This window comes from Maylandia zebra, unplaced genomic scaffold, assembly GCF_041146795.1.
Source record: "Maylandia zebra isolate NMK-2024a unplaced genomic scaffold, Mzebra_GT3a scaffold11, whole genome shotgun sequence".
Taxonomy (NCBI): Eukaryota; Metazoa; Chordata; class Actinopteri; order Cichliformes; family Cichlidae; genus Maylandia; species Maylandia zebra.
This window is the reverse complement of record NW_027490041.1, coordinates 7,735,575-7,807,663: the sequence shown is the minus strand read 5'-3', so window position 1 is coordinate 7,807,663 and position 72,089 is coordinate 7,735,575. Positions and strand designations below refer to the sequence as shown.

At 41.7% G+C, this 72,089-nt stretch overlaps 1 protein-coding gene and 2 long non-coding RNA genes across 3 annotated transcripts in view; all 3 read right to left on the bottom strand.

The window, feature by feature from the left end:
- Positions 1-39,265: 39,265 nt before the first annotated feature.
- On the bottom strand, positions 39,266-53,281 carry LOC143416104 (phospholipase D1-like). The gene is made up of 5 exons (XM_076881484.1): positions 53,264-53,281; positions 41,536-41,652; positions 40,996-41,244; positions 40,479-40,572; positions 39,266-40,140 (listed from the first exon to the last, which is right to left on the bottom strand). The coding sequence occupies exons 1-4, from the start codon at positions 53,279-53,281 to the stop codon at positions 40,519-40,521; spliced, it is 438 nt and encodes a 145-aa protein (XP_076737599.1). The 3' UTR covers positions 39,266-40,140; positions 40,479-40,518.
- LOC143415967 (uncharacterized) lies at positions 45,365-46,056 on the bottom strand. The gene is made up of 2 exons (XR_013096395.1): positions 45,826-46,056; positions 45,365-45,508 (listed from the first exon to the last, which is right to left on the bottom strand). It is a non-coding gene; the product is annotated as an uncharacterized LOC143415967 (long non-coding RNA).
- Positions 53,282-65,474: 12,193 nt separating the features above from the next.
- Positions 65,475-72,089, bottom strand: part of LOC143415864 (uncharacterized) — a 9,704-nt gene continuing 3,089 nt past the window's right edge. Inside the window, exons 1-2 of the long non-coding RNA XR_013096284.1 lie at positions 67,293-72,089; positions 65,475-67,125 (exon numbers count right to left, since the gene is read on the bottom strand). The exon at positions 67,293-72,089 is cut by the window's right edge and continues 3,089 nt beyond it. This is a non-coding gene — a long non-coding RNA (uncharacterized LOC143415864). The remainder of the gene's footprint in view (positions 67,126-67,292) is intronic.

Below are 72,089 nucleotides of genomic sequence, written 5' to 3'. Positions count from 1 at the left end.
AGAACTCCCTTTGACACAAAGATCCTCCCAGTGAAAACAGGCTCCAGGAGGAGCATCTACCATGACTGGTTGCAGGGTGAGGGGAAAGAGAAGAACATGAACATCAAGAATGCAGCGAGTGGTAAAATAATAATAATAATAATGGATTGGATTTATATAGCGCTTTTCAAGGCACCCAAAGCGCTTTACAATGCCACTATTCAGTCACTCTCACATTCATACACTGGTGGAGGCAGCTACGGTTGTAGCCACAGCTGCCCTGGGGCAGACTGACAGAAGCGAGGCTGCCATATCGCGCCATCGGCCCCTCTGGCCAACACCAGTAGGCAAGTAGGGTAAAGCCCAAGGACACAACGACCAGGACAGAGAGCCCAGGGATCGAACCGGTGACCTTCCGGTTACAGATGCGATTCCCAACCCCCTGAGCCACGGTCGCCCTAAATAAAGATTTGACCTCAGTGTGCTCAGTGTTCCTGTCTATTCCTAACATATTCCTAACACGATAGCTGCACTTTAGAGCTCTAAAACTGGAACTGACACATAAAAATACTGAGAACACAGACTAGCAGCCACTGCATGGCCTCGAGTACGTATGTGGTGCGTTCAAAGAGCATCAGCATAGACATGGTGGGTTCAACAATATAGGACATAACAATTTCTATGGCGAAAATACTATCAATGAATGAGCCATAACATTTTAGCCATGTAAACATGTTATCAGTGGGCTTTCCAACAACTTGCATTGATCATTAAAGGATAAAATACGTGAGTCGAGGTCACTACGAGCCATGCGAGGGTCAAACATGGTAGAGAACCTTCCAGCAGCATCTTGGTTTATAATCCGCCTTTGGATCATCAGTTTAGGAGATGAAGGATCCAAGTAAAATAACAAGTTAAAAAATATGCAGCTATGGTCACTCACATGGACATCCTCCACACATACATCATGTATATTTAAACCCAGGGAGAAAACAAGATCCAGTGTGTGACCCTTTGTATGTGTGGGGCCAGAAACATGCTGCCTAAAGTTAAAAGACTCAGTGACAGTGATGAGCTCAGCAGCAGTGTTACAGGATGCTTCATCAATATGACGGCTCAAATCTCCCAACCTTCTCCAATGAAATGATGGATGTCAGAAGGTCATTAAATTCAGTTAGAAAGACCCCATCAGGTAGAATAAAATACAATAACTGGTTTTTAGAGAACTGACCATCATCTGTGACTCAAATGCAGAAAAGGAGTCCGAGGTCATCAGACTGCATGTGAATCTGTCCTGGTAAACAACAGCGAGTCCTCCACCACGTCCTAAAAGACGCGGAGTTCAGATGACGGAGCAGCCAGCCGGGCAGATTTCATTCAAGTGGACATAATCAATGTTCCCTCTAAGCTGCGCACGGGCGCAATCCGCTGACACGCTCTCTGCACACAGAGTATCTGCATTGCGCACAAAAAGATATCTAACAGGCTGTGAGGCTCCTGAACTCTCTGCCCCCCTCTCACGGACAATAACCATATCCAACTTCTTAATAGCAATGAACTGGTCTGCATTGGTGCATCATATCTTTATTCTCTTCCCCCTCCTGCCCCCCCCCCTCCTTCTTAAATAGATAACTATCATATCTGATATCATATCTCACAGTACAATAATATTGAATGGGTTGCATTGTTGTACTTTGTCATGTTTCTCAGGTCTTTGTCTGATTTTCTACGAACATTACTTGTCATGTTCTCATGTTGTTGCTAAGGATTGTCTTATTGCATTGGAGTCACACTGGGTTAAATATGTACACTTGGGTTTTAAGGGGTATTTATTATTTTCTTTTTTTTTGGGTTGTATGGAAGCCCCAAACGCAATTTCATTGTTCTTGACAATGACAATAAATAAATAAATACTAAATACTAACCTGAATTGAAATTAAAATAAATACGTTAACAATTCTGCTTTGCAGTGTTAGTCAGTGACTGGCTGCTCCAGTATTTAGAACGATGCCGCCTTATCCCATAGTCCAGCCAATGATTCACATTCGTATATACGCAGCTAATCAACGTCGCTGACGGGCTATGACAGCGTCCTCATGTGCCGACACCGGTGTTTTGGTTGATGTAGAGTGAAGCCACGTTAATGACAACGTGATCCAGTGATCCAAGGGACCGCTCAGGGAGTTTGTGTGTTCGCTCAGACACATGAAACATTAGAGGGAACATTGGACATAATTCTTATTTTGCTGCCACGTCTCAGTCAGACACATGAAATCTAGAGACTCTTTAATAAAGAGATCGCTTAGAATAAATGATTTGTTTGTTATGGAGCGAACGTTAAGCGGGGCCAACCGAGTTGATGACGGTCGATCTGCAAAATCAACAGCTGACTGCAGCGGCACTTGAAATAAAGACAATGCAGACCTGTGGACCTGCTGGGCAGGGCAGCGACTCCAGAGCTGGGGGAAGCAATGATCGATGAGCAGACATAGCTGTTATCAATAAAAACAGTGAACGTTTGACGGACACACCGTGAGAAAAACTGCTTCTGAGCCACAGAGCCCAGGTCCCAGTCACCGGCGTAACATATTAACTAAATGTCAGGAGAGGAAGTGGACGCAGGCACCAGGATTCTCCCCACAGCCAAGAAGCTAGCCTCTGGTAGCTTCTCAGTTTCACCTGGACGTCGGCCCTCGTTCCCCTTTTCCATCTCTTGAGGGTGAAAGTCCTGCGGGTTGTGAAGAGTAGCACACCAGGGGAGGAAGAGTTTTTCTGTTCAGCTGTTACAGTAGCTCTCCACTGAATCTTTGATGTTAAACCCTTTAAGACGCTTGAACACTGCTAGCACGGCGCCCACAGAAACGCAAAGCAGGAGATGAAGCATCGCTGAATATGTTTCCAAACCAACTTCATTCTAAGCCAAAGACTAGAAAATATGGTGAAGCAAATCTGCCCTTTGGCTTCACCTGCACAGGTGCTGAGGTAGGTCCCTGCGTCGGGAGCAGCGCTGGGCTCTTCCAATCATGGACAAACAGGATCCCACATTCTTAATTTTTAGTTCACAAACACTTGTTGTAGTGACTAACTACTCCTGACATTTTGGAGATGTTTGCTCTTTATAGAGTAAAGTTACAGCGGGATACAAATAACATCAGGCTGATCCTGCCACGATTTGTTCCCTCGATTCAAATCACAGACAAACAGGATCCCACAGCTGTTTATGTTTTTGAACCCATTTTGCACAGAGAGGCATTTTTTGAAAATGACAGCAATGTTGATTAGTATTACAGAAGAAGAAAAAACAACTACCCGTGACGCCTTTGTAAATGGAGGGACAGTAACTGCGTGTGAAACCTGCAGATACTCAGATTAACAGTATTTTGTCTCTGTCTGCCATTCTGCAATTCATCTCACATAAACAATAACGTGACGTGAAAAAAGGCGCAACCTTTGACGTTGCCAGATGAACTCTGTATTCCTCGTCCGCAAAAAAGGAGTTTTAAAAAAATCTCAGTTTTTGGTGATTTGAAACACTGTTTGGATGAAACAGCTGCGTTTTCAAAAATACCAGTGTAGGTGCGGACATAGCGTAAAAGATTTAGTAGTTTATTTTCTTACTACCTGTAATTTATTGCAGATTACTTGTATTTGCTTAATTGTTTACTAAATGTTAGAGGTGTGAAATAAACCGCAATGGAGCAAAATATGGGCGTGTGTGGTTGGAGGATGTGTTAGTGCGTGTGCGTGCTGTTCACGCGCCGGGGGGGAGGCGAACGTTTTTCGTGTAAAACAAAGGGGGGCCCAGCAAAAAAAGTTTGGGAACCACTGCTGTAGTGCCATTTTGGGGAGCAGTTCAAGTTGCTATACATCAATACAACCGTTATAGCCCAAATTTTAATAATATGTATGCATTCAGTCCATAGTAACTACATATACATATATACATATACAGCAAAAAGTGCAATAAACTAGAACAAATTGAAAATTGTTTTGTTTTGTATTTTTACATATAGTTGTAGATGTCCGTACAAACAAACAAACAGGCAACCAACACATCACATACACACTCCAAAATAATATAATATAATATAAGCCTGAGAAAACAACCTAGATTTTTCATCAAAAAAGTACAATGTGCAATGGCAACAACACATATGGTTCAGTGTTATTAACTATGATAATAGCAGTAGGTACAAAAGACAATCTATGTCTCTTTGTCTTCACTGCAGGCACTTTATAACGACGACCTGATGGAAGCAGTTGAAAATCATTAAAGAGAGGATGATCTGAACACAACATGACAGAGGTCGCCTTCCTCAGCACATGCCTGTTATAAAAGTCCACAAGCTGGACCTGAGACCTCCCTGAAATCTTACCAGCCACTTTAACCAGGTTGTTAAGTCTGGTCTTATTATTCAGAGACATATTACCGTACCAAGCAATGATACAGAAAGTTAAAACAGATTCAATAAAACTTTTATAAAAAACGAGTCATCATTGCAGATGAAACATTGAAACCTCTCAACCTCCTTAAAAAGTCTTTGTTGAACCTTTTTCACTGTAGCAGCAAGATGTGACTCAAAGCACAGAGCTTTATCAAGAACAACCCCCAAATACTTATAACTGTCCACCAGTTCAATGGCTGCACATTTACCACTGTTAGCGCAGGATGAGGGGATGTCTCCCTGAAGTCAATAACCATGTCCTTGGTTTTCAAGGTGCTGATCATTAAGAAGGACTGATCACACCACGAAACAAACTCATCCACAACAGGCCCATGGGAATCCTCTTCACCATGAAGGAGGCTTACAATGACTGTGTCATCTGCGTATTTAATGAAATGCCTGTTGGCCTGTGTACTGCGACAGTCATTAGTGTACAAAATATACAGTAGAGGAGAGAGACAACAACCTTGCGGTGAGCCAGTGGAAGAGTTCAGCTGTTTGGAAAAACAGCTGTTCACTCTCACACACTGAGATCTGTCAGTTAAAAAGTCTAAAACCCAACCAACGAGATTAAGATCAAGTGTAAACTGGTTAAGAAGTTTATCAGCTAAAAGATGTGGCTGGATAGTATTAAAAGCTGAAGAAAAATCAATAAATAAGAGCTGAGCATGAGCTTTGGCGCCATCAAGATGGCGATAAAGGAAGTTCAACAGAGTGACCACTGCATCATCAACACGTCTACGAGGCCTGTATGCAAATTGTAGAGGGTCTATAAGCTTCTCTACTTGCTAACTGAGAGTCTGAACTAAAACCAGGAAGACTTATCTTATTACAGTCACTGTAACAGTGACCAGTCATGTGTTTCATGCCTGCCCAGGCCACCCTTAAGTTATTGCTACCCATCTCCGCCTCTACCTTATCCTTGTATTTTACTTTGGCTTTTTTAATTTCTGATCTGATCTCCTTCCTAATTTCTCTAACTTTCAAGATATTCCCTTCAATAAAAGCTTTTTTCCTTTCATGAATCAGCCTCATAAGACCTTTTGAAGACCATGGTTTGTTATTAGGAAAAAAATGGAGATGGTGTCAGTCGCATTCTTAGGATTCGCTTTAGGGTGGATGTAAACAATGGTGACGTTGATCTGTGGGAATTCCCTCGGCAGATAAAACGGCCTCAAAGACACAGAGAGGAGCTCAATGTCAGGCAGACACACTTGTCTACGAACGGTCACATTTTTACACCATTTCTGATTTATATACAAACACACTCCTCCTTGAGATTTCTGGGTAGCTCCGGGGTCTCGATCCAAACGTATGGGAAACCCGAAGCCATTTAGTTCCAGAGAACAATCAGGGTCAGAGTCCTTGAGCCAAGTCTCTGTGAATGCCATTAGACATGTATCCCTGTAGCCACGCAAGTGTGCGACATTCAAATGCAGTTCATCCAATTTACTCCTCAGAGACTGCACATTAGCCAGGATTATTGATGGTAAAGGAATGACTCCAAACAACCGTCAGGATTGCCAATAAAATCATGCGAAATAAAAAACCCATCTTCGTTAAAAGAAGTTCCACAAAGCACAAGCCGATGCTATAGAATTTCCTCAGGCAAAAAAAAAAATATATAAAGGAATAAAAGAATGAAATAAAATAAGTTAAAACACTGACAGAGAGAGACAACCTGCTGGTCGCCACAAGAGCAGCGCCCCTCTTTCTAGTCTAGTCTAGACTGAGAATGCATCAAGACCACTCACTCACCCTTCCCTCCTGCCTCTCAGCTGCTGAAACTCACAGTTTGTTACCACGGAAGAGTCACTCCTTCATCTGAAATGAAGCCTGATAGTCTGACTGATGCAATATAACATTCAGTCTACACTTTGTTTTTGTGCAAAGATGATAAAGAGGAAATACTAATAACATAAACAAAAATAAATGTCCAATTTAGAAATCTTATTCTTTTTTGCTCTATAAAATAGTTGTTTTTATTTTTCAGTCACTCATCGTAGCAGTAGGATTTACATGAAAATAAAAACAAATTAAGTTTGAGAGAAAAAGTACATTTTTGGCACTCTCTGGGCAACTGACTCAGAGACTCAAATGACTTAAAAAACCCGATTCATTTTGGTGAGTGACTCATTTAAACTCGATTCGGTAAAAAGAATCAAATTTACCATCACTAATACAAATCCCTTTGGAGAAAACAGCTTTAAAATATGTATTGTTAAATTCCAGATGTTTCTTTGCAAGGAAAACTCAGACACTGAAACAATACCACCAGTAACCTCCTACATATGGAAATGTGGTGTCATTAAAGACATAATAATTTCATTAATACCCAATATCCAGCAAAATATGTAATTTGAACATTTTGTTCCTAACGAAATCAAATGTATATATTGTGGAAGATTAGCCAAATTTATGTAAAATGGCCAGTACATGAATTAAAAAAATAAATAAATAAACAAAATCGTATGACTGTGACAAATTTTACACAGTAATTCAGAGTCTAATAATCCACTCAAATATAAATATAAGTTTAGCTAAAAGCTCTATAGATAAGTCAATCAATAATATAATTCACATTTTAAATGATCATATGTGTTAACGTTTGAATCCTGACCTGAGAGTTTCCACTGCACACTGTGAACTCTTTAGTCCAGCAGACAGAAGCTTCACTCCTGAATCCTGCAGGTCAGAGTTACTCAGGTCCAGCTCTCTCAGACTGGAGGACTGGGAGCTGAGGACTGAGCACAGAGCTTCACAGCTTCTCTCTGACAGGTTACAGCCACCCAGTCTGAAAAACAAAAGATAATCTATAATACTTATGTAAAGTTTGTTATTATATTACATGCCATCTTTTTATTTTTGATGAAACCTTAACATACTAAGATACAACATCATATGGATGAACTTGAATAAAATGTTTTTTTTAAATTATATCTTTATTTGGATTGGACAAGAAAAAACCATCTGCATAGCAGTATATGAATAACATGGGAACAAAGTCCTTCCAGGTTTTAGATTAAGTCCAGGAGAGCAAATGATAAACAAAGTGATCAGCGGGTGCATATTAACCTCCACTAGCTATTACTAGGACAGTTGCTCGCATGCTCTCCCAAAGGAGATATATAGAACACATTACATGGAACTATAAACACAAACTGGGAGGGGTGCCCATGCTGCAATCATTGTGAAGAAATAAGTAAATAAACAAGCAATAGTAATAGAAGTAAATGTAAAAAACAAACAAACAAAAAACAACCAAGTAATAGTGAGATCAAGTGAAGTCAGCCCTCGTGGGGGTAATGAATTGGATCCAATTGTTCCAAATTTGGTAGAATTTGGCTTTTTGATTTCTTAACAGATATGTAAGTTTTTCCATCCTAAATATCTCTAAAATGATCCCAAACCAGTCGTCTAGGGTAGGCTGGGCTGGGCTTAACCATCTTCTAGTAATTGTTTTTTTACTTGCCACCAAGAGTAATTGCACCAACTTAATCTCACTCCTACATTCCAGAAAGGGGACCAAACCCATGTATAAAACCTTAAAATCGAAAGGTATTTGAACGTTAAAGACTGCACTTAAGGAGACCTGAACGTTTTTTAACTTGGGACAGTCCCAAAAGACATGAAAATGGTTAGCAACAGTCGAGCCGCATTGTCTCCAGCATTGCATATAAGCCCCTTTGTACCTCTCCTGATATGGAGTCTTGAAGTACCTAATAATATTCTTCCAGCCATGTTCCTTCCAGCTCATAGAACTGGACGTGGATCACTGGCAGTACAAAACATTTTCCCACTCCCCCACAGAAATAGCAATCCCTGATTCCCTTTCCCATTTATCCTTAGTGTATAAAGTATTATCCTTGCTGGCACTAGAGAGGGCTTTGTATAGTTTAGAAATAGATTTAGTAGGGGTCATGGTTGTGGCATTTTTCAGGATGAGGAAAAAATGCGACTCAGCATCATTGAAGTTGGCATTCATGATCAATATATGATCTCAGCTGTAAGTATCTATGAAAGTTGTATTTTGTCAGGTTGTCCTGTAAGGTCTCAAATCTGAGCACAATATTTCTATGAGTAAGAGAGAGGAATGTCGTAAGGCCACAGGATATCCATGCTTTAAAAGTTACCTGGGAGCTGAGACTCATGAAGGGGACCAGATTCCATCTGTGCAGATCAGCTTTTATACTTGCAGATATTGGCTCGTAGTTTGCCTGAAAGAGCCCCGAGAGGTCCGCAGTCAAATATATTCCCAGGTACTTATTTTTCTCATTATCCCAATTTACTTTAAATTTCCTACGTAAAGCTGCAGAAGCTGTATAATTTAAAGTCATCACCTGTGTTTTTGAAATATTGACCTTATAACCAGATAACTTCCCCAAATCACTTAAAGTAGACATCAACTCACTAAAAGACCTCTCTGGCTCCTCCAGGCAGACCAGTACATCATCCGCGAACATTACCACTTTATGTTCAACTCCTGACAATGCAACACCCCTAATGTTATGATTTTGTCTAATCGTTTGGCCTAATGTTTCTATGAATAAATCAGAGAAGTGGCGAGATTGCACAACCCTGCCTACAGCCACGTTCCAGAGCAAAGGGCTTGGAGAGATCACCATTCACCTTAATACGGGCTGAGGGTCGAGCATACAGACCTTGGATTACTCTAATAAACTTGTCGTGAAAGCCAAACTTCCCCAGAACCTTATACAGAAATACCCATCTGACCGAGTCGAAGGCTTTCTCAGCGTCCAAGCTTCCTATCATTGATTGAGTTTTGTTCTTTTGTATTTGAGCAGAGATGTGTAATATTCTCCTAATGTTGTCAGTTGTTTGTCTATAGTGAATGAAACCAGTCTGATCTAAATTGATGAGGTCAGGTAAAAACTTCTCCAGTCTACGAGCAAGAATAGAAGTAAATAGTTTGTAATCCAAGTTAAGGACACTGATTGGTCGATAGTTTCCACATTCTCATTTATCTTTCCCCTCTTTTGGGATAATTGAAATAGTTGCCTCCCTCCAGGAGGGTGGGATTTCTCCCTCCTGTAGGATGTAGTTAAATGACTTCAGCAATGTGGGGACTAGATCTGCCCTCAGGGTGCGATACCACTGAGAACTGAACCCGTCCGGCCCAACTGCCTTACCTGGTTTTAATCTGGAAAGAGCTGCATTAATTTCTTCCACTAAAATGGGATGTGTTAGAAGCTCATTTTTGAGAGACGGGAGTGAAGGTAATTCTAGAGAGCTAAGAAAGGCATCAGTACAATTCTCCTCCGTAGCATTGGGCTGCGAGTACAGCTCCCTAAAGAAGGTCTCAAAACATTTCTGAATGTCTTCTAATTTTGATTCCAGAATATTAGTCTTGGGGTCCTTGATTTGGTATATCGTACTTTCCTCTAGTTGTTTGCGTTATTTATGTGCCAGATATTTTGCAGATTTCCCTCCTGTCTCATAGTATTTTTGCCTCAAAAAAATTAAGTTATTTTGGGCCTCCTGGGTGTAAATATCATTAATTTCATCCTGTATTTTCATGATATCCTGCTTCACAGTAGGATTTGCGGTGTTTATGTCTTCCTATTCTTTCAACTTTAAATTTACCTGTAGATCTGCTAACTTTTGCCCTTTAACTCTCTTTAAGTGGGAGGCGATAGAAATTAATGTACCTCTCATTACCGCTTTGAGCGTATCCCAAAGAATAGCTGGAGATACCTCTCCTGTGTCATTAACATCTAGAAATTCTTTAATGTCTACCTTTAATTTGGAAACTATGGCAGGATCATTAAGGTGCGATAACAATTTCCACAGTGTGGTACATTTTTTCCTAGCCACCTGCAAAGATAGAGAGATAGGACTGTGGTCAGATAGATCTCTTGTTAATATGTCACAGTCTTTGACCCTAAACCTATCAACTTTAAACATAAAAAAGTAGTCCAGCCTTGCATACACTTTAAAGGAACCAGAGTAATGAGTGAAATTTCTGGTAGATGCGTAGCGGTCCCTCCATACATCTATTATCCCCATCTCTACCATATAGGAATTGACTTTTCTAGTAAGTGCTGTTACCTGGTTGGTTGGGGAGGAGGAGTCTAGTTTAGGGTCAAGTCTAAAGTTAAAACCCCCCCACAGACAACTATCCCCTGAGAATCCACCAATAAATCAAACCTATTCCTATAGAATAGCCAATCGCTCCCGGGGGGAGCATAAACATTTAAAATTGTGATTTCAGACCCCTCTATCCATTCTGTTATTCTAACCAATCTGCCTTCCTCGTCACAGAGTTCTTAGATATGTTCATAGTTAAGTGTACCAGAGATAAGTGTAGCCACACCCCTCTTGTGTTTGGACTTAACGGAAGAGGAGAATACATATTTAAAACCCTTTCTTTTCAATCTCAAGTGATCTACTTGGTTCATGTGTGTCTCCTGAAGTAATGCAATCTGGGCCTTCTCCTTCCTTAGTTTGGACAGTATCTTATTCATCTTAATCACGTTCAGAACCCCGTTAACATTAAAAGAGATTACTTTCACTGACCCACTTCCCATAAAGATATATTAAGTTACCACAGCGCATAAACTCAATAGCAGCAGGCAACCCCCTCTTAAAACAGTAATAAGTGAAAAAAGTTAGGAATGAACTGAAAACATTTGAACATAACTGGAGCTTGAAAGCTCCTAAGCTGGCTTCTGACAGTGGAGCACTTCCACTGACACCCTCACAACTTGAAGGGAAACCCCTTATTACTCCCTGAGTTAGGGGGCTTTCCACTGCGACGTCACTCACAGCACGAGAAGCCCCACCCATTTTAGCTCGACAGTAACCATATTTCACCATGTTGTCCATAGCTAATACATAACATTAAATTCGTTCTCTTCACGTCTGTATACTTGCAGCTTCTCTCTATATCCCGCAGCTCCTCGGATCTGACGCGGACGCCGACCACCAACTCCCCGCCACAGCGGGCATCTTTGTAGTTTTTCTCTGGGGGTTGCCGGTGGTGTAATCACCTTTACCGGCAGGCCCCGACTCGCCAGGTCAGCCGTTGCCTCCTCCACCGTGTTGTAGGTTTTCACTCCTTCTTCGAAAAAAACCTTAAGGCGCGCTGAGTAGAGGGTCCTAAACCGTACATTCTTCTCTTTTAGGACCTTTCGTGCCTCTGCATACTCCTTCCTCATAGCCATGATCTCAGGGGGGTAATCGTGGTCGAGGTTGATCTTGCTGGAATTCAGCATAAAACCTTTCTTTTGCCAAGCGAGCCTCAGCACTTCTTCTTTAACCGTGAAGCACAGGAATTTTACCAGGATCGATCTGGGTTGGGAGCCGTCCGGAGGGAGTAATGATAACGCTCTGTGTGCTCTCTGAATTTGTAACGGTGTTGATGGTGGGATGGCGAGATTCTCCCGGAGTAGCTTCTCCACAAAGTGGGCCATAGATGGAGCTCCCGATTCTTCTCCCTCCGGCACCCTGTACAGTCTGAGCGACTCCCTCCTCGAGTAAGCCTCCAGTGATGTTAGTTTTGTTTGAAACTTTTCCTGCATGCTTTCTTCCATTTGCGCAACATCTCTAAAGTTAGAAATATCCTGTCTCAGAGTGACGCTGAAAAACTAGTTCATGCATTTATTACTTCCAGGCTGGACTATTGTAATTCGTTATTATCAGGATGTCCAAAAAACTCCCTGAAAAGCCTTCAGCTAATCCAAAATGCTGCAGCAAGAGTACTGACAGGGACTAGAAAGAGAGAGCAGATTTCTCCTGTATTGGCTTCCCTTCATTGGCTTCCTGTTAAATCCAGAATTGAATTCAAAATCCTGCTCCTCACATACAAGGTCTTAAATAATCAGGCCCAATCTTATCTTAATGACCTTGTAGTACCATATCACCCCATTAGAGCACTTCGCTCTCACACTGCAGGCCTACTTATTGTTCCTAGAGTATTTGAAAGTAGAATGGGAGGCAGAGCCTTCAGTTTTCAGGCCCCTCTTCTGTGGAACCAGCTCCCAGTTTGAGTTCAGGAGACAGACGCCCTCTCTACTTTGAAGATCAGCTTAAAACTTTCCTTTTTGCTAAAGCATATAGTTAGGGCTGGGCCAGGTGACCCTGAATCCTCCCTTAGTTATGCTGCAATAGACGTAGGCTGCCGGGGGATTCCCATGATGCATTGAGTTTTTCCTTTCCAGTCACCTTTCTCACTCACTATGTGTTAACAGAGCTCTCTGCATTGAATCATATGTGTTATTAACCTCTGTCTCTCTTCCACAGCATGTCTTTATCCTGTCTTCCTTCTCTCACTCCAACCAATCACAGCAAATGGCCCCGCCCCTCCCTGAGCCTGGTTCTGCCAGAGGTTTCTTTCTGTTAAAAGGGAGTTTTTCCTTCCCACTGTCGCCAAAGTGCTTGTTCATAGGGGGTCATGTGATTGTTGGGTTTTTCTCTGTATCTATGAAGTGCCTTGAGGTGACTTTTGTTGTGATTTGGCGCTATATAAATAACATTGAATTGCATTGTTAGTATCTCAGACAAAATCTCGTCTGTGTTCTGGAGCTTATCTTTGTGTTCTGCAACCCTGGTTTCCACATCATTAAGCCGCGCATTGGCTTTATCCAACTCACCCCTTATTTCCACCAGTTGCGCTTTCGTGTCTTTTCGAAATTCTTTCACCTCTTTCCCAACGCCTCTCAGTTCTTTCAGTATCAGCGTCAAACTTGCTGGGTCAACCTCATCTTCTGTCCCAGAATCCTCGCGGCTAGGAGTGGGAGAGTGGCCTCGGCTAGCCCTATAGGGGCTAACGTTAGCCCCTTCTGTTAGCTGCACATTGCCATCTTCCACGTTTTCAAACGTTAACTTCTTAGCTATTTTGTTCTTTCTGGACATAATTTAAATCCCTTTTTCCTCTTTATGTGCACTTAGATAGTGTATTAATTTACATGGGGCAGTTTTAATAAGTTTCAGTCGAGAGCTCTCGTACTAGGTGTCCATCCCCACGAGCGCCAGAACCGGAAGCCTTGAATAAAATGTTTAATTGGTTCATTTAAAAAAAACAAAATGTCAATTGATCTGACCTCAGAGTATTTAGTTTACAGTTTAAACTTTGTAGTCCAGCAGACAGAATCTTCACTCCTGAATCCTGCACATTTTTGATACTCAGGTCCAGCTCTGTCAGAGTAGAGGACTGAGAGCTGAGCATTGAGGACACAGCTTCACAGTTTTCCGCTAGAAGTTCACAGACGTTGAGTCTGAAAATGAAAACATGAACAAAGACTGATGTTAAAGTGTAATCAGGGTGCAATAACTAATCTTATATTTTAAGAATCCTTGTTGTTTTATGCTGAGCAGATGTGGTACGAAACAACAGTAAATTGATCAAGTTTACCTCTACTGTTTAAATTGCTGGATTTATTTTATCAGTTAAAAACAAAACAAACAAACAAAAGAAAAAAGAATACAAATCGGTCAGACCTCAGAATATTCAGTTTGGCGTGTGGACTCTCCACTGCAGCAGACAGAAGCTTTACTGCTGAAGCCTCCAGGCTGTCGGTACTCAAGTCCAGCTCTCTCAGACTACAGGACTGGGAGCTGACCACTGACAACAAATCTGTACAGACTTTCTCTGACAGGTTACAGCTGCTCAGCCTGAAAAAAATAACAAGAACAACAAAACAATAATATTTATTATCAAATAAAATCTCTTTATATGTTGAATCTAAGTAATCAAATGTGTACAAATGAGTACACTACAATGCACAATTAAATAAAAAATGTTTAAGAATTTAAGTGTAACAGAAGAAAACTATTTCAAATTAAACACAATTATTCCAATGTATGTAAATGGAAACCAGTGAAGACCAGGTTGATTTAGTGACAGTAGTTCAGTGTCTGCTGGCACAGGCCTGTGAGTACTGCAGTATTACACTTACTACAGTACTGCTGGTCACTTTATTAATTCTAATATGTGTGATTACTGTAAATGTAGTTATAAATAATGTATCACATCCTGGACTCTCGTTTCATTTTCTGTCTAAAAGCTGCTTTGGCTCATTCCCCTTTAAAGCCCCGCTCTCCCTAACTTTATTTTGATTGGATGATTTCATAAAGCACGCTGAAAGGCAGTAGCCAGTTATCATGAGCTCCATCTCCTCAACCTTCTGGTTTAGAAATTATAAGAAACTGTATACCTCATAAAAACCCGTCTTGATCCATGCTCAATCATCCAGGTTAGTAAATCCCAAAAGTTGATTCTGTTCATCTGGACGTAGCGCTTTCAGTGGGAGAAACATTTCGTCACTCATCCAGGTGACTTCGTCAGTCTCAGCTGACTTCTGGTTTCCAACCCTATAAAAAGTACATTTGCATAATGACTGAAACCAGCCCACTGAAGGAACAATAAGGCTGGGAGGTCAGTTCCTTGACCATTAGGTTTGAGTCATTATGCAGATGTACTCTTTATAAGATTGGGGAAAGCTGCAGTCAGCTGAGCCTGAAGAAGTCATCTTGATGAGTGACAAAATGTTTCTCCCGCTGAGAGCGCTACGTCCAGATGAACAGAATCAAACTTTGGGGGCTCATAAAATCATGATTAGAAATCTTCTCAGATGTATTTTTACATTTTAGATCCACAGCAACAAAGTTCACAGCAGGATGTCTCTGTTCAGTAATTATTATGCCCATTACCTGCAAACTGTGAGGTACGCAGGTAATGTCAGGTAAACACTAGCTGTCTGAAACTGTTCCTGTTAAATGTGTGTATAAAGGAAATAAGCTGAAATACAGAGACTGGATGGATCTGTGCTTTGACACCAAACATTTCTTCCTGTTAAAAGGGAGTTTTTCCTTCCCACTGTCGCCAAAGTGTTTGCTCATAGGGGGTCATATGATTGTTGGGTTTTTCTCTGTATCTATTACTGTACGATCTACTGTACAATATAAAGCGCACTGAGGTGACTGTTGTGATTTGGCGCTATATAAATAAAATTGAATTGAATTACATCCCATTTCAGGTACCTGGAACCTGAACCTTCTCTGGAAACCTGGGACGCTGGCGGGTTTCTCTTGCTTACCTATCTGCTCATCCTCTTTCTTTCTGCTCGCATGATGATTTCCTGGTTGAGTTTGTAAAGACTTTTGCTCAGGACCTTCTTGCTGTGCGGCAACAGTGCTAACCACCGTCCGCTGTATGTTTTTCAGTCATTAAATCAAACCATGAAAGATCAGCTTGCTTCTCGTGATGAACCTGTCTGTTTTCGATTCCACACCAGGGTCTGCCCACTGGAAAGTTCAGGGATAAGGGTGGAGGATACTCACACAAACATAAAAACCCAGATTGCAACTCCAACTCTCTGTTCTAGTTAACCAGACCTTTCAGGCTCTTGTTCAATCAGAACCTCATGGAGTCTGAGTTAGCGAGACAGTTAAACATCCCTCTATGCGCCATTAAATAACCGAGTGTCCCCTCACATAACTCAGCGCACAGAGCCTGTCACCCCTGGCAATCACAAGAAAACACTTACCTTTTTTTCTTTTCATGCACCTCACAAACCACTCATACTCGGGTTTCCTTGGCTAGAATTACATAACCCCCACTTAGACTGGTCAGGTCAGAGGGTAATCAGTTAGAGTCTGTTCTGTCATTCAAATTGCCTTGTTTCTGCCCGTCCACCGGAACCTGTGGAACCATCAACCAACACTGAGACTGTTTTAGATCTCTCCTCTGTGCCCACCAAATGTCATGATCTTCAGGAAGTATTTAGCAAAAGTAAAGCGCTTTCACTGCCACCTCACAAACCACAGGACAGCACCATAGAACTACTCTCTGGCTCCACCCGGCCTTCTAGCTGGCTGTATAACCTGCTTAGACCTGAGTGTGCGGCTATGGAAAAGTACATTAAGGAATCCCTCGGTGCAGGCATAATCCAACGATTGTCATCTCAAGTTGGAACTTCTTTTTTGTGGGGAAAAAGGATGGCTCTCTCTGGCCATGCATTTACTTCAGGGGCCTCAGTGATATTACCATCAAGAATAAGTACCTATTACCTCATTAGCTCTGCTTTCAGGCCATTTCACAGTGCCACTGGGTTTACAAAACCCCACATCCGCAACGCTTACCACTTTTTCCAGATCAATCAGGGAGACAAGTGGAAGACCGTTTTAAACATGCCATTGGGGGACTACGAGTATTTGGTCATGCCGCCTGGGTTAACTAATGCTCCCGCTAGGCCTGGGCGATATATCAAAAATTTATCATTACCGAAATTTATGACTCTCATCGATGTCATTTTGCCCATGTCGGTAAATTCGGTATTTTAAAAAAAAAAGGAAAGGCATGTGCAGGTTGGCGATGTTCATGTCCCTTTAAGACGCTGTGCTACGTTACAGACTTGACGGGGTGGAGTGACATGACTCTACTACCTGTAACAAGACGAGACACGGGTGAACAAATGGAGGACGATTTAAATGTTGAAGCAGCAGCGACGGAGGTAGAGCTGGTGGAGGAGGAAGAGGAGACGCTTGTTAACAAAAGAAATGCATCATCAATCGTTTGGCAACATTTTGGATTCAACAAGGATGATATTGATCAAAAAATTGTTAAATGTAAACTCTGCAAAAAGACTGTTGCGTCAAGTCAAGGTAACACAACCAACCTCTTAATAAATAATATTTATTATTAAACTATTTTGTTTACAAGGGATATACATTTTTTAGAGAGCATGGTTACATATTGTATCCTACACTTACACTTGTTCAGTTAATAAATCTTAACCACTAAAAGTACTTACTACTATTGTCTTCATTTATTTTCAGTGACATTTTATAGTCCTTTAAAGTGGTATAGGGGGAATAATATTATGAAAATAACTGGAGGAACTATGCTGCCTGCCACAGCCCCATCAAATGAAAAAAAAAACAAAACAAAAAAACGTTTGTTTTTTTGGCACTTGGGGTGGTTATCGTCCATTTATCGTTATCGAGGTTAACTGCTCAATTTATCATGATATTGATTTTAGGCCATATCGCCCAGCCCTAGCTACCGCAATGTTTCAAGACTAGTTAACGATGTCCTCCGGGACTTCCTTGACAGGTTCGTATTGGTGTATCTGGATGATATCCTCATTTTTCCCAAAACCTGCGAGGAACATCAGTCTCTTGTCCATGCTATTTTTCCAACGTTTGCTGGAGAATAAACCTTATGTCAAAGCAAAAAAGTGTGAATTCCATTCCTCATCAATAACTTTTTTCAGTTACATTTTGGCACGGGGGCAGGTGAAGACGGATCTGGCAAATGTGAAAGCTTTAACAGAGTGGCCTACCCCTTGTACCCATTGTAGATTCAAGAAGTATCTCCAATGGGTTTTGGGAATAGCAAATTTTTATAGACTGTTCATTTTCAACTATAGTCAGGTAGCTGCACCACTCAAGTCTCAGCATGCATCTGGTCCCCCAAAGCTGAAACTGCATTCACCAAACTTAAGTATCTGTTCACCACGGCACCTTTTTGGTTCACCCTGATCACAGTTATCATTGCAAAGGTGGACACATCAGAAATTGGAGAAATAAGACATTGAAGATAACCTCGTTCACTTACTGTAACCTCCACCAGTGATCTTTCTGATGCTGCTCTACCTCTGTTACAGTGACTCAGATTACCATCAACCAAGACCCATTTCCGGAAACCTACCACAGAGCCCACTTCATGCTCACAGCTTCAAGTGCTTGACTTCCGCCATAGTTCACAGTTCATGTTAAAAAATTCCAAGTGTCAAGTTCCTGTGTGTAAATAAAGCCTTCACGTCTAGTAATATTCAGTTCCTTCACCTTTGTCTGTATTTTGGGTTCACCATGTTGTTCTGGCCACACCGAGGTAACAGATTTATATTTGAAAAACAGAGAGACATGGGGGATTGCAATAAAGATGAGACACAAACCAGACCTTAAAATAAGAACATCTGAAAACGATGTAGGTGCAGTCTGGTAGCTCAAGTATTTGCTTTAAAAAACAGAGCTAGACTCCTGGTTGTTGGAGACAAGTGAACAACTTGAGGATAATAAACCTGTCAGAGGGGCTGAAGGATCAGAGCTCATGTTCTTATAGGCTGGATCTGGATTGTGCTTTGATTCGAGTTGAAGACAAAAATATTTCAGAAATGCTGACATGTCCTGCTGGAGAGAAATATTTAAAGTATCATGACTATTTTAGTGACTATTTTTTAATTTTTCTAAAGTGGTAGTATTCTTTGAACTGAGCACCTCTGATTTATTTCCCATGATTTTAAGAATGAAGCGATGAGTTCATGTTTACTTACAGAGCTTTGTTGGAGGCTTTGACCACTGGCAGCAGCCTCAGAAGAGCCTTCTCTGAAGCAGAGTATTTCTTCAGGTCAAACACATCCAGATCTTCTTCTGATGACAGTAAGATGAAGACCAGAGCTGACCACTGAGCAGGAGACAGTTTATCTGTGGAGAGACTTCCTGATCTCAGGGACTGTTGGATCTCCTCCACTAGAGAACGATCATTCAGTTCATTCAGACAGTGGATCAGATTGATGCTTTTCTCTGCAGACAGATTCTCACTGAGCTTCTTCTTGATGTACTGAACTGTTTTCTTATTGTACTGTGAGCTGCTTCCTGTCTGTGTCATCAGGGCTCGTAGGAGAGCCTGATTGGTCTGCAGTGAAAGACCCAGGAGGAAGCGAAGGAACAAGTCCAGGTGTCCATTTGGACTCTGTAAGGCCTTGTCCACAGCACTCTGGTAGAAGTGTTTCTCTGCAGATTCTCCTGTTTCAGACTTCTGGGAGGTTGTTTGTTGTTGTTCCAGCAGATTGAGTCCAGAGTTGATGAAGGTCAGATGGACATGAAGAGCAGCCAGAAACTCCTGAACACTCAGATGGATGAAGCAGAACACCTTGTCCTGGTACAGTCCTCTCTCCTCTTTAAAGATCTGTGTGAACACTCCTGAGTACACTGAGGCTGCTCTGATATCGATGCCACACTCTGTCAGGTCTGATTCATAGAAGATCAGGTTTCCTTTCTGCAGCTGATCAAAAGCCAGTTTTCCCAGAGACTCCATCATCTTCCTGCTCTCTGGACTCCAGTGTGGATCTGTCTCAGCTCCTCCATCATACTTGACCTTCTTCACTTTGGCCTGAACCACCAGGAAGTGGATGTACATCTCAGTCAGGGTGTTGGGCAGCTGTCCTCCCTCTCTGGTTTCCAGCACATCCTCCAGAACTGTAGCAGTGATCCAGCAGAAGACTGGGATGTGGCACATGATGTGGAGGCTTCGAGCTTTCTTGATGTGGGAGATGATCCTGCTGGCCTGCTCCTCATCTCTGAATCGGTTCCTGAAGTACTCCTCCTTCTGTGGGTCAGTGAACCCTCTGACCTCTGTCACCCTGTGAACATACTCAGGGGGGATCTGGTCTGCTGCTGCAGGTCGTGTGGTTATCCAGACGTGAGCATAGGGAAGAAGCGTCCCCCTGATCAGGCTTGTGAGAAGTACATCAACTGTGGTGGGCATCGTAATATCAGTCACACTCTTAGTGTTGTTGAAGTCCAGAGGACCTCGACACTCATCCAGACCATCAAAGATGAACACAACCTGGAAGTCTTCAAAGCTGCAGATTCCTGCTTCTTTGGTTTCAGTAAAGAAGCGATGAACAAGTCCCACCAAGCTGAACTTTTCCTCTTGCAGCACATTCAGCTCTCTGAAAGTGAATGGAAATATGAACTGGATGTCCTGGTTGGCTTTGTCTTCAGCCCAGTCCAGGCTGTATTTCTGTGTTAAGACTGTTTTCCCAATGCCAGCCACTCCCTTTGTCAGCACTGTTCTGATTGGTTCATCTCTTCCAGGTGAGGCTTTAAAGATGTCTTCTTGTCTGATGGTTGTTTCTGGTCTGTCTGGTTTCCTGGATGCTGTTTCAATCTGTCTGACCTCATGTTCGTCATTGACCTCTGCAGTCCCTCCCTCTGTGATGTAGAGCTCTGTGTAGATCTGATTCAGGAGGGTTGGGTTTCCTGCTTTAGCGATGCCCTCAAACACACACTGGAACTTCTTCTTCAGGGTGGATTTAAGGTTACGATGACAAACTGCAGCTGGAAGTTCTGAATAATAATAATAAAAATACAACTTTAACAATCATATTTTACAAAATGCTGATGACAATTTCTGACCCACTGAGAAATGACTGAACACACTGGTGTCACAAGTCTCTCATTTATCCAGCAGCTTAAATCTTTAGATAAATCCTCTTACGTCTCTGCAGACGGTCAGCCAGCTCCTCCTGCTTCATTCTCCTCAGGAAGTCCACTGTGATCTTCACAAATGCCTCTCTGCTGTTTCTCCTCTGATCATCATCCTCCCTCTGAAACTCCAAGCACTGGGGCTTATTTGGATTCAGAGCCTTCTGGATCTTCTTCAGCTCGTTCTTCACAAAAGTGATGATGTTGTCCTCCAGCAGCTGGAACAGAATATTTATGAATGACCCACCACTCTGAACTTTAGTCCACACAACATCCACTTCTTTACGATCAAGGGGCATATCATCCACGAAGTCTTTACCAATTATAGGTTTGACTTTATCTGATTAACTGAGACTTTGTCCACAACTCCATGATCCCAAAACGTTGATGCTGTTCATATGAATGCAGCGATTTCAGTGGGAGAAACATTTCACTGGTGTTCAAAGCTGAACTACCAACAGGTTGATGATCAAAGCCAGAAACTTGGAGATGTTTCAGGTGACTGAGTTGATCGTACAGACAACTGGTCTTAAAGGTTCACTCTGTTTACACATACAGATCAGTATTTAAGGTTTGACTCTCATCATCCACTGGAGCACAAACTGGGCGTCATCAGGACACTACAACACAGAACAAACACCATCCCCACAGACACAGCAGCCAGCGAAGCAGAAGAACTTCACATCAAGAAGGTCCTGAGTAAATGTGAACGCTGGTTTGAGGGCGGAGTCAAGGAGGCCATTTATGTGAAAAGGAAAGACCATCTCTGAATGGAGGAGGGGCCTAAGGGTACAACTGTCACCATCTTACATGCTGTGATTGCAGCCATTCCCCAGCTCTCTGTGAACTGGACTCATGACCATTGATCAACAACCATTGATCAATGGTCCTGACAATATGCGTACCAATGATCAATGAACTGACCTCCCAGCCCATTGTTCCTTCAGTGGGCTGGTTTCAGTCATACAAATGTCCTGTTTATGAGATTGAAACCTGCAGTCAGCTGAGACTGAAGAAGTCACCTGATGATGATGAAACGTTTCTCCCACTGAAAACATCCAGATGAACAGAATCAAGCTTTTTGGGATTTACGTACCTGGATGATTGAGCATCAAGACACAACTCTGTGACTTTTCTCAGATGAATAAATCCTCTCCTCCAGCTTTGTTTACATCTACCAGCCCTGTGGCGCTGCCCAGGGACAATAATCTATGTGAGAGGTGGAAAGTCATACAGGTGTCTGCTCCTGCCTTCAGTTATTTTATCTACTGTGTGTCAACTGGCTGAACCTCCTCCAACTGTCTACTGTCTCCCTAAACTCAACAATGACTTAGTGATCTATCCATTCTCTGACCAAAGACATCCTGCTGCAGGAGGTTAACATAGCAGCCAATGATGATCCCACTCACTGTGAACAACACATTTGGACCTGATTTGCTGCTCTGGTTTACACGTGAACTTTGACTGCTGTCACCAACTTGAGAGGCTCTACAGAAAAACTGGACTTGTCCATAAAAATCATAAACTACATTACAAGGACAGCATTGCTCAATCAACTCTAATTACTACTGACATGTTATCTCTTCTAACTAAGGTACAGACACTCAAACTTGCTGCTTTCAGTGAGAAGTCAAATGTCTGAATATGAGCTGGAAGCTGCTGAGAGTCCTCCTCCTTCCCGTGGGGTTTACTTTCTCTACTACTTTCACTATAAACACGCCCCTTTCATGCACCTGCAGAGGGCCACCAGCAGATGGAGCTGTCTTAAACAAATCCACTTGGATAGTTAGCTGTAGATGACTTTCTCAGTATGATTGTAGGACTTTGAGTTATTCTTCAGATTTATTTAAACTCCTATATTGTGCACAAGTGTTGAGCGACCCATAATTTCTCTGTACTTTTCATAAGAGCAGCCAGACTTTCAGCTAGTTTTTCTTTGCTCTGCAGGTTTATGAAGGTGTGTCAAAGTTGTTCTTTGGACATTAGCTGCTTATTAAATCATTTTCAGTCCTCGTACAGAAACACTCTTCAAGCTAAATCCAAGTGTGTTAGACCAGAGTTAACCTGATAGATATGTGTGGGTGTGTAACTCTTAGAAGCTGATTGGCTGCTTTTTATGGGGGCTGGGTCTTTGGAAAGTGTTTTAGTAACACACCCTGAACTGCACACTTTAACAAACAACATGAGATTTTAACAGTAATGTAAAACTCATGTGATTCACTGTTATTAAGCACAAACACATCTATGGCCCTGTTTCCATTAGTAGCTGCTCAGATCGACTCACCACAGGTCGCCACGACTGGACTGGATCCACTGGTTTCCATTACAGTTGAGGACCACCTAATGTGGTCGTCTCAATACAGCCGAGTGTCAGCTCACATCATTAGTAAGTGCTAATGCTGCTAATTTCCATCATATTTGTCATTTATTGCTCAAAGTTATTGAAGAAACAGTTATTCAGCTTCATTCCCACTGATCTCGACTACAAACTGTTTCACTTTGGTTTCTGTTTAAAGCCTCGATGTTTAAAACGTTTCCCTGTGATCACATTTGCACCGTCTGATTTCAAAGTTTGTTTCTTTTGGTCATTTAGTCCACAGAGTCCTTGGTGTTCTGAAAGGGACCTATAAATAAATGCATTATTATTAATAATAAAGTAGTTGTTGTACATGTACAGACCATAAATATGGAGTCCAGCTGTGTTTGATGCTGCTGGGCAGACTGACCACTGGGAACCTCTGAGCTCTGCTGCTCCACTCTGTGGAGGAACCATGAAGGATTAGATCAACACAGGATAAAGATCCAGGAGTTTCTGCTCAAATAACTTCATCTGAATCAAGTCTGTCAAGTTTTAAACTCTCAGATTGTGAACATATCAGTAATTTTCAGTCTGTTTTCATGGACGTCCTTTCAGTGGTGATGTCAGGGATGATTTTGAAGAAGCTCATCAAACTGAACCATCAGCAGATCACTGCTCCAAAACCAGAACATGATCCGAGTCTCCCTCCACCACCAGAACACCAGCTTTACTAACGTGGTAGATCAGTGTAGTACAGATCAATAACTGATGAGTCATTTGATCAAAATCACTGAGTGCTTCACGTCTGACCCTCTGATGCGTCTGTAGACATTTTGCATATTTAATGAATGTCTGACAGTTTTACATTCATTCTATGAACACAGTGGAAATGTTGTGTTATAGTCTCCATGTTGTTTCCAGCATCATAAATTCTTAAGTTCAGAAAATTAGATTCTTTCTTCACAGCTGAAAAACAACAACATTTATTCTCTATTGAAATCTGCATCGTCCACTCCAAAGGTCACAATCTGAAGGTAACATCTGGTTTTGTTCCCTGTGGTTAACTCTGAGCATCAGTATGGTGGGATTTATCCACTACATCCACACCACTGTGGTTCAGTGTTGTCCTGATGGAGTAACAGCAGCCAGTATGATCCAGGCTTTAGCTGCTGGGTCTCTGTGTGACCTCTCAGACTGTTTAACAGATCAGACACAAAGAGAATCAGAGCAGCTCTGTTCTTTAAAGACAAACATGAACCCACTCAGGTCACACTTTCCCCACAGATATGAGCATCACTGTCCTCAAACAGCAAATGACCAAGTCGAACATTTGGATCTTTTCTCTTTCATTGTTTTCTTTTTAATGAATCTTTGTAACAATCTGAGGATGTTTCAGGTCATATTTATCCAGGAAACACAAACATGTAAAGGAGTCATCACAGCTCTCTGACCTCGTTGCTCCAGGTTCACCACTGAAGTGTGGATTATGACCTTTGGACCGGTCACTCCTCACAGACGGACAGCTGGACCCTGCAGACTCTGCTCTGTCCTCCTCTTCCTCCATCATCATCTTCAGTCAGTCTGAGAGGTAAACCACAAACACTCAGTGAGTTCACATTAACAGGAGGAACTGAGTTACAGTCGCTGACCTCTGACCTGTCATGTGACCATGAAACCAGGTCAATATGTCTGTAGGTTCAGTCATCCAGGTCATGTGATCTAAGGAGCTTGGAGAGAAAAGAGACGTCTTTAAGTTTCTGGAAGACGTTTCATCTGAGAAGCTTCTTCAGCTCTAAAACCAAACGGTGGAGAGTCCCAGATATTTAAACCTGAGAGGGAAAGAAAGCATGTCGCTGACCCACCACTGATGTTATTTCAAGGAGGAAACTGAGAGCCTTTGCACCAGGAGCACAAACATCAGCTCCAGCAATGATCCACTGATGTGTTTTTATTCCATGTATGAATGTTGTTATTGACAGAGATGACGTTTGTGTGTCAGTGATGCAGTGACTGTTGTTGTTACCTGTACAGGCTGGTTAGACTCTATGAAACAGATCATACAGATCTCTGCATGTTAGAAGAGACTATTAAAGGTCATGAATGAGACAAAGGCAGGGAGGCGTCCTTTACAGCTAAACAGCAGAGTGAGAGAACAGCCAGCACCTCTACATTTATCACATTATACAGCACATGTATGATACTGACAGGGATGAGAAGAATTTAGTGATTCTGATCCCATCATTGATATTACTTATTGATTCTCAGTAGCTCTGCTCTGACAGTCACCACCATCACTGAGCAGCATATCAAAGACATTTGTGCACATTAACTGCATGTTGTGGCTCAAATGTTTGTGCATGTTGGAGGCATTTCCTCTTTGTTGTGATCAGTGTTGGTCATTACTCAAAACAGTCATTATTACACATATTACACAGAACACTTTAATTAAAAGTAATGGAGTACGTTACTTCATTACTCCTCATAACATTACTTTGATGTTAAAATGAACAAATGAGCATGTAACAACATAAAGCTGAGGTACAGCCCCACACACCAACACAGATCCTGATGAGGTCACGTGATGTTTCTCTGAGTGTTTATGAACACAAATCAAAGATGAAACAGCACAAAGACACTTCAAAGTGATTCTACTGTAGAAACATGAACAGGTAGAAACCTGCAGCCTGACTGCTCATCACTTTGTTACCTGTTCAAGTTCAGCAGCAGCAGCTCACTTTATCATTGTGAAAACAAAAATGTCAAAAACCATTGCTATTCTCTATAAAACAAAGCATGTCCTGAACAAAAAATCATTATACACACTTTATTGTACTCTGTTGCTTCCATATATGACTTACTGTCTGGAGATATGGGGTAATGCATATAAAACGAACACTCTTCCTATTTTCAAGTTACAAAAAAGAGCTATAAGAATTATAAACCAATCAAACTATATAGAACCAACTAACATTTTGTTTATTAATCTGAATACCCTGAAATTTTATGATTTAGTTGAATATAAAATGGCACAGATAATGTATGAAGCACAAAATAACTTGCTTTGCCCCACTACTCAGAAGCTGTTCAAAGTCAGAGAGAGTCAATATGACTTAAGGGGAAGAGATTTCTTTTAAAAAAACAAGATAATGACAAATATAAAGCAGAGATGTGTTTCTGTTAGAGGAGGTAACCTGTGGAATAGTTCTGACAGGGATTTAAAAAGGTGTAGTTCATTTTCCTTGTTTAAAAACATGTTTAAAAATAGAGTATTAGAAAAATATATAAATCAAGAATGAAAAGAGCAAAAAAAAAAAAAAAAACAACCTCTTGATTCTTTTGCTTTGATGTAGTTACTTATCTAAGGTGGAAAGTTTTTTTTTCTTGTTTGTTTGTTTGGTTTTTGCTTTGTTTTCTTATTTGCTTCAGGCCCTGTGTACAGGAGCTGCATGCAAAAAGATATTTTGTGAAAAGGGTTGGCGTAATAAGCAAATGCTTCAGCCAATACCTTTTGATTAGCCTTGTTTCATGCTTTCTTGCTTTATGGTCGATTTTTGTTCTGTTTTCACTGAGATATTTGAATGCTAATCAATAAAATCAAAATCAAATCACAGTGCTGGTCTGGGGTCAGTGTTTACTCAGCTTTAACCTCACTCTGGGTTCTAGGTTAGCTTAGCGTTAGCATGCTGTGTGCTAGCTCAGCGTCAGAGCTCTGCAGGTGTCTCCTGTGTAAACATTAATCACAGTGACAGTAAAGGAGGTAAAGGGCTGTGACGTCATCACGTACGCTGCGTCCTCTGTGGGCTCTGAGTGAACTCAAAGTACAAACTACAAGTACACAAACACGAACGTAGCTCAGAGTGGCGGACACACTCGGCCTCGTTGGTCCAGCTGTGAGTCCGTTACCGTGAACTATGGAGCGGCAGATTTGTGCTGAACTAAGCTGCACACAGCTGATGTTAGCCAGGAAACATTACACACTGACTTTAATGGAGAGACCGGAAATACAAACACACACAGTTTGTTGTGTGAAGAAATCAAACACGAGCTGAACAAACAGTAAAGTTCCTAAAGACAAACTGTTAAAGGAGGAAACAAAGCAAACTTACAGTTTCTTCACACACCAACAACAAGCTCCACTCCACACCTGGACACTAAACACGGACACACAGGTGAGCTGCTTCCTGGAAGGAGGCGGGGCTCCACCTGAAACTCAGCACAGGTGGGAGGGGCTCAGCTCTGTGTGTGCTGATGTGTTAACTTTAAAAATATGCCGTCTGACTGCTCAGACTGAGTCAGAGTAAAGTTCACATGCTGACGTGTGGAGACATGAAACCTTGTTGTAGCTGCAGGTGTGAACACACTGATCCCAGATCAGCTCTGCTGTATTTGTAACATGAACATTTCTGCTGCAAAGCTTCAAATGTTCAGCATGTTTCTCTGTTTCCAGTCTATAGATCCAGTCACACTTTCTACCTTCACCTGTGCAGTAAAGACTGAGAGCAGAGCTGAAAGCAAGCGTCCAATCAGTGAGCAGCATCAACACCTGAGCTTCATTCAGACTCTGTTATTGAAGATGTTGTTGGTACAAAGTTCATCTGCTGCTCACATGAATCCATGAAAGATTTATTTCACTGAATGTTTCTTCAAAGCTCATTTCAACCTGTTGAAGTCATGAATGAAAGTGCAGACTGAGAGTGGATCACATGATGTTTGAGGTGTGTCATGTGACATGTTCAGTATTGTCACACATGTCTAGATTGTCCCTGATATCATAACTGCTCAAACACTGATGATTATATTTGAAGAATTATTCCTGATGGCAGCAAAGTTTGAATGGAGCTCTCTGTCTGTGCTGATTTGTCGCCCTCTGGAGGTCAAAGCACAAACTGCATGATGTCACTGTAACCACCACAGAGACAGGAAGTGTTTTTATGACTGAAACACTGAAATGATGCTAACGGCTGTCGTTAGGCTCACTGACAGCAGTGCTGATGTGTTCATGTCAAACACTGGCTCAGGTCAGACTCCTTCATCCTTCTCCAGCGTGAGGCCGCCCTCAGACCCACAGGAGCTCTGACCTTTGACCTCCTGACCCTAACCATTTTAGTCTTGTTGCATCTTTAAATGCAAATCCATCCAAACTGTAGCCGAGCAAAAGAAGCTGGAAGCTGTTCTATGAATGATGTTGTTGAAGGAGCTTGGAAAGAAAAGCGTCTGGACTTCTTTAAGTTGCTTGAAGAGGGACATGGACGTCTTAACGCCCACTCACATCCTGGGACATTTGATCACAGGAAATCACATGATGGGGTGGGGCTAGATCTCAAAATGGGTTCACCCAAAACCTTGGCTGATTGTGACCCACACCCGTTCTCACACCGTAGCTCGTGTGATTAGGTAGAGGATCAACAGGGGCTCCGTGTCCCTGAATTTAAACTGAATCTAAACACACCGTGCACAATGCCAAGTTAGATAATGGTTAAAAGAACAAGATAAGAATAAATAAAAAGATAAAATAAGGATAAAAAATAACTTAAAAAATAAAATAAAAAGATAAATAACTGCAAATAAGTACAAATAAGTAACTGAAGACACGTGTGGTCTGCAGATGTCGATGTACATGGATGTACATGGAGTTTAATGTGCAAAATGAACTTAGTGTGCAAAGTGACCTGATGTGCAAACTGCAGTTTGAGGTCGGTCAGCTGTTCAGGAGTCTGATAGCAGTGGGGAAGATGGAGTTGTTGAGTCTGGATGTTCTACATTTCACACTTCTGAACCTTCGTCTCGAGGGCAGAGGTGTGTCTCTCCTCTGGACTCTGTGATGGTAGCTGCTCTGCAGAGAGGGCAGCGGGGTCCTGATGATCTTCTCCACAGTTGTTATCACTCTCTGCAGGCGTTTGCGGTTTGCAGTAGTGCTGCCGTACCATGCAGTGATGCAGCTGTCAGGCTGCTCTCCACAGTGCAGCTGTAGAACCTGCTGAGGATCTTGGCCAACATACCAAATTTCCTCAGCCTCCTCAGGAAATACAGCAGCTGCTGAGCCTTCTTGACCAGCTGTGTGAGTTTGAGTCCCTCACTGACTCAAACTCCTTCAGTGACACTTGCAGCCTTGCAGATTAGTTTGCTGATCCTGATGCATCTCTGGAGCTGATGCTGTCCCCCAGCAGACAACAACAACATAGATGCTCTCACTAGTCCACTTTACCCTCTAATCACATCTCTGACATCTGCAGGTTGCTCCATAGAGACTCTTGTGCAATGCCAGGTGTTTGTGTTTGTCTGTAGGTACACATTAGATATGACCATAGACGCACACACACAAGTGAACACAGCAGCACAGATGGTTTCCACCTGCTTCCCTCTTTCTTCACACAACTGTGAGGATGATGAAGAGGTTTCAGGACGAGGTGGTCAGCAAGCACAGGATAAAGCAGGGCCATGAAACTCTCTGGTGCAGCAGATGTTTAATCAGACTCAGCTTTAGGCTTCTTTTCCCACCTGGCAGCAAAGTAACAGCTTCACTAATGTGAACAGTCACAATGTTAAACGTTTCTATATCTTCATATATTTTTATCTGTTGATGCTGCAGAATAAAGTCTGTTAACAGAGTGCAGGATGTGTAGAGCAGGTCCAGCTCTCCCTTTACTGTGTCCACTTTCATCAGCCCCTGTGAAGTGACACAGAGTGCATGTGTGTCTGTCAGCTGTTGTTTGTTGTGAAGGATGGAACAAATGAACACACACTTTTAGAGAAATCTGAAAAAGCAACACGTGCTTGGGCTCCTTCTGTGCTCGTCTTCATTAATGCTGATCTTTCTTTCCTGTTTGTTCTTTGGCACAAGCTTCAGTCTTTTCTCCCAGGGCTCCTTCACACTTAGAAACACACCTACATTCATTTATACACAAACATCATGAAACAAAGGCTTTGTAAAAGAGGACATGAGATCCTCTCTGAACAGCACATTCATATCAAACACAGGACTGAACAGGATATACTGAGTCTGTGCTGTTTTCATTGTTACTTGCTGAGTATTTTTCCAGTGTTTGAAATGTGACTCAAGTCTGATTCTTCTACTGTGTGTGAACTCTAAGCAGCTGCATTAAACAGCTGCTTTTCAAACCAGGCTCAATCCTATGACTCTGTGAATGTAAACTTTTGTCACCTGCATGAATAACAATCCTTGATCTAGTCAGGACTGCAGTGCTCCTGTGATCCCAGCTTATAGATGGAGGCTAGCATGAGAGGCTCAGCAGCTAAAGCAGCACACCTGGGTCTCCCAGCCTATTAAAAGCAGCCCTTTGCTTCACCTGCTTCACTAAACATTATTATTATTATTTAAGCAGAGTGGTGTGATTCATGTAGGCATTGCTGTGTGACAGGAGGACTTTTCTTGAAACAGCTCGTGTGACGTGAGCTGACGTAAAAACAGTGATGTTAGCTTGATTCTCTTGGCTAAAACTATTTTAAAAAGAGGGTCAATCATGCAAATCTGCCAATAGAAGCCAAAGTTACAGCCCCTCAGAGTTTAAAGAGAAAAGGCCCGTTTCCAACACTCGGTTGTGCAAAGGGAAACAGGCCCACAGTGCCTGAGTGTGTGGGTAATTCTTCAAATAATATTCAAAAGCAAACATTTTTAAGCATGTAAATAAAATTCAATCATTTCTGCTCTTCAATACCTAAGAAATGAAAACTGGCAGATGGTCCCAAAATGTGAAACGCCTGGCTATCTGTGCATTTAGTGCTGCAAGTTTTCACTGTTTACCTTCAGAAGCATAAATCTCTGCACAGATAATGTTCATATGTGGATTCCTGGTTTCTGGAGTTAATTGTGACCCAAAGCGTATTTTTAAAGTGGTTCCAGGCAATAAAGTCTAAAAATAAATACATCTACTTCCTTTTTCTGTGTTCCAGCCTCAGTGACTCTGACACAGTGCTGTAATATTTACACCTCTGATGAAAACAGAGTTTGTAGTTGCAGAGAAATACTCGACTCATTTTGGGCATTTACGAGCAGGAACCTCAGAAAGCCCCTCGCTGCTTCACTGGTTAAGAAGCAAAGCAAACATTAGTTCACAGTGATGTTAATTAAGGCCCAAAGTTTAGGAACGAACGTCAGCACTTCACTAATGAATGTAATGCTGATTCATGTGCTTGTTTTGTAATGTGCATGTTGTGCGTTGCTATTTCCCATATTCTTTGGCACTGATAGATGAAGAGTCTCAGGCAGGACCGAGGCTGCCAGCTGCTGACAGTGAGCAGGGAGAGAGCAGCAGAAGCTGGGCAAGAGCAGGGCACCTTCAGCCCCCTTCATCAGTCAGAAATCATTTGGGTGTCTGTGTGAAATGTCTGATTTTTAAAATCTTTTTGTAGACATATTTATTAAATGTTTAACAATTATATAGAAGAAAGACAATGTAAAGAACAAAACATGACAAAACAAAAATGAGTTGAAGTTATGAACTGTTTCTGAGAGACAAATAACACCAGGATCCTTTTTGTGTAGCTGACAGCTGGTAACTGTGCAGGGGCGGGTCTAGCAAAGTGTTGCCAGGGGGGCAGGTAGGGCATTAACAGGGAGAGGGGGGCACAAAGACATACTTTTCTTTCTTGTTCTCATTTAAAATGTCTCACTTTTAATAAATAATTATCTGAATCTTACAACAAACGTTTTCATCTGATGTAAAATGTATAGAAATCCATTATTGTACATAGTCATTTTTTAGGGTCCCATCATAATTTCTTCAGAAGTAAGTACTGCATATGATGCCAGTGTTTCCCACATTTTCTAGATTCTGCACCAGTACTGTGTGTAAAATGCATCAAAAAGTCCGTTTGATTCTTTCTCAGCTGTCTTTCTGTCTCCTTTCACTTTTTAAAGGTTGCCATGTTAGAAAACATATTTTGCCCTGCCGTGCTGTTTATTGATGTGGCAAATGAAAGGTTTATGAAAATATATCTAAATCTGTCATCAGTAATCAGCAATGATCATGTCTCACCTCTAGTCTCCGTCTTAATGTCAGGTTTCCACCGTGTGTTGTAGATGTTCAGGAGGTTAACTCGACCAACAGTCTACTTCCTGTTTAGAATACCAGGACAGGGAGGATGGTGCAGGTTTAAGTTTATTAGACTGATGCATGTATACCAACAAGACAGCGTCCATCACTGTGACAACAGCGTTTGTTTTCATTCAAAGGCTTCATGGTTTTTCCTTTAATACCTGGGGGGCCGGTCTCCAGTCAAAATGCCCGGGACCATTTTTTGTCCCAGTCCAGCCCTGGTGTCAGATCTGCATGCAGTGTCAATGAGACGATCAACAACAGATCAGACAAAACACTCAGGCGGACACTCCTCTGTAGAAGGAAACATGGAAAGTGTGAGGTAATCAGTGCACAACATCACTTTGTATTTCAGGCAGTTTTTATATAGAACTTCAGCACCAATGTAAAAGTTCTGGTTTGAGGAAGATGAAGAACATTTTCAGGAAGGATGCCGTCTGCAAGCAGAGCTGCTTGAACCTCAGCGCTGAGGTCCAGACTACTTCCTGTGAAGCCACGTGATGTAAATCTGCTGCTGTAACTTCACAGTTTACTGAAGCTAAATGCAACGTTACCATATAATCTGTTTTCAACAAAGGTTTCACTCCGTCCGGTGTTGATGGAATGATTCAGGCCGTACTCGTCAGGCTTCCCGTCGACCACACGCATTTCAGTCACAAACCCCGTGACTGACAACAAGGGAAACAGCAGAAGAAAAGATGTGAAAAATACTGGATGATGATGATGGAGGATTAACCGCGGTGGCTAAACTGTTTCCTGTCTTTGTGGGCGTACTCACAGGGAAGTTTCCAGGCACGTCAGTCTTGGTGGCTAAAGTCTCCATTTTCCAACATGTATCGCTACAGGTGCAAAGACACAACATTAATCATCAGTGTAAATATTTTAATGCTGTCCAAACGGTGTTTGCTTTGTCTGTCCTCTCGCACTCAGAGGAAACGAGGACGCCACCTTCAACCCATCTTCAGTTGGCTCAACCATGGCCGGACTTCCTGTTGGCTTTGTGACAGCAAACCACTTGAAATGAGAGCAAACTGCAGTCAAGCACCACTTACAGCAACCTGTGGACATGTAAATGGAAAGCACTGAGAATCATACAGAAGCATAAGAGCTGTTTATGGTAACACATGTGTGTGTGTGTGTGTGTGTGTGTGTGTGTGTGTGTGTGTGTGTGTGTGTGTGTGTGTGTGTGTGTGTGTGCACATTAATAACACACTGATGTATGTTAGTTTGATTTATGCTATATCTGAGAAAACAACTGCAGAATTTTACATCAAAGTTTCCAAAGCTGATGTTTTGTTGTTCACTCTGTTTTATATTCATATAGTTTGTTGTTTTTAAATCAGTGGACAAAATAAATATTATCACACAAAATCCAGGGTGAAACATAACCAAATAACCTAAATGGTGAAGTCATTATAGAAGTACATGTTGCAAAGGTCAGCCTCCTGTATAGACTGCTAAACTGTCTGGGGGGGCCCTGCCTGTCCTCGTTGGATAAGCTCCACCCCTTTTCCATAAGACGGAGACATTTGTATGAAAATAGATGGGCAGTAAAATAAAAAATAAAAAATATTATGGATGACTCTGTAAATCAAAGTCGGCCTGAGGCAGAAGCAGAAACCATGAGGAGCACAGCACCACTCCCAGAAGGGCACGAAGTGAAGCCATAGCTGCTGAAGAGTGAAGACGTGATGATGGAGGAGATCACAGATGAAGATCTGCTGCCTGCTGACTCTTTATATAGAAGAGTGAGACTATCTCCCCACCAGCAGCTGCACTTATACAAACCCCAGGTGCTGGGATGGCTTTGAACATGTGACATTTTCTGCAAACACATGGACAGTTTCATAACCACAAAGATTATTCCTGCAGCGGCAGAATCGTATCCACTGTGTGAGAGGTGAACGTCAGACAGTTCTTAGAAAATGTAGTTTCTCTTTAAGCTTTTAACGTCTCTTTTACCCCCATTTGTCTAAAACTACTTGACAGCCCTTCATGTCAGAGGTTTATTACCTGTGCAGGATGGAGCACATGGTCTCAGTCAGGCTGGACACGATCACTCCTACAGGAAGTAAATGTGATTTTATTTCACCTGTGAAATGATGAAAAACAGCAGAATAGCTCACGCTAACAAACGGGTGTTGAAATGTTTCATTTTCTGCTGTTTCACAGGTCAAAAAGGGCGTCGAAGCAAACTGAAGCTGAGCTGCTGCTGCTGTTGTAGTGCAGCATGTGCTGTGTGCTTCATCAGAGAACCTTCTGTACACAGCAGACAGAGGCTGCTGCCACTGAAGTCCATCTGCTAGAGAGCTTTAAACACTGGTTATTGAAGTGGCTTTGATGATACTGATACACAGTCTTTGCTGCTGTCACAGGACAGGGATCCACCAGGGAGTAGTTGTCAGGATAAAGAGCCTTCGCTTCTCTAAATATAAACTGGATACTTGTAGGAAACTTTGGGAAGCAGCATTTTTCCTCATATCGTCTAAACTGAAGTTAGCTCAGGTGCTTCTTCCATACTTGCTCTGCAGAAAGCCAAAGAGTTTGGAGCTCTGCAAACATTTGCAGCACAGCTGGATGTTTGTAACTTTGGTCACCTCTGTATCATCCCTCAGATTCTTTCTGCACAGCTTTGAAACCATGACAGCACGAGTGATGCTGAGGAGACGTCCAGTTTAAACAGACCTTTATTCCTGGAACACAAACACATGAAGTGATGCTGCTAAAGAAGAACATTTAATCGCACTAATGAATCAAGCATCTGTTTGTCTGTCAGTCTGTCAACAGTTCCTCTGATCGACTTCAGACTTGGTGGGTATTTTGTTTTTGCAGCGGTCAAAGTCGATCAGCGTGTTGCTTTGTCTGCTGTAAATCTGCCTGTACAAAGGGAAACATGCATGTTTTAGATGCAAACTCACAACATGGCTGCATTTTTGTGATTATGTGTATTTTATATTGATTTATTCTATTATGTTTTGTATATGAATCTTTACAAGTGTGTCGATACAAAGGCTTGATTAAAACAAAGGTCTCAGCTGTGCTGTTAGGGATGCTCTCATATTTGTTTCAAATGTAATAAATCAAAGGATTTCAGGCTTTTCATCCTTTTTATTTGTTTGGTTCTAACAGCAGCTGGATAAAAACATGCAGGTGATGAATATAATTGTGTGATATTATGAGCATTGTGAATAAAGAAAGAGCAGAGATAGTAAAAAGGAAACAGGTGATGGACGTGAGATTTTCAGAACAAAAGCTCCTCAGTGAGACGATCACCTGGACACAAGGTCAGGCAGCTGGGACTCATCTAGAGAGCAAAATGGAAAAGTGATCTGTGCAGAACATCACTGTTGATTGCAGTTATTTACATCAGACTTCTTCTCTGAGATAAGAGCACCATTTGTGGGAAAGATGACAGTATTTCCAGGCTGGATGCTGTTTGCAGGGAGAACTGAATGAAAGTCTCCTGCACCTCAGCGCTGAGGTCCACACCTGTGAACACAGATGAGGTCAATCTGCTGCAGCACGTAGAGCTTTACTGATCAGCAGGTTCAAAGGATTCAGCAGAGCGTAGAGTCAGAGCTAAACCTGGGAGTCACTCACGCAGTCCGGCTGGCGCATCTCCATCTGAACACCTCCGGTGTCGCGGCGCGGGCGTCTCAGATGGCCAACAGCCCCCGGTGGCACCTCCTCTCTCCACGCTGGTCCTCGGGGATTCCATCATCAGGAACGTGCGGATGAGGGGGGCGCTCACGCTGTCGTTCCCGGGAGCCACTGTTGTTGACATAGTGGACAGAATTCCCAACATTCTGGCATCCCACCCACAGGTTAACCGGCTCATCATCCACATCGGCACCAATGACATCCCCAAACAGCAATCTGAGCTGCTGAAGTTGGACTTCCTCCAACTCTTCAGCCTCCTTGGTCAGTTGCAGGTGAGTGCTTTTATCTCTGGGCCCACCCCCACCTGTGGCAGAGGGATAGGCCGTTTCAGCCGGCTGCTCAGCCTTAACACCTGGCTTTCCTCCGCCTGTGTCTCCCACGGCTTGGGTTTTATTAACAACTTTGATGCCTTCTGGGAGAGGAGGCATCTTTTTGGGGCAGACGGGCTCCACCTCAACGCCTGGGGACGCCGTTTGCTGTCCGCCAATTTGGCATTTGGCGTACAGCACTGCCGCACACCGCCCTGTCACTACCCCAAACTGACATTACCTGCTGATCCGTCTGCTACTGACTGATGTCCCCTTGGTCCCAGCTCCTATATTTGTTCCACTTTTAACAGTAATACACAAAACTCTGGACTCGGACCTTTCTCTCCCACAGTCAACACAATACCCGTCATAATCACAAACAGAGCAACAGAATTATCATAAATCCAGTAACTCCAAAAACATTAATAACCTCCGGCCTCTTCAAAAATATCAACATCCATTCAACTCTATTGTCAAAAATCCACCAGTCTCAATCAGTATGGCACTTTTAAATGTCCGCTCTCTGTGGAACAAGTCTTTTATTATTAATGATTTAATTTTAGATAATAAACTTGACTGTTTATTTTTAACTGAAACATGGCTGGGTTCGGATGCACCAGTTGTTCTCACTGAGGCCTCCCCACCAAATTTTAATTTCTCTTTTTCTATTAGAAGTGGTGAGAGAGGTGGTGGGACTGCATCTTTAACCAACAACACACTCACCTCCAAACAAATTTTATTTGATCATTTTACCACTTTTGAATTCCATGCTATTGTTTTCAGCAGCCCTCCAGTTTTATCTGTCACAGTTTACAGACCACCTAAAGACAGTGCTGCTTTTATCAAGGAATTCTCTGAATTTTTAACAAACATACACTCAAAATATAACATGATAATTTTAACCGGTGATTTTAACCTGCACATAGATAATCCTTCTGACCCTGCAGCAAAAGAATTCTTAAACATTCTTCACTGTTTGGATTTTACCAGCACGTCACGCAGTCGACTCACAACAGAGGACACACTCTGGACCTGGTCATCACCCATGGGCTGTCCACCAGCGTGTCCTCTGTTGTTGACTTGGCTGTCTCTGACCACTACTGTGTGTTTTTTAACATCACCGGTTTTATTCAGCGGAAGACCTCAGTGCGAACTGTGAGGAGGCGCTATCTAACCTCTGAAGTGGCTGCAAATTTCACCAGGGTTTTAGACGAATGCCCCCCTGTGATTTTACCTGCATCCTGCGATTTGATTTTTAGTTATTTTAACAGCAAACTGAAGAAAAGCCTTGACTCCGTTGCTCCACTCACCACCAAAAAGATTAACGTAAAACATGCATCACCCTGGAGAAACGAAGAAGTCAAAAAACTCAAAAGAAATTGCAGGGCAGCAGAAAGGAGGTGGAGGAAAAATAAAAACACTATCAACCATCAAATATTTTGCGAGCAACTTAAAATGTACAATAATACATTAAGGAAGTCAAGAAATTCATACTTTGCCAAAATAATCAGTAATAACAAAAATAATCCCAAGGTCCTCTTTTCCACCATAGATCATTTATTTAACCCTGATTTTAACAGCTCCCAAAGAACAGACTCGCTCTGTGAGCAGTTTGCAGACCACTTCAGGGGAAAAATCAGCGCCATCAGATCTGATATTTTATCTAATCGTGATATGATTTTAAACACATCTGAGGGCTCGATTGTACCTGAGGAGACACTGGACAGCTTTGTCCTGGTTAATGCTGAGAACCTGCAGAAAGTTTTCTCCACAGTGAGACCCACCACATGTCTTTTAGATCCAATCCCTTCTTCACTCTTTAAAACACTTTATGGATTTTTTGAGGCTGAGCTTTTATACATGATGAATTGCTCTCTTCAGTTGGGTGTCTTCCCTGCTGCCTTTAAAACGGCGGTGGTGAGGCCCCTTCTGAAGAAGAGCAATTTGGATTGTAATGATTTTAATAACTACAGACCTGTATCCAACTCACCATTTTTAAGTAAAATCTTAGAAAAACTTGTTTTTACTCAGATTACTGATTTTCTCAATGATAGACAGATCCTGGAGATATTCCAGTCTGGTTTTAGGGTGAACCACAGCACAGAGACGGCTCTCCTAAAGGTTTAAAGGTAATAACCTAAAGGTAATAACTATTGCATTTATTAAACTGATTTGCATTAGACTGCTGATTTATTGTGAATGAATGATATTGTTTTATGATGCATTATACTGCTGAGTTATAAGAAATACTGTTCGCAGAAAGTCATCGCCTTATTTGTCTGATTAGAAGAGAACAGCCTAACTAAGCCTAACAGGGGACAGGTACTTCTGCCCAACCTGGCAGCCACAAAGTGAACTCATTTAGGTAAAGATAACCACATGCACCTAACCAGCCTGCACCAGCCTGACATTTCTTCCTCCTAAGTAAAAACCAATGGATGGATTGAACTTAGAGTCTCAGCTCAGTTTTCTATTTTGACCACCTACACCCCAAGATACTCTTTTAAAAAGTGTTGTTTTCAGATCCCTTTGAAGTTCATAAAGGGCCTGTTCATTTTCATTCAAATGTTTTATTACATAAATGTTACTGTTTTCTTTTGATTTATGCTCCCACTACACTGCACCTCTACAAACAACAATGCCACGGACTGTCAGCTGCTTTTACATGCTGTGAACATGAGTAGGTTTGATCAGAGTTTCAATTATCAAAGAAAAGACAAACTGAGCAAAAAGAAGGAAAAAAAGACCAACTTCTTCCCAACTGACAAGAAAAATACTCGTCATGTTTTCATAATAAAGGATCAGGCTCCCCATTTATGACAGCTTGGACCAATAATGTATGTTACACTGATGCTACTGTAGAGACAGGGTCAACATCTCTATTTAAATATAATTAATATGCAAAACACAATAAAAGTTATACATGAATTATTCATTATTTTTACTATTGATAAAATTCATGTATACTAATCAAAGTTATACATGAGTAACGACATTATTAATAATGATTAATAATAATAATTCTAATGCCAACATGATGACTGTTCATAGCTCCTGCTTTGAAATACTGAACTTAAACATTGACCTGATGAAAGATCACAATTCACAGTGGCCCACTGTCAGAATCATTCTGAATATAAACTCATCGAGTTAATCTGAACCTTTCTCAAATGTGCTGTGAATAAATGCTGCTGCAAGCCACTGTGGGAAAGCTGTGTTATTATCATGGAAACATCTGTGACACATTCACAGAGGACGAGGACACAAAGGGACGACACGCAGAGGCTGTGTTAAAGTCAAAAATCCAAATCTTTAGTCCTAAACAGGCAGTGGTTACAAACAGGAAGACGAGCAGTCCATTAAACAGTCTACAGGGTCAAACATACAGAGAATTCAAACAGCTATTAAAAACAAATAACTGGACACTGAAAAACTTCAGTGATGTGTGAGGCACCAAAGGGAAGCAGCTGAGTATATTCAATGAATTCTCTTCAAATACAAAGACAGAAACTCCTACAGGCAGCATGCAAACTGAGCAGGATACACAAAGATCAGAGATTACAAAATAAATCAGAAAAGGATTTCAAACTTACTGAGAGCAAGGCCTCTGTTACAAATCTGTCTAATAGAAAAACATGCTGTACAGATACAATACGCTCAGTGTTCATGGTCATTTAAAAACTGGCTCTACCTGAACCACTTCAATATTTTATGAAGTCACTGAGTCGACCATTTCTACAGTTTGTTTCCTTCATTGCAGTTAGAGTGCGGCTGGTAAGGATGAAAACACACACAGAGCGTAAATTGTCTTTGTTAGTAACAAACGTCAGCAAAGAAAAGACAAAACACACAAACACTCTCATGATATTCATGAATCATTAGAAAGCATCCAAACATTCTGCTCGTGGACTTTTACAGTCTTATTTGCACTCGCTCATCTTCATAATCATCCTGATCAATACATGACAGGGGAGGCTTTGAGGTAGGCGGGGCTCTCTGCTGATGTCAGCATGAAAGGCAGGACCAGCGTCTGCCACATGTTGGTGAAACATCACAGTACACTGGCGTGGTTTCCTTTCCAGATGTTGGACGTTTGACACTTCAACGTTGAGGCCAACAAGAAGACACAGTTTTGGGTCGGGTTGCTGCAGGGTTTCTAACTGAGCAAAAGCAGAAGCACACAGACCAACAGGGATCAGATGCTGAGTGTTAGAGGAACATCTGTGCTGATCACTGAATGCTGCTGTGGTCTCTTGTTGAAGTTGGCTGGTGGGACAGTCTAATAGTGATATCCTGCCCATCGGAGGAACACTTTTAAAAACACATGCAATACTTTGTTTGTATTACAGTCACAGTTTATGTTATTTTTGTCCTTTAAAAGTGTTGCTGTACTATAAAGTCCTATAATTTGAGGCTAAAATGGCTCAGAGAGTCTCTCTCTCAGAGGATCTCCTTTGAAAGTGGAGACGGCTTTATCCGCTGATCCACGTCACTTTACCTGGATGTTTTCTTTGAAGCTGGATGAAGACTCCTCTCCCTCACTCCTGCTGCAGCTGTGTGGTCCAGTTGGCCTCTGAGGTCACAGTCAACATCTGTAGCAGAAGAGGGGAAATAAAAGTCCAGGTTACCAAAACTGGGAGCTTTTCCAAAATAGAGCGTAACTGGACTTTTTCAGCCTTACAGGCAGATAGTCGTCTGAAGCTGCAGCTTTTTCTTTTTAGCTTTTTCCAATCTCTGCTCTCGGCTTTCTTTGAGAACATGTCTGCTTTCTTGGCATGGGTCTGTCTGCTGTTGGTGAAGAGACTAAATCCACATACTCGCTACTAAGATCTCCTCAAGTAGTCTCAACCAGATTACAGTTTAAGAGTAAATGTCTCCTGAGAGTTTCACCTTGGGGAGATGCTGTCTTGCTAACATGCAATTATGAGCATTAATCTATGAGGTGAAAAAGTCATTTTAAAAGCTCCAGCCACAAGTTTTATTTCATCTGTGTTTTGGTCAGAGTCCCATCAGACCTCCAGAATGGTGTCAGAGTGTTTTCTATCCACGTGATGAGCACAGGCCTCAGGTCCAGACCTCCACGGGCACCATAGCCTCTTTGGAGCTAATAGGTGCAAGAAGGTTTTGTTGGGATAGGAACTGAAGAGGAAACTGACGAGGAAGGCAAGGATCTTCTTCAGCTCCTCCGAGCCAGGACCTCTTTGTGTAGGCCAGCATTGGCCAGGTAGCCCTCCAGCATCGCTGGATGGCCGACAGTGGAAAACCTAGAGGAGTAGGAGAGAAACAGCAGCTTGGAGCATGTCTTTATACTGTTTAGTTTTTAGAGCCACAGACTTTCTTTTAATGTCATTGTTCAGGATCTATGACTGATTATGTATTTATTGTATTCCTCCATGACTGTGTGACAGCAAGTGGAAAAAAACCAGCTTCACCTTTGTTGATATGCTTGTAATTTTAATATTGATTAAATGGCCCATGAAATAATAGAAAGCTCATATATGAAAATGTATTTTAAGAAGTAAAATGTTAATCTGAGTACAAAGGAGTACACTCACCTTCTGGTAGATGGAGGTGTAGCGAGCGCTGGTGAACATCCAGGCCTCCTCGTAGAACTGATCACTGATTGGATCCAAAACATCGATGGAGGATCTGTGTAAGCGCTGAGGATCGTCCTGATGGACAGAACAGAAGGAGAGTGAGACAAGTGAAGATATACTAAATAACACTGTGACATGAACTGAGCCACACACAGTTTGATTCACAGGTGATTGACACATTATTTGACCACGAGCAATCTTTTCTGGTTTGACGCCGTCTTTGTAGCCAGAAACCAGCTCTCTCCTCGGCTTCCTCCACTACACGCTTCCCCCACGCCAGTCTCCTCCGTCACTATAAAGGGGAGAGTCATGAGCTCCATCACCCTCACCTGTGCCGTCCAACGTCCCGCCACCAGCCTCCACTGCAGCAGGCCAGAGACCACACCCCTGCCACAATAAGTAAAAGTATATCCTTGCTGTACCCTTGATGCTAAATGTGCTAAATTAACCGCTGCCTTTGCCCCTTTGGGATTATTCTTATGTCACTGGGATGTTGACCTTTGACCTTCACATTAGAGAGATGGGCAGACATAATTAGTGTATGAATTTTAAAGTAACAGGTAATAAAGAGAGTGTAGCAAATGTAGTCAGGTTTCTTACTCTGTATCACACATGAGTGCCCGAGGGAGGCGGGGCTGACTGGGGAGACACAGGAAACAGAGAGACAGGGCTGACTCGACATGAAACGATGAAACGTGGGACACGGGAACAGAAACTAAACACAGGCTGAAATGAACACTGAGGGAGGGAGAACTAAGATTACTGAGAGCCTGATAAATAAGAAGAACAAAAACCAAGAAAAACAAGAGTCAAAGAAAACCAAAAACACAAAGCATTGGGCCAGGACCCACTGCTGTGACATTTATATGTGATAAAAACATTAAAAACTGCTCAGATGTTGAAATCTTTCTACGTATACTTTAGGTTCAGCTCTCCAGCCTGGCATTTGGTTAAGCATGATTCAAACATTTGATTTTGTTTAACTGGTTTTAATTATAGTTACTTTTTGTGAACATTTGTTGCAGCATTTAAAAATACATCATTTATTTTCAAACTTTTATTTGATTTAGAGCATCATATTTGACCAACGTAAATGTTTTAATTTCATATAAAATAACTGAAACAGTGAACTAAATATCTGAAATCTTTCCTTCCTTAAAAGTTATAATCCTACTTAAGTTATAGTGCAAACGCTTAAGCAACAAATATACTTGATGCTAATTAATTCATATTTCCCTTTGATGTTGCAACTATGCGGTCACTTCTGTCTTTAAACAAAATAATATTTTCCAGTTACAGAAATCATAAAGTCCAAACTAAAGTGCTACTGTTGCTATATGCATTTTATATAAATCATGGATGATGGTCCTGACATGAAGGAAGAGAAAGTTACAGGTTGCATCCTTTGACTTTGTCTCCGTGCCTTTGGGCGATTTTCAGAAGGACAGATGTTTCTGTTCAATTCTTAAATCAATGTTTTCAAACACAAACACTATTTTAAAGCTTCTAGAGAGTAAAATATTAATGATAATTATAATAACAATAATAAAAACAAAAGCTCTCAGATCCATCAAACCAAGCAGCAGAAAGAACAATAACTGAAGAGAAAACTTTAACCTTGTAGACTTCATTATGTTCCAGCTGCTCTACAGACGCTGTGACCTCGAACTTAAGCAGGTCGTAAAGTATGTGCAGCTCAATAACTTCATAATCAGACCCTGTGGTATTTAGGCAGCAGAACAACTAAGAATAACAACTACAAATAATGTTTTTAGGTTTCTGTTGTACTGCAAGGTTCTGTACAGGAGAACCAAACCAAGAGCAAATATTACGTCTCATTTACACCTGAGCACGAAGAGCCATCAACATTTAGCAAATTGAATCATCTCTGTTTAGATGCAAGAAGAATCATATAGAAATGAAAAAGTAGAAATAGAAATCCAGAGCAAAGATATCCTCTAATTCAGCGTAGCACATGTGCAGCTGCTGCGATTCACGTAAGCATTCGGCTCGTCGCTGTTGCAGATTTTTCTCTCGCTGTTCTGGCTCACAGCGCTGCAAACACAAAAATAAATATCCCCAAAGGTGTGAAAGGGAGCTAATTAGTAAGAGTATTGTTACTCTCCGCAGGAGTAGTCCAGCAGTAGAAATCAGTCCAATAACAAGGTGTGTAACATCTAGCAGGGTGACAGAAAAACCCAGGGTAACTTCTAAGGACCTCAACGTCTCTCTCACATTGTGTTTTTTAAACATGCTTCCATTTGTCACTTCAGTCTTTACTCTGAAATACAGGAAGAGAAATCATGGCTGAAACAATTTCTCATGAAACCAGGGGTGTGGTCCAACAGTCAGTTTGGTGAGGAAGGTTCCTAACTGAGAGAAGTGACCCAGAAGTATCTGTGTAGCAGCCACAATGAATCCAGATCATGAGCTTTATTAACTGATCAAAGTCTCTTCTTTCATCTTCTGTATCATTCAGTTTGCATTGGTAATGCCCATTATTGTAATGCTTTTTTAAGACCAGCAAAACTTTATTTCACTTTGGGTTAGCTGGGATAAGTGATGGATGGAGGGAATTTTACTTCAGCCACAGAAATCCTAAACAGGAAGGAGGAGCAGAGTTACAGTGGATCACTATCCAGCAGGGAAACAAGGTTTATTTCAATTTCTTGGCCATGAGTGAGATTTACTGAGTGGGCAAATTAGGGAGACGACACCATCAGATCCCGAGCCCTCCATGTGTTAATCAAGAGACGGCTGCTGTGCTACAACCATAAATAATGAATAAATTAGGAGCTAAAGCTGAAAGGACAGTTTATTTGTACCATCTTCACGTGAACACATTCAAGAACATCACAGATGAAGAAACATTAAAAACTTCCACACTACATAAAGCAAGAAAAATAGTTTTTCTTTCAGGTGGTTTCAGAAAAACAGAAACATCAACATCTCCAAGACTCTCTTTGAAAGAACTAAAAACCTTTGTTCTCATGGTCCAATCATGAGTGAACTCCCCGATGAAGCCTTGTGTGCTAAAACATGTCAGAGTTTTAAAGGTTAAACATGAGTTTCCAAAACGTTTTGCTGGAGAACAATGAACTATTTGACTGAGTTTCAATCATTTACAGACGAGCAAAACCAGGACAGAGAAAAAAGGACAAAACTGACTCAGTAAAACAACAGAAAAGAAGATCCCATGTAGATCTGTATTATGTAGAAGTTCAGCCCAGCAACCAGTTCAGTTCAACACAAGTTTAAATGATTCTATCTGAACTCTGTGGAGCCTGATCTCAAGCTTTTTGAGTCCGACACAGAAACCAGAGGATCTTTCTGTGTCTTCAGATTCACTGTTATCCAGTGATGAGAGTGATTTCAGCCCTGAGTGATCGCGCTGATGTTTGCACAGAGCAGACAATGAGGTGAATGTTTGGGCACATTGGTAACAGTGAAACAGTTTATTAGTAACGTGGGATCGTTTGTGTTCAGAGTATGAACTGAGATTCCTGAAGCTCTTGTCACACTGGTCACAGCTGTAGTTTCCTTCCATGTGTGCACGTTCATGAATGTTACGACTACCTGACCGTGAGAAGCTTCTCTCACAGTGTCTGCACTTGTGTGGTTTCTCTCCTGTGTGGACTCGTTTGTGTGATTTAAGCTTCCATGCAGTGGTGAAGGATGACCCACACTGATCACAGAGGTGCTTTTTAACCCCACTGTGAATCAGTTCATGTTGTTTTAAGTGATGTGATGTGGTGAAGCTTCTCCCACATTCTTTGCAGTATTTCAGTTTGTCTCCAGTGTGTCTACGTTGATGTGTTTTAAGGGCAGCTTGCCGACTGAAAGTTTTTCCACAGAGGTCACAATGAAAGTCTTTCCCACCACCACAGTGATGACAGGGTTGAGAACTGGATCCATCTGTGTCGCTCTGCTTCTAAACAAAGACACAAAGACAGTGTAAGTCAGTCCTTGTATCCTGAACGTCGCCTGAAATAAAGAGCATCTCTGCAGACGTCCAACTACATTTGACTGTTTCAGTTAACACACTCAGTTTACTGGGCTGCAATAACTACAATACTACCACCATAATACTACAGTAATACTAAAATCATAACTGAAAGGAAAATCTGAATAATCACTCAGAGCTGCTTTTCCATGCAGTAGAATTGCTAACATGCTAACACAGTTTAATGAGCAGAGTTGTTCCAAACAGTCAGGCTAAAATGACAAGATAACAATATAAATACATACCTCACAGTAGCTGCACTTGTAGAGTCTCTTTCTGGTGTGGATCTGTTGGTGTCGTCTCAGGTGATGTGGAGATTTAAAAGTCTTCTCACACAGGTCACATCGATAAGGTCTCTCCTCAGTGTGGGTAAACATGTGTTGTTGTAACTGTGCGTCTGTTGTAAACTGTTTGCCACACTGTTCACAGCAGTACACATCATGTCTGGTGTGAATGCGTAGGTGTGTATTTCGGCTCCCTCTCTGGCCGAAAGTTTTTCCACACTCGTCACAGCTGTATGCCTTAATTCCAGAGTGGGTAACTAGATGCCTCTGTAAGTGGCTACTGTGAGTAAAAGCTCTGCCACACTGATCACAGCTGTACGCTTTAACTCCACTGTGGATGAGTTGGTGTTGTTTTAGGGAACGCATCCAGGAAAAAGACTTTCCACACAAGTCACAGCTGAACGGTCTCTCTCCAGTGTGGATGACCTGATGCTGTTTTAGTGAAGCCTTCACAGTAAACTCCATCCCACACTCGTCACAGCTGTATGGCTTAATTCCAGAGTGGGTAACTAGATGCCTCTGTAAGTGGCTACTTTGAGTAAAAGCTCTGCCACACTGATCACAGCTGTATGCCTTAATTCCAGAGTGGGTAACTAGATGCCTCTGTAAGTGGCTACTTTGAGTAAAAGCTCTGCCACACTGATCACAGCTGTACGCTTTAACTCCACTGTGGATGAGTTGGTGTTGTTTTAGGGAAACCTTGAAGGAAAAAGACTTTCCACACAAGTCACAGCTGAACGGTCTCTCTCCAGTGTGGATGACCTGATGCTGTTTTAGTTTAGCCCTCAGAGTAAAACCCTTCCCACACTCGTCACAGCTGTGTTTTTTCTCTCCCTTTCTTCTGTGAGGTTTGTCGGCCTCCTGAGAGCGCTGACTTCTGGCTCCATGTTGGTCCTGCAGTGACAGAGATACAAACAGAGGCAGTGAGTGAAATGCAGTCGTGGAACAAACTCAACCTTCAAACTCCATTAACACTAGTTTTAAACCTGAAGGTGGAGCGTGGCACCAAACACCTTAAAGGTCTCTTATCCCCACCTGCTGGTAGTTCTAACACATTACATCCAACCTGCTGTTAAAGATAATTCATGACTGTTCAAACACTAAAATCATGCACACACACACACACACACACACACACACACACACACACACACACACACACACACACACACACATTATTTTATAATTTAGATTATTTTGTTGTTTCCTATTACATATTTCTATAATTTGTATAGATTTATACAGAATTATTCAGTGATAATAAATCCTATGTTTGTTTATTCTAAAGGAACCCCGTTAGCTTCCACAACAGATGTTGCTCGTCTTCCGTCAAATACTCACATAAAATATTACACAATAAAGTGGATTCAAGATATCCACATAATTTCACTCTTACATCCACAGTGAGGTTTCACAATTGTTCAAATATAAGCAATCAATAATAATAATAATAATATCAATAACATTGAGGCACATTACACAAATTTCAAAAACAAATCATGTCTTACAATATTTACAACAACTAAAAGCTCTGTAAATCGGCTTTTAAGTCTTCATTGAAGTTTTGAATAATGCTCTAATTTTTTAAGGCAACTTATTCCACTTAAAAGTTGCTCTAAATGTAACAGTTTTACAAAACGTTACTTTTAACTCGAGCATTTACTAAATTGCAGTTTGTTGAAAACTGTGTAATATGATGATGTATTTCATCTGGATACTGCAGCTGAGCAGAATAAATGTGGTGTGTTTAACAGAATTGCTTTCTTTAGAACTACAAGTAAGCCATAGAATATTTTAGCCTGTACAGGAAGCCAAGAAAGGTTATTATGCATTTGATCAATATTAGTATAGTATGAACATCTTCACACTAATCTGGACGCCTTATTCTGGACTAACTGAAGTCTGTTAAGATCTGTCTCATTAGCTGCTGACCAAATGATTGAACAATACTCCAGATGAGACATTACTAGTGCATTAATGACATCTTTCATAATGAAGAAGTGATACACAAAGAGCATTTCATAGCCATAGCTATGCCTTGTCGGCAGAGTTATGTGACATTAGTGATGTTTGTACTTTCAGCGTTAACTTGGTTTTAAAGCCTTTAAAATATACGCCGTTCAATAGTCGACCTTAATCTGACAGAGAATGTGATGATTTTGTGGATAATTAAAGTCAGTCATATATCCACAAACACAACAAGCTGAAAGTCAGTGATGCTGCTCGGTTTGCAGTCCTGAACATCACGGCACAAGCAGGATTCACTGCACTGTTAATGTTAGCTGTGTTATATTGCTGCCTCTGTTCGCTGGTGTCGAGCCAAACGCACTTTAACGTGTGTTTGAACGAGCTGACGGTTCACTCGTTAAGCTGAAAGAAAGATGCTTTAATCACAGCAGTCACACATGTGTCCACTGCACCATCTGGAACTCTTCTTGTTTACACTCGTAATAACACAAACACTAAATCCTGCTTCTCTGGTGCTGTTGTGTAGCAGTGTGTACACCTGAGACTGTCACCTGTCTGTCTGTCCTGCACTCTCTCTCTGTTTCTTTCTCTCTGATTGTGGAATAAAAGTATGAACATGTGTTTATAAGTTACACTTGTGTTTGAATCCTGCAGCTTATCACACATTTGATTTCCATGTGTGACGACTGCAAGTGTCCAGAGTGAGGACAGACTGAGGGAGCCACTGCTGCACATCATCTGTGAGGCTTTGCAGCCCTGATGATCCACCAGGACAAACTCAGCAGTGTGTGAGGAAGAGGAGGAGGAAGAGCCAGCAGCAGCTGACAGATGGAGAGAATAGACAGACTGTTCCCTGTTTGTGAAGGACTGCTAGGAAAGTTTAACATAACTGTCTGTGCTGAATCAGTCTTATTAGGTAATGTTCAAATAATGTGATCATCCCAGTGTTTCCAGTGTGGGAGAAAGTACTCAGGGCCTTCAAGTTACACACTATGAAAGGCAGCAACAAGTTTAATGTTCAGAAACCTAAAGTCTGTATCAGCAGCAGAATGGAGCTAAAAATAAATGTTGGTTTCAGTTCTATGAAGCTTTGAGTATTTTGGATCAGTAGCTGCTGTGTTTGTTGCATCATATTGCTGTAACTGTTTATATGCTTTATATATTCTGAGCTAAGTTGATCTATAGTGTGTGGAGCAGGGAAATTATTTTACTGCTATTGTTAAATAATCATCATTATTACCATTGCATTAATAATATAATCTGCAGTATGATCATTGCTTTGACAATGTAACAGATAGCTTTAAGATGGCCTTAAGATGTTTATGATGATGTTAATTTTGTATTTCAGATGCCGTTATAACTATTGTGTACACAATGCATATCTGTGCTTATTTGAGTTGATGTTCAGGTTCTTTAAAGGTCTTAAGCTTCACTGACGTGACTGTTCAGGTGATACATGCTGAGGGAAAACTAGAACATAGAAGGAATTGCAATACATGCTTACAAAACACTTATATATCAGGTCATTTCATATTAAGGTTTTAAGTAGAGGTTCTTGGTTAAAACATTTATTTAGTAGAAGACATACATATAGTCTCAGTGAGCCTCTGGTCTCGTGAAAGGTCAGAAGTGCAACAGGTGAATTGAGAAAGAGCATTTGAGGACGAGACACAGACAGTTAGTAGGTGAAGAGGTGACACAAAGAGCATGTGAGGTCAACACACACACACACATGAGTTAGATTTATTTAGAGGAGAGATTAGTCATGTCTCGGCAAGAAAGAGGAACAATTCACTTTAAGACAAGAACGGAAAGTACCATCCATGAAAATAGAAGATGATCTTCTGGGTTAAAAGTCATTGTGGTGTTGATCTGATCTATGTATAAAATGTATCTGTGACGCATGAAGGGGCGTCAGTAAATCAAACCCTGATGCTATAAAATATCTGTTCATGCTTTGATTAAGTTGAAGACTAATTGCTGTCTGCGTACAGAGTTGTCTTCCCACACGTGTGTATTCATTAAAAATCATTGTTTGACCAAGAGCTTCTGGACCATGGGTGGTTTGTACTCTCCTTCCTCAATTTTGAACCTTAACAAGTGTTACATCATATTCTATAAGGATGTTATGTGTTTGTAGACTTTCTGCCCAGTTTGACCCATTTAGCAGAAGTCAGCCTGTTTAAGGCTCTGATATCTATTCTGTGTGACTTAAAGCAGTTATGACATGGTCTGATTTTCTCACCCAATAAAGGAATATTTCATATATCAGTCTGCTCTTCATTCTATCAGACACAGTTATCACAGCTCCTACATTTGCTTTTTACACATATATGTAAGCATTGAGCCACATTTAGTACCAACATATTAAATGAACAATATTTGTCTCTTATATATGACACATCTATATACACACTGTTACAGATACTTGTCTGTGAGTGAAGTGATTAATATAATAACTATAATATCTCTTTATCTCAGTCGGTGATCCCCACATGCTTCAAGGAGTCCATCATTGTTCCTGTCCCGAAGAAACCCCACCCTGCTTCTCTCAATGACTATCGCCCTGTAGCCCTCACCTCAGTAGTGATGAAGTGCTTTGAACGCCTGGTCAGAGACTTCATCATTTCTTCACTGCCTGACACACTGGACCCACTACAGTTCGCTTACCGTCCAAATCGTTCCACAGACGATGCCATCTCTCATCTCCTCCACACATCACTCACTCACTTGGACACTAGAAGGGGGAATTATGTTCAAATGCTCTTCATAGACTACAGCTCTGCATTTAACACCATAATTCCCTCCACACTCACCACCAAGCTGGAGCATCTGGGACTCAGCTCATCTATGTGTCAGTGGATCTCCAACTTCCTAACTGGCAGACCACAGGCAGTAAGGATGGGCAGACATGTCTCAGCCTCCACCACTCTCAGCACTGGAGCCCCCCAGGGGTGTGTTCTGAGCCCCCTGCTGTACTCTTTGTACACATATGACTGCGTGGCCACTACCAGCTCCACCACCATCATCAAGTTTGCTGACGACACCGTCGTGGTGGGCCTGATCTCTGATAACAACGAGACGGCCTACCTGAAGGAGATTAGGAATCTGGAGAACTGGTGCCAGAGGAACAACCTCCTTCTAAACGTCAGTAAGACAAAGGAGCTGATAGTGGACTTCAGCACTAAGCAGGAGAGGAACTACCAGACCCCCGTCATCAACGAGTGCCCAGTGGAGAGAGTGGACAGCTTCAAATACCTCGGAGTTCACATCACGCAGGACCTGTCATGGTCCTGTCACATCAACACCGTGGTGAAAAAGGCCCGTCAGCGTCTCTACCACCTCAGACGCTTGAGAGACTTCCAACTGCCCTCCAAGGTGCTCAGGAACTTTTACTCGTGCACCATAGAGAGCATCCTGACGGGAAACATCTTAACCTGGTTCGGGAACAGCACCATGCAGGACAGACGAGCTCTACAGAGGGTTGTGCGGTCAGCTGAGCGCACCATCTGCTCCGAGCTCCCTGACCTGCACTCAATCTACAGCAGGCGGTGCTGGACCAAGGCCAGGAAGATCGTGAAGGACCTCAACCATCCCAACAACAGACTGTTCTCTCTGCTGAGGTCAGGAAAGCGATTCCGCTCCCTGAAGACCAACACAGAGAGACTGAGGAGGAGCTTCTTCCCGCAGGCGATACGGTCTCTCAATCACACCACCACACAGTACTGACCCACACATATGGTTCTTACACACACACTGGACTTTGTTTTCACTTCATCACTTAAATCACTGCTGCTGTTATTGTGTATATATTTATTTATACTTCTTGTGTATTTTGTTCATACATTCTTATATAGTTCTATATTGTGTATTTTGTTGTACAGTTATTTTATTTTCAATTTAATTTATATATTTTATCTTATTCTTTCCCAGTGTGTTGTACAGTTATTTCATTTTTAACCTTAATTTATATTTTATTCCTTCCTAGTTAAATTTACCCTTTTTAATTTTTCATATTTATTTCCTATCTTATTCATAGCCTTTTCCTTTTTTGTTTTCTTTAGGTCACGAGCAGTTGTCCAAGCATTTCACTACATATCATACTGTGTATGACTGTGTATGTGACAAATAAAATTTGAATTTGAATTTATCTATTCTGTGTGACTTAAAGCAGTTATGACATGGTCTGATTTTCTCACCCAATAAAGGAATATTTCATATATCAGTCTACTCTTCATTCTATCAGACACAGTTATCACAGCTCGTACACTTGCTTTTTACACATATATGTAAGCATTGAGCCACATTTAGTACCAACATATTAAATGAACAATATTTGTCTCTTATATATGATACATCTGTATACACACTGTCACAGATACTTGTCTGTGAGTGAAGTGATTAATATAATAACTATAATATTGGCCATATTATATTTACATTACCACAGTGAGATGACTTTAGTCTCATGAACAACATCAGCTAATTGTTATTTACAGCTAATCTTAAACGACTGTTCAGCACAGAAATGAAGCCCAACAATCATGTTTCACAGTCCTGTGGTCTCAGCCTCAGATACTCATCAAATCACACAGAGCTCATGTAGAAACAAATGAACTAAATATGTTCTCCTTCATTTCTGTCAAACAAAGCTGTATGAAACGTTTCCAGCTGTTAGTATCATGGTTGCTAGGCAACCTGGGCAGCGCGACGGAGGCTAGACGTCCCATTTCACGAGCCTACGAGCCTCGCACTTCGGCCTTAGCGGTCTTTGAGTCCGCGGCCCTTGAGGACTTTAAAGCTGCAGAACCTGAATCGGGATACAGCCATGATGATCTCCAGCCTCGTGCTCGCCAACATTCTCACCTGAGTTAAGAAGACGATCACTGAAATGGTCTCAGCAGGTCCTTTGATGACAGCAATGAAATGCAGTGGTAAGGCTTTTTGGGGATTAAGTTCGTTTTCATGGCAAAGAAGGACGATGCAGTTCATCTGATCACTCCTCATAACATTCTGGAGTGCAGGCAAAATGCTATTATAAAAACTTAAGCAGCAACTTCTCCAGGTTCCAATATTTATGCAATTCTCAAACCTTTTGGCCACGACTGTATAACCTCTTCTGAAGTTTAGTGGATATTATACATGGTTATGCTCAGGATGTGTCGGCCAGTTTCCACTGGAAACGCCTTTTGGTTAAACTGTCAGCGAGGAATTTGCATTTGCACTGTTACATTTTTATATAACTTTAATCCACATAAACAACAGCTGCTTGTTTCAGTGAAAATACATTGATGGCTTTTTAATAAAGTTGTGCAGCTGGAAAGTATTTTGTCTGGTGTCAATTCTATCGTCAGCTACATCGTTATGGCAAATGTTCAAATGTATATGGTGATAAATATCTTTGGTCATATGGTCCTGCTCTGTCTGTCACCTTCTGTGTTGAGCTCATTGTTTCCTCTGTAGTGGCTGAGCTGAGTCCAAGTAGCTGAAAATGTTCCTCTGCTGCTCCGTCAGACTCTCCTCCTCCTGCTGATCAGCTGGGACACAAAACAGATCTTTGTTAGGCTCCACACTGCACTGAAGAGTCAAAGTGTCTCATATGTTCATCTGACAAGTAAAAGAACACATTTTTGTTTCCCGAGGTGGGCAACTTGTTGGAAACAAACACAAAAGGTTTGAGCACTGATACCTGCCATTGCTGCCATTGAAAGATGCAACGCCAGCAATGTGGATTGTCAAGACTCAAACCAATCATCAAGCAAAGACAACAGGGATCATTTGTTTCTGTTTATTTAGCATTCACAGCATTTGTAGTTGCCTTCTGTGCAGGGGAAGTCCACGCACACTGTGTGGTACCGCCATCCGCAGAAGGTGCATTCAACCTCTGTAAGAGAAACGAGATTGTCTGAGACTGAAATGATATTCACTAAAGAAGTGGTGATTTGTAAAACTTCACATTTTGATCCGGGACGTACTCTGCATGAAAACAAGTGCTCACTCTTCCTGCTCAACAAATGACAAGGGCGGAGCCTTATACCACGTGATACAGAAGCTGTGCCGTGTGATGCTAAAATTAGCAGGGAAACAACAACGGAGAGCACGTCAGGGACTGTGCAAAACGAGGGATTTAGGAAAAGGAAGAGAGAGAGAGCAAGCAAGAGAGAGAAATAAAAGAGCAGGAGAGAGAGATGGAAGAGCAAGAGAGAGAGATGGAAGAGCAAGAGAGAGAGATGGAAGAGCAAGAGAGAGAGAGCCAGGGCATCGATTACTTTGCTCGCCCTGAACCTGCCATATTACAGGCCTTCTTAGATTACCACCCACAGCAGAACAGTAGCAGTGCAGTTGTGATGAGGGTGTTCAGCTGTAAAGATGGCACCAACAGGAAGTGGCTTACTTATTGCAAAGAACGCCATTTATTGTTCTGCTTTGTGTGTCTGGCATTTGCAAGGCTGACTGACACCAGCACATTTATAACAGGCATGAGTGACTGGCGACATATACATCTGCGCACAGAGGAGCATGAAAAGAGAAATACACACCAGACCTGTGCTGAAGCTTTTTTCTTAAGGTGCTCAAAAGGCAACATCAGGAGCTCGTTTGCTGGCAGTCAGTTGTCAGCTCACAGAGCACAAGTGAAAAAGAGACGGCAAGTTTTAGAGCGTATAGTGGATGTGATCAAAGTACTTGGGAAGAGGGGACTCAGCTATAGGCATGTGGAGAATGAGGCTGCATACACCTTAGGTGATAACACCATCGATCATGGTAACTTTCTGGAACTAATTGTGTTATTAGGCAAGTATGATATGTGCCTTGGAGAACATTTGAATGACTGCATTGAAAAAAAGCAAGAAGTTGCATCAGACCAGTGGATCAAGAGGTAGAGGATCTCTCATCACCCTACTCTCCAAAACAACTGTCAACTCAGTGATTGATGCACTTGGCCATCTCCTTCAAGAGAGCATCGCCAGTGATGTCCAGAAAGCTGGGATGTTTTCTGTTCAGCTAGACACAACCCAAGACATCACAGGTTATGATCAGTGTTCAGTAATCATCAGGTATGTTACTGAGTCTGTGCAGGAGAGGCTTGTCTCCATAGTGAGGTGCGAAGCATCCACGGGGCAGTACTTTGTAAACTTGCTTTCTGGAGTTTTAGAGCATCTGAATCTAGACAAGGCCATGTGCATTGGGAATGCAACAGATGGTGCTTCAAATATGCAGGGCCAGTACAAAGGCTTTTCAGCACTTATGACTGCCCAGTCTCCAACTCATGTGCATGTGTGGTGCTATGCACACATACTTAATCTTGTGATTGCTGACACAACACAAAGTGTCATTGAAAGTGGATCACTCTTTAATTTACTTAATGACATAGCTGTGTTCATCAAGGAGTCCTATCACAGGGTTAATCTGTGGGAGAAACAAACCAAAAACACAAGACACAGACGCCTTAGTCCAATAGGTGAGACACGGTGGTGGGCCAAGCATGATGCCCTCCAGAAAATCTTTGGACATTTTGGAAAACCAGATGATGGCCTCTTCGTTGATGTAGTGCTGACGATGGAAGCCATTGAAAAGAGGGAGAAAGAAAAGCCAGCTGTTTGTGCCAAAGCACGAGGCTTTAAAGAGTGTCTCTTGAACCATGAAACTGTGTTAACAGCACAGATATTTCTTAGAGTGTTTGAGCAAACAACTCCTGGGTGTGTGTTAACACACACGAAACTCTGGCTGATTGGGTCCCACACCCAATTTCACACCTTGGCTCAGGTGATTAGAGGATCATCAGGGGGTCCTTTTGTCCCTCTGTGGGGGTCACGGGGTCACTCCCACTAGGTTTATATCTGGGACTCTCCACCATTTGACCTTAGAACTGAAGAAGCTTCTCGGATGAGAGGTGAAACGTCTTCAAGCAACTTAAAGAAGTCCAGACGCTTTTCTTTGCAAGCTCCTTTGACTACGATGACCTGGATGACTGAGAACCTTCACAGACATATGATAACTGGAGTGTGCAGCGTTTCCATGAGCAGTTTTCCTGCATCTTGACTCATGTGTGTGGAGTGTTCATAGCATCAGCATCATGTTTTTGTTTATTTGTTTTGTTGGGTTGAAAATAATTAAATAAACGTGTGATCATGCCTATGGATCACCATGGCACATATCTCCAGCCATATGATTTATTTATGCAGATGACAAAGTGAGTGTGAATGTGTCTGACATCACAGTGTTTTTGTGCACTGTGCAAAAGTAATTGCCTCTGATTGTGAGTGAGAGCAGTGATTTTGCGGATCACAAGCTATTGTAAAGGGGAAAAAAAGAGTGAAAAAGAGACAAATTACATTGTAGACGAAGAAAAATAATCATAGGAAAAAGGTTTTGTGTTGATCAGCCGAAAAACAACTACAATGTCATTTTCTGCTTTTAAGAAAGGATTGTTCACACAAACACAGAGAGAGAGAGAGAGATGTGTTGATTAAGCAGTGATGATGATAATGAAAATGTCTTAGTTTGTCACTTTCAGGTGAAAAGCAGACCTGAATCAATTTTCCACATGCAGCGGTCGGAAGAAAGTTATAGTTTAACATCATTGGAAACGTTCAGGCCAAGTTTCTGGCTGACTTATTTACAGCACCATGTGTTTCTCAACCTCACAAGCAAGCTCACACCTCCCTGAAGACAAGGAATGCAGCTCCAAAGCAATAGCATGGCAGATAAAGAGACAGCAGCAAAGTCCTGAACAAAAAGTCCCAGCGAGCAGCAGCAATGTGGACAAACAGCACCAGAGAAGAAGAGCAAACCCATCATCCTGACTGATCGGATGAATGGCACTGTGTTTCCAACAAGCTGCAACTTCACTATGCATGTGAAGAAAACTTTTGAGGAGAACTGAGGAGACTGTTGGAGTTTGACATTTGCCACCTGTGGAGTAAAATGGCAAGAAGAGACAGTGGAACACAGGACAAAGCTGAAGGAGAACTGCCGGCTGTGGACTGTTGAAAGTGGGAGAGGACAAGAGAGTGAGAGGACAACAGAGTGAGAGTAAGTGGAAACACAGAGGAATGCTGTTATTAAATGTGGGAAATCAAAATTTGGGTTAGCAAACCTGGGGAAAAGAAAACTGACTGTTTAAGTTGGAAAATTGAGACAGAGTCTGAAACAAATAGAAACATACAAAATCACACAAACAAGCAGAACATGCATTAACCCTACTAACAATTCCAAACACAAAATGACTCATGAAGACTCATAGCACATTAATTAAGAAATGATTAAATAATAGCAGAGAAGTGTGTAGGAAAGGCAGCTTTAAGAACATGCTCTGCTGGAGATGCAGCTCCACAGACATGCATTAGACCTGCCTAATAACACAAACACCCATCCAATGAAAATTAGCTTGTTATCTTTCATCAGTGTTAAAATAGTGTCAATTTAGCAGACACTTGTTATCAAATACTGAATTTATCCTAAAGAAAAAAAAATTGACTCTCTAGGTTGCAGGACAACAATTTAACCTTTGTGGGGGGAAAAAGATCCTGGTTTGACTAACCAGTGATCAGACAATAAATTTAGTGTTAAAATGGTAAATTGGGAGAAGCTTCCTGCTTGATTAATGCAGCATAAGTGATTTACTGTATGAGGGGAATTGTCTTTTGTGATACTATTTTGAACATGCTTTCCTGTTGTCCTGTCAACTTAGTGGGTTAATAGCTGATATGCAAATTAGTTGATCGGTTCTTAGATTAATGAAAGGTGACTGAATTCTAGCACGAGTGAATGAGATGTGTTGGAGTTGTTGTGTTGAGTGGAGACTCTAAAACACTGAGTTTCCTGCTTTGATGTGCGAGTGAATTCTGTATCTAGATATACAACTCTGAATACGTCAGAACAAACTTTTTTTATGAAGTGCATGACAGCATGTCACATGTTTTATGATGAAGGGAAAAGGAAAATTGAATAAAATAGATCTGTGGCCTAAATGAGTGAAGAGCACAGACCTGGTGATTAAACTCATAGCTAATAAGACACATTAGGCTTATGTGTGTGTTGTGCAGCTGATGGTTGGCTTGGAGTGAATCTAGCTGATGATTTTTCTTCTGTTGTGAAGTCGAGCCTGCCGATTAGTATGATGGTATGATGAACCATGCTAATGGTATGATTTACCCTCCTGAGATGAGGAGTTTGTGTCATGACTTAACAAGGCCTTTTTATTTTGATACTTTCACAGTGCACTGAAAGTTTTGTTTGATAATCTCTGTTATTTTTCATTTTTATCTTTTGAACAGGCACTGATTTTGTTTGTCTATTTCTTTTCTTTAAGCAGATCTGCACGTCAGAAATTAAAAGTGCTATACGACCTGTCGAGAAAGCCTTACAAGTGAGTTTTCTCCACATTAAAATGGGCTCAGGAGAAAGCCACTTATTTGGGACAATTATTAAATGAATGTCCCAGCCTAAACCGGATTCAGCAAGGTAATCCGATCTAGAAGTTCTTTTTCTTTTTGAAATGACGTCATTTTGCTGGAAGTGGAAACTAAATGCGACGACAGGTTCCACTATCAGCAAAGAATGAATGAATGAATGGAAATAAAGAACAAACTGACTGACTGGTAAAAGCCGACAGGACATGACCACGACTCAAGGTTAACCTCCACCTAGACAGGACAAAAGGGTGGATGAATTTATGTGTTTTTTGTTACAGGAGCAGAAAGATGACAGCAACATTCGCAGTTGCATGACGATTTAATCTTTTAAATGCCATCTTTTCTGTCTGTGAATTTACTATGTGTGTGTCATCCACTAACTTGTGTTGCTCACAGACATTACTGTGAGAAAGTGTACACACCTGCGCAGCGCTAACATTTACATTTCTTTTTACAGCAGATGATTAATCATGTGTTTGATCATGTGATTTATAAGAGGATTAGTTAATGTTTTCCTACTACAGGATTTCTGGGTTTATATGTGACTGTCATTCTTTCCACAGCTAGGGTTGGCTACCTTTATGGTGTTTTTATGGCACCTCTGGAACCTGTTGACCTGTGTCTGACCTCCGTCTGACCACAGTCAATGTGTATTGCTAATGTTTGTTTCTTTGAGAATGCTGTGGAGGATTTGGCAGAAGCGGACAAGTGACATGAGTAAAACAAATATGAGGTTACGGTGTTTCTGGGAAAGTTGAATATGGGCTCTTAGCTGGCCACTTTGAGCCCATAGTAATATATGAGTGGAGTGAATTTGCTTAAGAGAAGTCACCGATTACATTAATGTTAACTGAGCACATGGGATGATCCATGTCTGAGGCAAATTAGGGAAATAATTGTAGTTTCCCGATTTGAGAAAACCTGCACATGACACTTGTCTTGCTGATGTTGAATGCTTATTACTCTTCTGATATATTGTTTATAAGAGTGAAGTTGATTTTATTGTATGCAGGCTCCTGGTGGAGCCAGTTTTTAAGACAGGGATCCTGGTTTGGTGAGTTGACGCATGGTTGTCCATGCGTCAAGAGGTGGGGTCCAGAATTAACATTAAACAATGTTTACTATTATTGTTGCAGTGATTTGTGTGATTAGCTGTTTATTTACAAGTATTAAATCTATGCAAGTGGTGCATCCATGTTAAGATGAGGCTTTGATGGCCTATTAGTGAAGTTCACTGAACTAAAGAATGTGGTTTGATGATTGTTGACATGCTCTCCAAATAGAAGTCTTTCTGAAATACAGGTGCAGCAGTGAGAAGCGAGAAACATTCCAGGCATAGCCCAGGCAGTGGTTGAGGTCAAAGGTCAAGCTGGTTGGGGCCCATCATGAGATCAGACCTTGGAGCCACAGCAAGGACCATGAAACTGCCTGCAAAATAGCGGAGAGACCCTCCTGGATTTATCAGAGCCACTGCAAAGAGGTCGAGGTCCCAGGAAACCCCAGCACCCTCAAGACAGCACAATAGAGAAATCTCACACTTGGTTGTTTCGGTGGTGAGGGGGGAGTGCTGATTGAGCCCCCGTAGGGTAAGCTCGCACTTCAACCTCCAGCCTCTGATCAACTCTAGGGCAACCAAGTGCGAGGCGTGATGGCTGAATCAGCTGAACCAGGAGGAAGGCAGAGAAGCTGAGTGTTTTGAGACAGATCCAGCAGGCCCAAAATCAGGACTATCCATGACGAGAAGGAGTGCCTGAGAGGATCGTCCACAGGATGGGAGCTGAGGCCAGGAGAGAGACTTCAGGAGGATCAGAGATCATCTTCAGCAGCGTAGGGACAGGAAAACTCGAGGGATGACGGGAGCGTGCCAGGCTCCATCGACAGCGCAGAAGGAGTTCGAGGATGACATCATGATTCTGTGAAAAGCACAGGAACCAGAAGCTATGGTGGTGATGACAGCAGTTTCCTATGAACATCACCTAATGCTGTGCCACTGTACTGTGAATACGATGATACCCTGAAGACTGCTGGGATCACAACAGCAGTAAGATAATGGACACCTGCACCCTTTCCACAGAGGTGTTTCTCTGCAGAGCGTGGACAATGAAGGAGTCATAAATATCCCCCTCACAGGACGAAGGCTTGAATGAGGTGATGGGGGTTGGTAGAGGCCATAAAACTAGAGTGCTGAGAGGTCTGCAGCTTTGGAAATAGCTGAGACCCATGTTGACAAACAACAAAACTAACTAGTATGTTTGAATGTTTATTCTACATACATTTGGACTCTGGTCCTATGGAAAGTGATGGAAACAACTGGAAGAGACATTCATGACGCCCTGCAGAACTCAAACCACTCTGCAGAGAGACATGTGATTTGCACACCTGGAGAAAACACCACCAAGCTGAGATGGTTTTGAAAATGTTACTTTCTTATTTTCACTATTAAATTAACAATTTCTTTGTTTGTTTGTAGGATGCAGTTTGCCATGAGATGAGCTCAATGAGGAATGGGATAACCGCTAATACATTTGTTAAACTGTGTATTTTTTCAGTAATTTAGGGTGATTTGACATATGCTGAATATAACAATGTTTGCATTGAAACTGTCAGACATGAGGTATTCGTAACTGGGGACTTTTCAAGCATAAACGTCAATAAGGGGGGAATGTTAGATTTTGTATTGTTGATTGTCATTTATGCTTAGAAACATTTACTCATATATGCTTAGAAGTATATAATCATTGGTAGATTGAAAGGATATCTCATCCTAAAAGAGGTCTGTATTAACTCTGTGTAGAGGGGGGTGCATACATTCCTCTATTCAGTATCCTTGGTATAAATCACATACTCCCTAGGAGAGTTTATCTTTGATTTATGGTATAGCAAGCACACGTATATCTGTTTAAGTATAAGAGCCTTTTGTTAGATGGACCCAGACGTCCTGGCACCAGCTAGCACCAGAGTCTTCACAGGGTCACATCTTGACCCCACACACACACACACACACACACACACACACACACACACACACACACACACACACGGTACTCTTTGTTTGTATGTAGAAGTCATATGTTAATGAACTTATGCATATTCATGTAACCTCAATAAAAGAACAGTGGTACGGGAGAACGGACGAGAGCAACTGGGGTCAAGCGAAGGGACGGCGCTTTGTCCGGTTTTCTCCCGTGCACGAGAAACATGAAGAAGCTTGCCTACTTGTGTCTTGCTTTGCAGTGTAATTATATTGTCTCCAACGTTCCAGCGGATGGGTTCAAGCTACAAACCTATCATAGGTAACGAGGTAAGTTCCATGTCTGAGTCAGAGTCGTCTGGGCAGTGTGCCATTGCGATTTCAAAAAAATTAAGCCGCTCCAGGGCACAGCGCAGTTATTGATATAGCAGTAAAAGAGTCAGTTAGGTCAGACTAGAAAGACAAAACTGCAAAAATGCGTTCAAGATTAAATTTAGAAAAACCAAAAATAAAATTTCGCCCAACAACTGAAATTAGACTGGAGTGATCAGAACCATGTTATTACAATAGCATGTCTGCAACACTAGAGCTCAATGCAAGATTAGTTTTAAGTCGTTTCGTTATACTGAGCCGAAGACCAGCACCAACGGTTGTAGTCGGCCAAGCTATCACTTACATGTGCTACAGTCAGTCTCAGCAGAGGGAAAGGGGAATGAAAAGCCAGCAGAAATGTTCATGTCCAGGCTCTCCACAGAAGAATTAATCCTTAGAAGACGAAACCAACAACAAATAACAAATCCACGGAGTCCATTCGCGTCGCGGAGTCAGCTTCTCTCTTTCTCCCAAGCGGAGCAGCGGCACACCACGGTATCCAGAAATTAGTCGGGTCCCACCTGAGCTGAGGCTGCGGCCATGGCTGGAGAAAACGTCCGAGTGTCCGCAAAACTGGGGGGATTTCCGAGACAGTTCACGTGCTAGAAGAGAAGAATCCTCGGCGGGATGCAAAAATCGTCTGAAGTCCAAGGGGAAAAAGTTCGGGCGCCAGTTGTAACGTGCAGTGGAGATGAAGCCAGCCGCGGAGGTGTGCAGGTGGATAGCGAATGAGCAACAGCTTCTGACTTTCCAAAAAGTACTCATTTATTTACAATATCAAAAATAAAAGTGCTACCTCTACCACACATTACTAAAGAGCACACTAGTCCGCGTACACACGGGAGCATCCATTACAGGAGGAGTTCGAAGAAGAACAAAAAGGGGGTGACACCAGTCGTGAGACAGGAGGCGCCGCCATGTGGTGATACACTGCATTACAATAGCAACTGTTACAATATAAATATTGTTCTGAGAGGCTTTTTGTTGGTTGAGTCTGAAATTGATTGTATGTACAATTCATATCCTTATAAAACGGCAGAAATATGGTGTTTTATTAATAAACTTACATTTATGGCAGTGGCGTGTCTAGAAAATTTTTGTTGGGGGGGCCAGGTAGGGGCACAGATTTGGAGAAGGGTGGCAGATGTAATTGGCAGATAATGTTTAAAAAAAATTCTACCAACCATTAACCATAATTCAATAATCCTATAAACCTAATAACCGAATGCGCTTTTAACTCTTATTAGAATGAGATTTTAACCACTCCGGTGCAAAGTTTTTAGATAGTGCGTTGATAAAGTACAAGAGATACAATCAGTGCTTTGTCAGTGTTTACTCAGCATTCAAGGACAGCAATATTTGCATAGTATTTTTACTGACATATACTGCACATATGTTTTGGGCAAAAACATTTTTTAATATTAAAATACGAACATTTGTAGCAAACAATTGACAAATTAGCCAATGCCAATGCAAAACTTTATCTGCCTATTAAAAAAAGAAGATAATCTTCTCACAAACTGGTGTTTGATTTTGAAACAGGGAAAAAGTGGGGAAACAAATGAAAAGACTAACATTTGAATGAAACCTGAAAGCAAGTAAATACTTTCTATGCTGCCTTATGGTAAACTTTGGTAATATTGATAAAGAACAACACTGGCTGATGATGAAATACAGTCAGCTGGCACGGTGACACTGCCAGTATTAACCTGCAGGACTGGACCGGTACAGAAAATCGGGCATTTTGACTAGAGACCGGCCCACCAGGTATTAGAGCCATAAAGCCTTTGAATGAAAACAAACGCTGTGGTGACAGTGATGTACAGTCTTGTTGGTATATGTATGATTTCTATACATTTTACGTCAGATAAAAACTTTGGTTGTAAGATTTAGATAATTATTTAATAAAAGCTAGATATTTTAAATGAGAATAAGAAAGAAAAGTATTTCTTTGTGCCCCCCTCTCCCTGTTAATGCCCTACCTGGCCCCCTGGCAACACTTTGCTAGACCCGCCCCTGCACAGTTACCAGCTGTCAGCTACATAAAAAAGGATCCTGGTGTTGTTTGTCTCTCAGAAACAGTTCATAACTTCCCTTCAACTCATTCATGTGACCTAAAAGGTAAACCTGTTTCTCCATCACCTGTTCAGCTCTGATGATTCAGTAAGGACATCTCCTGGTTTCATCTGCATGTTTCCCTCTCACCACATATACAAACCGACATCACCCAGCAAAGTGGGCGATAAATAAATGAGAGAGAAAAGCCGATCAGCTGATCATTGATCAGTTTCATGATTGAAGTAGCAGCAGGAGAGAGAGGAGAGAGAATGGGAGAAGAAGAGGCAGCTGTGCAGCGTAAAGACAGAATAACTCCAGCTTTGTGTCTTTTTCCATTCTAGCTAAAGTCCGGGACAAACTGCGCCTCTTCTCAGCTCAATACGAAACGTGTAATATTTTCTCTGAATGAGGGACCATTCCATTTTTTTAAGGAGCCGTTGGCATGAATAAAATAAAGTTCACTATCAATAACATCATAGCACCCACCCAGCTGTATAAAAACTCCATCAAGCTGGCTAGAACGCAGTACGAGTTATTGCAACTGAGGGTAAAGTCAGCACAACGAAAATAAACTCCACCTAAACTTAGTTTATATCTGACCCAGATAGACTGCAGGTCATAACTTCTTACCTGAAGTTCAGTTCACCTGACACTCGGACTGGCGGCTGCCTCGAGTCTCTCCTCCTGCCTCTCCTTCCCTCATCCACCTGCTGGCCTCTGTGGAAGCCCCGCCATAGCCACCACCAAACAACGGAGTTATTTTTACACATCGACCTGCATCTTATAACTCATAACTCTTATGTTAGCTGCCCTCAGTAGCATACTGTCTGAAATATTCGACGGCTGCAAAAATTCTTTAAGTGTTATTTTTTCCTTGGGATTCTAATTTCACCGAAGTTTACTAAACTCAACAAACTTAATATTACTTACCGGGACATTTATTCTGTCCTCATTTTCTTTCACCGAAAAATTGTTTCCTGCAGTGTTGTCCTTCGTGCTTGGCTCGCCTACCTTTGCTAACGTGATGCGCATAGCGCAGAAGCCGATGCTGCATTCACTTACACTCGGATATCTGAGCTTCACCGTGAAAACATAATCGGACATTTGATATTTGATTGAATTTTATTGTTTTACCTTTGGGGTGGCACCTGGGGTGGCCAGTCTGGTTGGGGGGGTGGCCTGTGCCCCCCCAGGCCACCCCCCCAACCAGACTGGCCACCCCGCTGGACACGCCATTGATTTATGGATATAAAATAGCTAAAAGTATTAACATGCCTCAGAGAAATCACTAATAACACTAAGGGCTGGACGGATTTGATTTGCATTCTTCAAGAAGAGTGTGGTGTCATCAGCTAGCTGGCTGATGATGAGCTCCTTATCAGCTGTGCTGATTCCTTGTATAACAGGTCAAATCTCGGGGTGGAGTCTTAATCATTTTAATTGAGCTATTGCCATTCGTGTACAAGGTTTTGATAGCTTTACAGAAAAATGCCAAATTTTTCCAAAGAGTGGAAAATAAATTGATGTTCAATTGTATCAAAAGCCTTTTAAAAATCCAGGAAGAGAATGAAGCTATAGTCAGATACCAAATCAGAGTAATCAAGTAGATCTAAAACCAGTCTCATGTTCTTAGAAAGGTGTCTGTTTCTCATAAAGCCTGATTGTGTCTCATCGATAATTGTGTCCAAGAACTCTTTCATTCTGTTAGCAAGTACTAAAGCCTTAATCTCATAGTCATCATTGAGCAGACAGATGGGTCTGCAATTATCAATAAGAAGTGTCAGGGTTCGAATTTGAGGAAGAGACAAACGACTGCATGGTCTCAGTAGATGTCAGAATAGTGATTTTATTATACATATGTACATATGGGGAAGATGAGCATCACAAGCCTTTTAGAGCCGATCTCCCCCGAACAAGCATCTCACAAGGCTTTTATTACAATGATGACGTCAAGTCCCATGATAAGTATCAGTCAGTTCTCAGATCTCAGGAAGTTCCCCTCACTCCACAAGTTCTCCTTATAAGGCCTCCAGATGTTTCCACTCAGCCCAGCACTCAGAGAAAACCAGTGTGTGGTGTGTATATCTATTCGTGTCTATTGTGAAAGTATATCTATCAGAAAACTGTCCTCAGACAACCCTCCTATTCTTACTAAGTGTGTGTGTACACATGCATGTGTTATATAAGAGCGTGCATGTACTTTCAAGGCCTGTGTACGTGCAGAACTGAACATAGAACCAAGGCAGGGTCCAGCAAGACCCACAGGCTTCTGAGTGATTACAGAACTGTGAAACAGCTTTAAGCAAATAACATGAATAGTACCGAACAACAATAGACTGATTAAAGTACTGATAATCTGTGTAGATTAATGTTAACATAGATATGGTTCAAAGATTATTCTGTCAACTGGTTCAACAATGGTAAATGATTAATGATTGATACTTCTGATTATAACTGTGATCATAAGAATACAAAATAAAATATCTCCTGGTCACATTCCTCCTCTTTGGGCTGGCTTGCCAGCCCAACTCACACCAGGATGTATTTCCAAACCAAACAAACACGTTATGACACTTATCAATCCCAACGCCTCCGTTGTTTTCCAATTTTCCCACAACCCAGCTGTTCTTTTAGCTTCGGACTCGAGTTTCAGCCTGACACGCTTCAGGCCCCTTTACCACCTCCTCTTGGAGTGAAGAAACGCCCTCGGATTCTTCTTTCTTCGACTTCCGGGGTTAGACCACCCTTCAGTCGCTACACAAATCTGTGTGTTTGTTGTCCGTTGTCACCGCCGTGTCCCCCTTTTTGCCAAAAGCCTCTCGAACCACGTTGGTCTCTGGTGTTCCTAGGTTTCGCCAACCCCTTCCTGGTTATCGCTGTGGTTATGGGATCCATCTTATCAAGGAGCCCCAAGGCCATGACACTTGACCCCAGTTGCTGTGAAGGGTCCCCATATCTCCGTGTCCCCGTCTGGTGTCTGTTCCCTTCTCTGCAAGAGACAGAAAGCCAACAGCTCTCCTGCGCTGGCTCTCCTAACCTAATGTTGTTGACTTTGTTTATTCCAATCCTATGCCATGCTTATGTGTGTAAGCGTGCATGCACTTAACACTCTGCACGTGAAGTCAATAGCTCCAATATATCAATCCGATCCGTTGTCGGATGAAGCTTTTGACCTTCACAGACTAAGTGCCAGCTCCTTATAAGCACATTTGCAATGTGTGTATAAAAATGAACAACAGACCTCAAACAAATTGGGCATTCTTAATTCTAACTTGAGTGTAGTACTCAGTTTCTGATCATCTAATTATGCTTCTCACTCGTTCCCTAAATTGTCTAGAAACCTTTAATTTTGCCATACCTAAATTATTAAAACACAGACCAAATGATAGACCCCCTATATAGCTTTTACCTTTATGAGCACACTTCAATAATGAGCAACAACCTGCAATCTGTACCAAAAAATCTTCATGGTCCCACCTGCAATTAAAGATCAAATGCACTTTATACCTGTTTTAATTCTTCCTTATATAGAACCTCCTCAGTTTCCGGTTAGTTGCGATTAGTCTCAATTAATCGTTCTAGTTGTATTTTGCAATTCAGCTAGAAAGCAAACCTGTTAAAGTAAACAGCTTATTTACAACCACCTGCAAATCATAAGAGTAATAAACGATTCAGCACAACAGACAAGTATCATGTTCAGGATTTCTCCAATCATTAAATCACTATTATTGCCACAATTTGCTTTATTCACCCTTTGGGCAATGTTATTCCAAGAGAGAGAGAGCCCCTAATGGCCAGTTAGTGGGCTCTAGGTCAAACTGTCCCCAAATTTGTTATTTGTTATTATTACTTGTTTTCATGTCACTTGTCTGTTTTCTACTGCACCCCTCTCACCAAAGCAAAGCAAACATTAGCAGCACATTGACCGTAGTCAGCCATCCTCATTCCATAGGTGCTATAAAAACATTTCCTGTAAAAGAATCACAGTTTTCAAGACAGGGTGTGTCTCCCCCAACACTCTCACCAGAATACAGTGTAATAGCATCCCCAACTCCTAACCCATAAACACCGTTTCTTCACACATCCGCCCAGAAATCCTGTAATAGAAAAACATTAAAACTGTAACCCTGTAGGGAAGAAAATGTAAATGGTAACGCTGCGCAGTTACCTCTGTAAGCAACACAAGACACAAAAATGGCATTTACAGGTTCACTCATCCTCGAATATTTTGTCATCCTTCTACTCCTGTAAAAAGAAACACACATAAATTCATCCACCCTTTTATCCTATCTAGGTGGAGGTGGTTAACCTTGAGTCATGGTCAAGTCTTGTCATCTTTTACCAGTCAGTCCGTTTGTTTTTATTCCCAGTCTTTCATCCATTCATCCATTCTTTGCTGATAGTGAAACCTGTCGTCGCATTTAGTTTCCACACTCAGCAAAATGACGTCATCTCAAAAAGAAAACAAGAACTTGAATTTGGATTACCTCGCTGAATCCTTTTTTAAACAGGGACTCTCGTTTCTAATTGTCCCCACAAGTGTTTCCTCCAGAACCCATTTCAATGCGGAGAAACTCACTTACAACAATTTTCTCGCCGACGTGTAATGCTTGTAATTTCCGATGTGCAGATCTGCTTAAAGAAAAGATTCACAAACAAAAATCAGTGCACTGTTCAAAATATAAAACAAAATAAAATGAAAAATAACAAAAACAAAATGCAGACGCCCGGGTCTTGAGACGTGTCACTGAATATTCTTCCCATCAATAAAAATACCCACCTAAACCTACACAGAGTCAAATCAACACCACCTCAACCTTTTCATATCCCTAAACCTATATGTTTTGCGTTCGTGAAACAACATTGAACCATTAAGTAATTTGAGCTCTTGAAATGTTTTAATTCTCTTAATTCTGCCAGTTTATTTCCACACTTATTCAATGACTTTTATTCAACTGCTACTTGGTCACTCGAATTTTACCTGTTCAAATTGCCTAGGGTTCAACACAGTCTAGATCCCCGTTATCATGAAACTTGAACGGTGTACGATGATTTACTTACAGTAATTTAGAATCATCACTCAACCTAGCTCTACTACTGGCACTGCGTGACTTTTCTCACACTGGAAACCAGAATTTAGTACAGAACTTTAATGCCTCAGGCAATCGTGCTCAAGGGCTGTCCCCCCTTCTCTTCTTCTTTGTCCGTGTGTTCCTCCTTTATTAAATCTCCATCACAATGACGTGGCGCTCTGAAATAAGACTCACACTGTTAATTCCTCGTTTTCACTCTGCACCACTGCTCAGAGTGTTTTCTTTTCTTTTTAGTGTACAGTAAACAATTAAGTCGAGGCCTTAAGCCCCAGATATCTCGCACAGGCATCGTTTTCATAACCAAACCGCTCTGGACTCTGCTCCCCAGACCACACAAATGCCCTCTGGGCTTATTATTATAGCATATTCTATATTTGACTTTGTTGTGTGCAGCATTGAGCCTTTGTCAGTAAAGCATTCTTCATTGCAGCAGCTGGAGCATTGTGTGTCACTTCTTAGTAAATTAAATCAACATTTTGATTTTAGTGCATGGGTATGTATCAGTTTTCACTCCCTCAACGAGTGCATAAGTGTTCATGTGTGTGTTTCTCTTCATTCTAAGTAGGCGCATGCAGAAGTGTGTGTTCGTGTGTTGGTGTATGTTTGTGTTCATCACCTTCCTGTTCTGTAGTTTAGGTAAACCAGCGGCCTGAAGCATGGCCTAGGGTCCTCCCCTCCTCTTAGGGTCTGTTTTCATCCGTTGTTGCAGCTGCCTGCATCTTCTCCTTGTAACTTGACCCTTTTGCTTCTGTAGCTCTTTCAGGGTTTACTGACGACCTCCTGCTCCAGCAAGCTTCCGCCTGATTTCAAGTCCTGTACGTGAAACTCCACATCTGACTGATGAGTTCCATTAGCAGCCAGCTCCTCCGGAGCCATGCTCAGTTTCTGCTCTGATGCCTTAAGCTCTTACTGAGGGCAAAAACCTCAGAGTCTTTTCCTTCCACGTCAGATCAGAGTCTATTTATGTTGTCTTTCCTTTGCTCCACGGCCTTCTGAAGCTCTGCTGTTCGGCTCTTCTCAGAGGTCAGCATTCTTTTGCTCACCCTCCCTTTTCCTCCGGGCTTAATGCGCGTCTCGTCACAGCTCTGTCAGCTGACGCAGCCTGGGAATTTCCCCCGTGTAGTGAAACGGGCTTTAGGTTTAGTGCTCTCCGTCTCTACTGCATGAGATCGCTTTTTTGCAGCACTATTGACATCCTCAAGTTGTTGTTGTGAGTCCAGCTGCTGTGGCCTTCAGGGGTCAAAGGGTCAAAGATGGTCGCGGAGAGGGCAACGATGGTAGAGGGGAGGGTAGGAGTCCAGGTCAGCTTCGGCTTTCAGAAAAAACAAAAACAAACAAAACAGGCGAACAGGAAAATGATGTTGTGTTGGCTGTGTTGTGTTGGCTGTGTTATCCAGAGAGGCGAGAAACAACGAGGTCTCCTTTCCCCCCTTTTTGTTTTTTCTCACCACATAATCAACTCATAACCCCCCAAGTTGACAGGACAACACAGGTACGTGTTAAAATTCTTAGATCCTGTTTAGAAACCTAAAAAGGAATTTTCTCCCATTCAGTAGTCATTTGTCTCAAACAATCAACAAAAACATATCCCAATTTAACCACTAAATTTGTCGTATCCTCACTTAATCATCAGACCAGTGTCTTTGTCTTTTCACGTTAAGTTGTCGTCCTGCAACCCAGAGAGTCTATTTGTCAGTAGTGGATAAACTATATCATTTAAAAACAGGTGTATGTTAAGTGTCGCTACTTTAATCTTCCATGTACGTGCACATGTATGTAAGCTGTTTCTTCATTGCATGTATGGGTACGTCTGTATATAGAATGGAATAGAATTCCACTTTATTGTCATTGCACATGCACAGGTACAGGGCAACGAAATGCAGTGTATGGGTTAATTTAACTTTTTCTCAAATGAGGCATTTCTCTAACACGCACATGTGTCTATTCCTCACACTTCTCATACCTTTCTCTGGTTGTGTGTGGTTTTATTTGTTTCGGTCATTTACCAGGAACATCTTTTCCTTTTCTCCATGTCTTCCGCCAGAGGTTAACACTGGTGAGATTCAGGGACACAGCACCCAGAGCAGTTCAGCGAGAAAAACCTGCCTAAAACTACATTCCCTCTTTTTTTTTTTTTTCTTTTTTTTTTCCGGGAGGGGTGGGGACAACTCTGGTGTCCAGCCGTGAATTTTTAGCCAAAGCTTGGCCCGTCTTCTGCTGCCGTACTCAGGTTTCCAGGTTAAGAAAAAACACCTGTATGAAGACACTAAACATACATTTAGTATTTGTATAAACATAACTGCCTAAATTATTGAACTCTTGAGGAGGGTTGATTTCAGAATCAGAATCAAAATCAAAAACTTTATTGTCATTGTCATGAGACCAACGAAATTAAGAATGGTCCCCGATCATTGCATCATCCCTAGCAATATCAAAATATAAACAAAACAATAAAATTCAATAAATAAAATAGATAGAATACTTAACATACTAAGTATTCCCACAGTCATGCTTCAGACCATGCATAGATTAACACAAGAGTGGCATGGTGGACATTTTGTAGTATTCAGATGTGTTATTGCAGTTGGATAACAGCTGTGTTTGAGTCTATTAGTCCTTGCTCTGATTGCCCTGTACCGTCTGTCTTAGGGCAACAGTTCGAACAGGGAGTGGCCAGGATGTGAGGTGTCTTTCATGATGTTTTGGGCCTTTTTAAAACAGTGGGCGTTGTTTGACTCTTTACTACTTTAAACCCCACCATAACAATTTCTCACTCACAAACTTCTATGCATCCATTTAAACATGCGAAGGCAGCACAAATTCACACTCATACCCCTACAGCAAAGCTTTAACATAACCACAATGCAACTCCTCCCTTAAACGGGAGAAATCACCCTGAATCAACCAACTCTATATAAAACGTCAAACAAAGATAAACCACAAACATTTCTACACTTCTGTGTCTTCCACGCAGCACAATAGGCAGAAAAACACCAATTACTCACAGTCTATTGAATTTATACTTAACATCACAACAAAAGAAAAACCTGCTCTTTTCACAACTCTCACAGCTAAAGTCGCCAACTCCAAAACCACAGAATTAAATCAATATAGTCAAAACTCTTACCCAGAGCCTCTGAAATAATAAAAAATCACCAAATACTCGGTTACTCTTTTCACTCGCTCCTTCCCACTCCCTTCTTCCTCATACAGCATACACGCTCGCTCCCGCGGACCCACTCGGCCCCGCGGGCTCACTCGGCCCCCACCTTTTTTCTCTCACAGAGACAGAGAGAGACCCTTTTCCTTTTTTATTTTTCTCCAGCACACATACACACACAGAATCCC

Excerpts from the sequence above, each read along its gene's own strand:
- LOC143416104 (XM_076881484.1), bottom strand. Across the intron at positions 41,245-41,535 it reads ACACCTCCATCTACCAGAAG|GTTTTCCACTGTCGGCCATC; the intron begins GTGAGTGTACTC and ends CTACTCCTCTAG. Across the intron at positions 40,573-40,995 it reads ACTCTGACACCATTCTGGAG|ATGTTGACTGTGACCTCAGA; the intron begins GTCTGATGGGAC and ends CTTCTGCTACAG.